The sequence below is a fragment of the Oryzias latipes genome, chromosome 13 (assembly GCF_002234675.1).
Source record: "Oryzias latipes chromosome 13, ASM223467v1".
NCBI classification, from domain to species: domain Eukaryota; kingdom Metazoa; phylum Chordata; class Actinopteri; order Beloniformes; family Adrianichthyidae; genus Oryzias; species Oryzias latipes.
Window position 1 is genome coordinate 26916819 of NC_019871.2, and position 71136 is coordinate 26987954.

The following is a 71136-nucleotide window of genomic DNA, read 5'->3' on the forward strand; positions in this document are numbered from 1 at the left end:
TTCGGCTTTTCCCATCAGGGGTCGCCACAGCGAATCATCCTTTTCCACCTCACTCTATCACTCTATCTCCTTAGCAAAGGTATGTAGGTTTATTGGAAGGAGAATTCACTGCAGATTGAATTTTGTTTTTCATAAACCATCAAAACAAACATTAAAACTGTGTTTCTCCTCAGGTTTAAGCTTGCCAGTTGCTAGAGAAAGCCAGGATACAAACCATAAAAAGATTGGAAGAGGAGCTGGTGAGACTTAATGCTAGCAAAAGTATATACAGAAAAAAATTCTTGAGTGGATGTTTACTACCTTCTTTTCCTCCCCCAAAAGATTTGGCTTTAGAGAACAGCTTTGAAATCCTACAGTCACTGGATTCCAGGTTGGAAAATATGGTTAAAGGTGAGAATTTGTAAAAATCAACAAATGCAAATGTTAAAATAAACTTTCAAGGTCTTAAAAGTAAAAATTTGTTTTGTTAGTACAACTGGAAACCAATGAGGTGGAAGCCCATATAACGCTCAATCAAGACCAGACTGGCGGCAACCAGACTGTGTCCGACGCCGCCAGCAACCAGACTGTGTCCGACGCCGCCAGCAACCAGACTGTGTCCGACGCCGCCAGCAACCAGACTGTGTCCGACGCCGCCAGCAACCAGACTGTGTCCGACGCCGCCAGCAACCAGACTGTGTCCGACGCCGCCAGCAACCAGACTGTGTCCGACGCCGCCAGCAACCAGACTGTGTCCGACGCCGCCAGCAACCAGACTGTGTCCGACGCCGCCAGCAACCAGACTGTGTCCGACGCCGCCAGCAACCAGACTGTGTCCGACGCCGCCAGCAACCAGACTGTGTCCGACGCCGCCAGCAACCAGACTGTGTCCGACGCCGCCAGCAACCAGACTGTGTCCGACGCCGCCAGCAACCAGACTGTGTCCGACGCCGCCAGCAACCAGACTGTGTCCGACGCCGCCAGCAACCAGACTGTGTCCGACGCCGCCAGCAACCAGACTGTGTCCGACGCCGCCAGCAACCAGACTGTGTCCGACGCCGCCAGCAACCAGACTGTGTCCGACGCCGCCAGCAACCAGACTGTGTCCGACGCCGCCAGCAACCAGACTGTGTCCGACGCCGCCAGCAACCAGACTGTGTCCGACGCCGCCAGCAACCAGACTGTGTCCGACGCCGCCAGCAACCAGACTGTGTCCGACGCCGCCAGCAACCAGACTGTGTCCGACGCCGCCAGCAACCAGACTGTGTCCGACGCCGCCAGCAACCAGACTGTGTCCGACGCCGCCAGCAACCAGACTGTGTCCGACGCCGCCAGCAACCAGACTGTGTCCGACGCCGCCAGCAACCAGACTGTGTCCGACGCCGCCAGCGTCGTACTGCCAGAAGACGCCGCCAGCAACCAGACTGTGTCCGACGCCGCCAGCAACCAGACTGTGTCCGACGCCGCCAGCGTCGTACTGCCAGAAGACGCCGCCAGCAACCAGACTGTGTCCTTCAGCCTTCTTCAATAAATGTTTCTTACATCTTAATGAATTTTTGTTTTTCTCACATTTGGGCAGGACCTCAAAAGACAACATTGGCTTCCTCATTATGGCAGGTCACACAGACAGGTTTTAAATTGAATTTAAATTTTAAGGGTCAAATTGATCCCAAGGATAATAGGAGGGTTAAATTGAGTAGATTATATGAAGACTTAAGTTGAATCCCTGGACATTTTGGGAAATCCAATCAACCTTGTAAATACGGTGGTTCCGGGTTACACAGCAGGATGCGTGGCGTGCCTCTCTGCGAATACAACTATCTTCAAATTACTTAAAAAGTGGATTTTATCCAAAAAAGAGAGCTCACAATGCCCCCGAAGAAAACCCAGGAATACGAAGACCTCAAAGTCTCTTGACATTATTCAAGAAACTCTGAAAAGTTTTATGGACAAAGTGTCCGCTAAGCTAACGCCACTTTGGGAAATGATGGAAGAGTTCCGAAGATTGTGGGCTCAAAACGAGCAGCGAGAAAATCGGGTCCATTCTGCAGAAAAGACTTGATGTGGAACAGCAAGTAAGGATGATTGTCATTATCATTGGAGTACCAATCAAGCCCCGAGCGAGGCTAACAGCGGGCGCTAACACTGCTAATGCTAGCGCCAGTGTAGCTAGCAGTGCTAATACGGAGATCGGTGCAGAATCTCTGGTACTCCAAATGGAAACATTTCTCATATCTAAAGGGATTTCCCTGGATCTCGATACCATCGAGACAGGCCACCTGCTCCCCAGGAAGGAGACAGATAAACCAGCAATCTTCATTAGGTTTGTGAATCACAAACACAAGCTAGCTTTGATGACCCAAAGGAAACACTTGAAAGGTTCGGCTGCTTATCTGAACGACCATCTGACCAGAAGGAATGCTGAAATCTCAAAACATTCACCGCTTCTCAGGAAGCGTAAGCAGTTTGAGAACACTTGGGTTAAAAGCTGCAGGATTTACGTCAAACCGATCGGTCCACCGGACCGGGCCTTCCACTCCCTTTCAAGCAACATTTATTGTCTAATTATCCTAAGTTTGATTAGTTACTGTATGAATGTATAACTGATGATTATATTGCTTTTGTGTATTATTTCTACTTAATTGCTTGAAATAAACCAATTCAATTCATTTCAAAATACAGTGATAAAATATTGTTTTTGAATTAATATATTCTCTGTTTAAAAATTGCTGACCATTAAAATCGTTTAATGAAAAATGTTCATTTATGTAAAAATACAAATATTTAGCTGGAAACCACAGGGAATCAAACCCCAACATGCTAAGCATGTGCACCATTACCAGTGTCTTTTGCTTTTTGATCAGACCAAAGGCAAAACCTGAATTTAATTTTGCAGGTGTATTAAGTCATCATCCCATCAAATTATTTAAATAAAAATTAAACTTCCATGTCAAACTTAATCTTTTTGAAGATGTACGGTCCCCAACCACAAGGCTGGTCCGCTGAAGAAATATTCAATACCGTACTCATGAGTCTGAACTATCTTGTATTTTGAAAAATGACCGGAAAAGTCATTTTTTCCCAGTAAAAAACAAAAAAGCAATTAAAACAGGTCATTTTGCTCAGCTTTATGGTTTAATATATGTTTATTTTTGTGTATGTATCCGCCCTGTCGTTTCATTTGAACAATTGATGTACAGTTTCATCTTTGTTTTTTACTGTGTCACCTGTGTTCCGAATGAATAAATAGTGTAAACAAAGGAATGCTGGGAAATTAGCACCGCTTCTGCACCACAAACCAGAATCAAATTTCTAATGAGCTCCTGCTGCTCTGCAGAAAATATGTTTTAAAAAAAAACAGAATTTTCCATTTTGGCTAAAAACTAAACAATCATAATTAAAAGACCACTGGGAAGGATTCTACAGTAGAAAAATATAGTTGGAGTGGGCGTTTGCTTGCTCCACAGCTCTACCAAGTGGACAGAAAATGTACTAGCAATACAGAGAGTTAAAAAACATGATGGGGTCCATTACTTGCGAATCTCATCTCCTCCTCCTGTTTTATTTGTTTTGTTGTCTATCCTTCAGTTTAAGTTCAGCATGGCGACATCTGTGCTAGAGCTGTTGAGGGAGGCTGCAGATGTCTTCCAACAGCAAAACCAGCAGGAAACAGCACGAGACGATCTTCTAAATGTGATTCTTATTTTGCTATGATTACAATTAACTGCCTGTTGGCTCATAACTTTTTTAATCTGTGTGGCCAGTGCTTTATTCTTGGCTGAACTGACCCGGAAGTAGGGTTAGGGTGAGGCTAATACGTACTAACAACATTTATCTATGGATGTAGTTAAAATTTATGCGGACAATACTGCTATGTGCATCTTGGCTGCAAGTAAATATGTGGGAGTAACATCAGCCTTTATTTTGTCTGGACACGACTGGAAACACAAATTCACACGATTGTTTACATGCTTTCTCAGGACTATGTTGAGCAGCATTCTGCACTCAAAAGGAGCCTCCGCCAGCTCAAACACCGTCCCAAAGCCGCTCCTCTGCTCAGAAACACGGTTCTCCTGAGTCCAGCAGCCGGACGGACTGCGGACCAAAGCCTCCTGCAGAACAGAACACCATAACAAAGCACCCTCCCCTGCCTGCAAACACGAAGCTACGAGTCCAGCTGCTCTGCTCATATACATGCTTGGCTCAAGTGGAGCAGCCGGCCGGCCGCACAGAGTGAGCAACTAGTCCACAAACTGCTGTTTTATATGTTTATACGTACATGTAAATTACCAACAAAGTGGTATTGCTTAGTTATTAGGATTTAGGAGCATGGCTGTAAACTTGTCTAATCTTCAGCTACAAAGCCTTTTGAAAAGGTAATGAATTTTATTCCTGCACTTCAACCCCAAAATGTCTTGAAAACAGCAAGTTTTTCAAAATTTAAGGGAATAAACAATAAATTAAAACATCAAAACATTGAAGAAAGCTGATGCTATTGGCACATATTTATATCTGATGGAAATTCATGTTTGCCTCATGTAATACGTGTGGCAAAGTTGCACATGGCTGCATTGTCCACAAGTCTTTCAATTGCGTCTGTGGCAGGATGAATTGGCTCAGATGTAGCGGCGAGGATAATTGCAGGCCGTGGCCTCATGGGTCACTATAAAAAGGCCAAGGCGTCCACTGGTTGCCATGGGTGTCATTTGGCCAACTGGGACCGCCCACTTCCTGGTTGCACACTTCCGGGTAGCTTAAGGTAACATAGCGGTGGTAGCCTGTTTACAGGGGTTTGTTCGCTGGCCTCATGATTCCATACTGTTTTCAACTCCGGATGACCGCTGCCATTAAAACGGAGGTGGATTATAGCCTCTGCAGTTGAGCACGGCATGATCTTATCCCTCCCAGGTGATGAACAGATTCTGGCTGGTAAGCCAACGATGGTCAAGCCCTGCACCTGCCTTTAACTGAAGCCTTTCTTTTATTTTGGCAAATGTTTTTGGATCACCAGAATCTGACTCTCCCGTTCACTGAACAGCTGCTACTTTCCATATATTGAGTTTCTGAACATTTGACTGGCTCAAGCAGTTGGACTACGACAGAGGGTTCCGCCGGGGTGCTCGCCGGCCGCTATAGCCAAAGGACTGTTCATGCCTGGATTCATCCCCGCCGTCTACTAAAACGAAAAAGAAGAAGGGAGATCGGCACCACTGGTTACCCTTGGTTCTTTAGCTGATCTGTGTTTGATGAGTGTTTATGCAGTGTGTGTGTGTGTTTCTTTGTGTTTGGATTTGGTTTTGGGTTGCTGACCAGAGTTCGGGAAACTGCTGGGACCCGCTCTCATAGGATTTTTGTGTGTTTTTTGAAAAATTCTTTATATAAATATTTTTTTTATAACGCCACTAATCCTTCCCTATTTGCCCCCCTCCCCCAGCACTGAGGACCCAGGTGTCAGTCCTGTGCCTAAGATGGAGGCCTTCCTGGTCTGGAGTGACGTGTCCTTGGGTTGAAGGGTTCACATGTGTGTGTGATCTGCGTCACGTGATTGGGGTGATTTTATATTTTTTGTTCTAAGGGAGCCTCCACCTCTCTTAGCCATTCAGGTCCTCAGAACTGAACTTCTGTTATAATTTATGTATTTGGCGTGCATGTATTTTAACAAATCATTTTTAATTGGGTTTAGAATTTTGTAATACATTTTTTTTAACTCTGGTGCCCTTGTTTCCTGCTTTTGCGTGCATCCATCGAAATTCCCTCCAGACCACACGTTGTTGGTTGCACGTATTCAAAATTAAAGTCCCATTAGATGTAACACACCTAGATGTGGGATATTTGTTCTCCACATTTGACCCATCCCCTGGGAGAGCGGTGAGCTGCAGACACAGCAGCGCTCAGGAACCGTTTGGTGTGTTTAACACCATCTCTAAACTTAATCCTAACCTTAACCATTCGTCTGGGTCCGTTTGGCCAAGAAAAAGGTTCAGCACTTGCCACTTGTATTTACGTGCAAATAGTCACTTTCTTGATAATAATATACATTGATGACCCAAACTTGCATGCTAGCACCCACTTTAGCACCCACTTCACACTTCCCAGCCTGATTTCTTTCTATTAAAATGGGATTACTAACCTGCACAAGCTGACTCCTCCCCATCATAAAATATTGCTCCCATCATTTTTGCAGTTGATTGTAAAACATTGCGCCCCTTTTGTGATTCTTTGCGTGCCTGTTTGGACCTTGTCATTACTTTACTCAGCAAGACGGGCAAGACTCAATGCAAGACTCAATGCAGATAGTAATGGCGCATGTGTGTCACGTCGTATATCACGCCAACCCAGTAATATATATCCATGGCGACTGCTTTTATGCCACTGAGCAGCGTCCTGCACCTATAGCAGTATGATTTTATGAGGAAGAGGGCAGTTCTGCTCCAGTCCAAATGGAATTTTTAACCTGTTTTAATCTCTTACCTTTTCAACTGATGTAGTACTTTAAAAGTTTTGAGTAAAAACTAAAAAAGAGAGAATCAAGCTCTTAAAGGTTTGTGGGTGGCTCTGAAAAGAGCCGTTGTGGGTCAGAAAACACCGTTCTGGAGCTGCCATGGGTCTGCTCCCTCTGCTGGAAAGTGGATCATGAAGGAGTTTCTCAGCTGGAGAGCCTCTCTGCTGGTAGCAACCTATTTTATCCCGTGCAGCTGCTCGTCTTCAGTTACCACAGCCTCATCACTGCAGGTTCCTATGGTTCCTGAGGACCTGATGAAGCTGTGCAGAACACTAGAACTTCACACTCTGTTCTGGATCTTCAGTCAGATGTCAATACAGACTCCACTCTCCAGAGACCATCCAGAAGGCATTCTTCACAAGCAGCTGGGCTGGTGCTAGGTGGTAGTTAAAGGTCCACCTCTATCGGGAAAGGAGGCGTCCAGGGTATCACTGCATCGCGTTTTTCTGCAATGGGATGGCCTCATCTGCCACATAGACACGGGGGAAAGTTCCTTTGCCTCAGGGGGCCTTCAGGACAGCATGCTTGCTGTCCACTGCCCCAGAGCAATTAAAAGCCACCAGAAAATAACTAACTAACCTGGCTGCAGGGTGGGGCTCTGGTAACTCTGATTGGAGGGAGTAAGTGAATCTAGTAATGAAAAGATTTTTGTCTGAATCGCCCTTAGTCTGGCCCATCTACCAGGACCAGTTGGAGGTGGAACACCACCCAGCTACCGGCTCCTAGGATCATTCGGGTAGTTGCACCACGTAGAATGCAAAGAAGGGCAGTTAGACTGTCCAATCAAAGAAATCTAGTTCACATCCCTTGCAAGAAGGTTTTGACCAGTCCCAAGGAAACTAATCTCAAACTTGCTGCACTCAATGTCAGATCTTTATGCAACAAATCATTTTTAATCAATAATCTTATCTCTTCTTTTAATCTTGATTTTATGTTTTTAACTGAAACATGGCTTGACAAAAACACAGGAAACATAGTTCTAGTCGAATCAACTCCCCCCAACTACAAACATGAATCGGAAATACGAGAAAATAAAAAGGGTGGAGGCGTTTCTGCACTGTTTAGAGATAATATTGCAACCCGCAGACTATCATTTGGTGTGTTTTCATCATTTGAGTATGTGTCCTTTAAGATTGAGTTAAAACAAACTCCTCCCTTACTCTGCATAGTTATGTACAAACCTCCTCAGCACAGCCAAAGTTTTATTGATGATTTCACTGAAATGCTCTCAGTTGTGTGCACAGACTTTGATGGTCTAGTCATTACAGGTGATTTCAATGTTCATGTTGATAATGTCAATGACAGAAATGCAAAAGAGCTCAATGCTGTCCTTGAAACCTTTGGTCTAATTCAGCATGTGAGTTGCCCCACCCACAGCAGAGGGCACACTCTGGACCTGCTCATCACAAGGGGGGTTACTATTTACAATGTCAGTGTGGTTGATGTCGCCCTCTCTGATCATTTCTGTGTATTCTTTGACCTGTCTGTTGCTCCCAAACCACCGCCTGGCCCTGCAGTTGTCCAAAGGAGACAAATAAATGAGAGCACTAGGGCACAGTTTGTAGAAATGATAAACCCTGAAAACGTCTCTGGTGCCAATGTTGATGAAATGCTGAATTCTGTTACTTCTAGCATCTTGAATGTTCTGGATGCCATTGCCCCTATGAAAGTTCAATTGAGAAAACATAGACAGAAAGCTCCCTGGAGGAATGATGATCTAGTCAGGGCACAGAAACAACAGTGCCGCAGAGCCGAGCGAAAGTGGCGCAAGTCAAAACTCCAGGTTCATTATGGAATATATAAGGCGGAGTTGTACGCTTATAACCAGATCTTATGCAGAACAAGGGAAAGGTACTTCTCTGAAATAATTGGAAGTTGCAGCAGCAACTCTCGTATCCTGTTCACAACAGTTAACAGATTAACTAACCCTCCAACCCAGCTACCAATAGAATTGGTTTGTACACCTAAATGTAATGAGTTTGCTGTATTTTTCAATGACAAGGTTCAGGGCATTAAAAAAGCCATCAACTCCACAACACATATAACTATCGAACGGCCACCTACTCACTCTAAGCTGACTCACTTTATACCTGTCACTGACCAAACTGTCCAAGAGACCATCACCCGTCTGAGCTCGTCTACATGCTGCCTTGATGTGTTACCCACTAGATTTCTAAAGTCTGTCTTGAACAGTGTGTTGCCATCAATTACTCAAATAGTTAACATGTCTCTTCAATCTGGAATATTTCCAGAGGCCTTAAAAACTGCAGTCATTAAACCCCTCCTGAAAAAGAGCGGTCTTGATCCCACTGTACTGAATAATTACAGACCTATCTCTAATCTGCCATTTTTAGGAAAAGTCCTTGAAAAAGTTGTCTACCAACAGCTCACTGACTTTCTCTTATTAAACAATTCGTTTGATGTTTTCCAGTCAGGTTTTAGACCCCATCATAGCACAGAAACTGCTCTTATCAAGGTAACCAATGACATCCGCCTGAACACTGATGATGGAAAAGTCTCTGTCTTAATCCTGCTAGACCTGAGCGCTGCCTTTGATACTGTTGATCATGGGATCCTTTTGCACAGACTCCAAGACTGGGTTGGCATCTCTGGATCTGCCCTAAGTTGGCTCAAGTCTTATCTAGAAGACAGGAAATATTTTGTTGAAATTGGGAGTTGTGTCTCAGACTACATGGGCTTGAATTGTGGTGTGCCCCAGGGATCGATCCTGGGACCCCTTCTGTTCAACCTCTACATGCTGCCACTAGGGCAGTTAATACGCAGTAATAACATATCTTATCACAACTATGCAGATGATACTCAGATCTATGTGTCACTGACAACAGGTGAATATGGGCCGGTGGATTCTCTCAACCACTGCCTCCAACAGATCAGCGCGTGGATGCAGAACAACTTTCTCCAGCTAAACTCAGACAAGACCGAAGTTATTGTTTTTGGCCCACAGAAACAAAGAGAAATTGTCAGCAGCTACCTTCATTCTCTGTCTCTCAAACCCTCAAATCAAGTCAGAAATCTAGGGGTAATCATGGACTCTGACCTGAACTTTAACAGCCATATCAAGTCAGTAACATCAGCGGCATTTTACCACCTGAAAAACATTGCCAAAATCAAAAACATAATCTCAAAGCGAGACCTGGAGATACTTATCCATGCATTTGTCTCCAGTAGGTTAGACTACTGTAACGGCCTGCTCACCGGCCTGTCCAAACGAGCTGTAAAACAGCTTCAGTACATCCAGAATGCTGCTGCTAGAGTCCTGACCAAAACCAGGAAGTATGATCACATTAGTCCTGTGCTCAGGTCTTTGCACTGGCTCCCTGTACCTCAAAGAATAGACTTCAAAGCAGCTCTGCTTGTGTACAAGTCTCTCCATGGCCACGCACCAAAGTACATCTCTGACATGTTAGTGCCATATGAACCATCTCGTACTCTGAGGACCTCAGGGACCGGCCTCCTGTTGATTCCCAGAGTCAGAACTAAACAAGGGGAATCAGCATTTCAATATTCTGCAGCTAAAATCTGGAACAGCCTCCCTGAAGGCGTAAGACAGGCCTCTTCTGTGTTCATGTTCAAATCTAGACTTAAAACATTTCTGTTTAGCCGTGTATATGACTGAAAGGTCCTATCTGCACCTTTCTTTCCTTCCTTTCTTTTTAAATCTTTTTTTTCTTCCTTTTCTTTTAAAGTAAATTTTATGTTGATTATTTCTATGATGTATTGTGATTTTAATGCATTTTTCTGTTTTGTGAAGCAGCTTGAATTACTTTGTGTACGAATTGTGCTATACAAATAAACTTGCCTTGCCTTGCCTTGCAAACCCCTCCACCACTATAAGGTGGCGATTCAGGGAGGGGATATTTATCAGTCACTAGCCAATCACTAACAATTACTGTGGGGAAACCGAAGAACTTGGAGAAAACCCACAGGACTGCCAGGCTTTAATATGGTTCATTATCTATACATCTTACACTGATATTTATGTAAGTATGGATTCATTTTTGTTTGTTTATTATTATTAATTTATGATTATTATTTTATTTTTTATCATTTTATTACTATTAATGTATTATTAGATACTCAATTCGTGTATTTTATTATTTATTTTTTTATTATTATTATTGTTATCATGGCCCACTGTCAGGTTTAGTCGAGGACAGCCAGAAAGCAAACCCAAGAGTAAAGGTTAAATAGTGTTTATTGTCCTGGTCAGAGGGTTGGAGTGATGAGGGAGCGTGGAAACCTCCCGCCAGCAGGGGGAGCAGGACTTGGTAGACTCACAGCCGTGAGAGGAAATGAGCGGACAGAGCTGGGAGGGGGGAGAGAGCCTGGATGCCGGTGATGAAGTTGTAAACACTAGGAGACCTCGGCAGAGGAATCTCCACTTTATAAAGTCAATGGAAAGTCTTTGGCTTACAATGCAAATCCGTGTGGATGGAGAAGGCGAGGAGAAGGCAAGGCGATGGCGATGGCGAGGCGAGGCGGTGGCGTGGCGTGACGTGACGTGACGTGACGGTAGCTTATGATCCGTGCGGATGCGTGGACAGTTTAGCTGGAATGAATCAGAGAAGACTGACGTTCCGGCAATGAGTGCAGCACAGGCGTGGACTTATGAAGGGGCATGACCAGGTGTCCTCCATGGAGCCTGATTGCTCCCACCGGAAGCCTGGCCAAACAAGGTGAGTGCTGCAGCGGACATGACACCCACAGCAGTCACTGACCAAGGACCATATTGTTTTAACAGCCTGTTTGTGTTTAATTCACTTAAAAAAAGTCTTTTTTAGAATCTAGGGAAAGACAGAGCAACCGGAGAGAACCTACTAATGCACAAAGGAACACAAAAACTATTTCTGCACATAGAGAGATTTGTGCAGAAAAAAAAACCACTTCCAGACAACTAACTATCCATCCATCCATCTTCTTCCACTCATATGGGACGGGGTCACAGGGGCAGCAGTGCAGTGGGGTACAGAAATGTTCTGGAGGTCACTGATCAGGCGTTGTGCCACAACCGCTTTTGGTTGAAATTCTCAGCACGTGAGATATTCCCACTGACACACAAACACACTGACACAACTTTATTTGGTAACGCTTTATTTTACGGTACAGTACTTACAGTGTACTTAAGTGGTATTTAGATGGTACTTGTAGTGTAACTACTGGCATTCAGCCAGCATGACTGCTGGCTGAATGTCAGAAGTTGGATTCAAACACGTGCCAGTACGAGACTGCAACGTTAGCGCAGTGCCTTGGACTGCTCATCCATCCCGACATCTTCCTGAACCAACTTTGGAAACTGTGAAACAAAAAAGTCTTATGTGCCACAAGTGCTCGTTTGTTCAGAAAGCAAAGATTGAATTGGGAAAAAGGGCCTTTCTTTTTTACTGACTTGTCAACTACTTGTCAACCATTTTCGGCTCCCGCGCAAAAGACCGGGGTTCAATTCCCTTGACTGGCAGCACTGCTTTCTAGATTAGCTAACAGAATATGCAAAACCATTTGCTGGGAAACCTCGTAACTCCTGCTTGTTCACTGTTGCCATCACAAAAATGGCTGCCATCTTTATAAAAATCAACAGATCATTAAGGAACACCACATGACTGAAATGACCTGTCTGTTTCATAACATTTGTGTCAATATCTGAAGCTTTAGTGCTTCTGTGTTATATGGCAGCACTATCATTTCGGTTTCTTTTTGGTTTCAATTTTTTGTGAAATAAAACTTGATTGATTCCATAACAGTTAAATTATATTGTTACCATAGCTCCAATAAAAACCACAGATAAAAAAAACAACCTAAATAAATGTGCTTAAAAATGATAACAAGAACAAGTGTCCAGTGTCTAAGAGGCAATGTAGAGTGTAGCATCTGATGGGAAGAAATCTCAGCAAAAGGATTCTTTTCTGCATTGACATGTTGCAGACTCCACAGGAAGGGATGTGAAATGTTATTTCTGGATCCTCCAAAGCGATGACATCACTGTCAATCTGCACAAAAAAAAAAACACATTAGTTCAAAAAAACAAGTTTTATTTGATGTCACACGGAACATATAGGAAAAAAACAAGTCCAGTAGTATTTTCAGAAGCGTAAATAAAAAAAGTGCGAAATGGAGCTTCTTTCTTGCTGTGTGCGAACATTTTTTTCTTCTTCTTTTTTTCTTTTTATTCTCTCTCTTTCTCTTTTCTGGAGGGAAGAAGAGAGAGGGATGTTAGAGAGGGGGGGGTGATAGTGGGAGGGGGGGATAAGACCATGAAGCAGCATAGAGCAGACAAGTTTACTGGTTGTTTATCATTACGGTAAGGTTCAAATGTAGTAAAAAAAGGGTGGGGCCTGTCCACACACACACACTGAAATGTTATCAACACACCTGCTAGCTGCAAAAATGTCCACATGTCAACATGTACACAAAACAGATAGTGTTCACACACGCATACCTATGCCTTTAAACCAACTAATGTGAGATCTTTCATTCATTCAATCATGCAAACTATTAGTGCAAAGGTGAGCTAACACCTGTGCTCAGGTGAGTGTTTATGTTCTTCTAAAATGGATGGTGGAATGTGAAAAGAAGGAGGAGGAGGAGCGCCCAGCCACCCCCACACCCAGACCCCCGCCGCAGCAGCAGCGGCAGCCGGAACCCCCCAACGCCACACGGCAGCAGGCAGGGGACAACCGCCCCCCAGGCGACCAAATCCGCCACCCAGGCCAGGACCAGCAGGACCGCCGCGAGGCCCCCAGAGCCAGAGAGCAGTGTGTGAGCTGTGTGCGAACATTTGACATACATGTACTTGGTGGCCATTTATAAGCCCACTAAAACTGGACAACTGTGGTTAATCAGGTGAATCCGAACGGACTATGAAAATGCAGCTGAGAAAAAAATAGTAGACAAAAGAGTCAATCATCTGATTCTGCAGAATTACGTACATAATTGACGTAAGGTTCAAGCTTCCCGGTGCTTCAAAAACCCCCGCCCTTTAAAAAAATAATAAACTGTACCCTGTAAAGTTTGTTGTGATGTCAATAGCTTAATGTGGGTGCTAATGTGTCTTCAAAATAGTAAACACATTGCTGCGGTTCTCTGTTCCACTGTTCCACGAAGAAGAAACGGCGGTTGGCGTGGATACGCAACGCTACTCTGAGGTGTCACGTGACTTCCACCTCCTGAGCTTTATTTAAACTTGCGCAGATACAGATTAACAAATTTGTGTTGTATTAAATGTAATGAAAGGGTATGATTCAGTAACGGGGGGCCCGTCGTATGGAGAGTGTTTGTTTGGAAATGAAATAATAAAAAGAGACAATGTGTCACGTGAAGAGAAGGCTTAAAACTGAATGTTATTGTATTGGAGAGTAAAGATCGGTGGGTATATCATGCAACAAGACAATCTGTTAGACATATGTAGAGAGTATTTTCTGAAGGCTATAAAAAAACAAGAATATAAGGTAGTTGTTGATATAAACGGGCACGACAATGGGGGTGCTAAACACATCTAGACAAAGACCCTTTTGCAACAGCTATACAAAGCCCGGCATGGCTCTTGCAAAATGCTAGCATGGCCTGCTGCTCTTTCATTTACAAGACCCAGTTTAACACAGTTTCTTTTTACTTACCTTCTGTTCTTCCATTAGCAAAATGACCTCCTCTGGTAAGCCTTGAGCATGCAAAAAGACACTTACAGACGTCAATTGTTGGTTTCACTTCTCCAGCTCCTCAGATACTGTAGTGCTGAAGGATGTGGTTCACATGATTCACATGCGATTAAAGTCAGAATTCTAAGAAAAAAGTCAGAATTCTTGAATTAAAGTCAGAATTCTGAGAAACAAGTCAGAATTCTGAGATTAAAGTCAGAAATCTGACTTGATTTGATTCTGTACCGGTCAGTCGTTAGCGTGTTAGCTTTAGCATGGCTCGTAGGTTTATTCCCTTCGGTCTTCAAAAATTACTGGCTTGTGAAACCTTCCAGTATATTTGGAAACAAGGCAACAGAGGTTAAATGCATCTGGCATTGAATGCAGCGAACTGTCTCCTAGTGATGGGATTTGCAATGAATGCTTAACTCAGGATAGTTTGCTAATACTTTATCCTAATTAGTTATGATGCTAGAGTCATCCAACACCGGTCCCTATGTTTTTTTTGGTCTAAATTTAATGATTTTATTTCTTTTACAGAAATATTTTTTTATGTTTAGTCTGTTTTAATTGTTGCACACTTTAAATGAGCAGCAGACCACTGAACATTTTGTGCGTTTATTTACGGGTTCTTTTCAGTACAGCAGCGGCTGCCAGCTCATACAGGTGGGTTTTTTCTAGGAAAACGAACTCTCAGCGCTCCTCCGATCTCTTTTCTCTTCCCTCTCTCTTTCATGCTGCTGTGCGCGCTCCAGCATGACGTCATTCTTGCTCGACAGCGCTCGTTCCACCTGCTGGCCATTTGCAGTACTGCATAATTTGTAATTAACCCACAACACTTGAAACAGTTTTAACATTTAACAATTATAAAATAATTAACAAAGGGGTGGCTTATTTTCACTGTCCCTACACTCTCCCCTCAAAAATTCAATGGCGTCCCGACATTATAAGAAACATTTTTCCTGATGTTTTTACACTAAAGCAGTCCTTTCATAAGAGTCAGAGGTCACGTTAAGTCACAGACGCAATACTGATATCCAGTAGTCCATATGGCAGGTATCTCTACTTAATGCCACATGGTCGCAGCAGTAGTTGATGTGCACGTCAACTGTCCACTGCAACATCTGTCGAACAAACAGGTATCTGCATCTGCTCTGAGTAAGGCACTTTAACCTTAAAAAAGTCTTCATTCTATTTTGTGTACTTCAGTAGATCTAATTTTTGACTCATTATGTGTTAAAAAAGCACCAATGTCAAAACTTAAACTTAATCATGGTTTGGTAAAACTATGAACTCAACTTTTTCAAATCACAACTCTTTTTACAACTTTTACTTAAGAAGGAACACACTAAAAATCACATTCACTAAGCATGTGAAAATGTAGGCTGCCCCAATTGTTGATATGTAAACACCATTTTGGGTTTTCTTTTACGAAACGGATAATTTTTCACTCTCTGTGGTGTTTCAGGATCCTCATCGTCACTGGAAGAAGAGGGTGATGACTCTTCTTTCTCTGTGTCAGGCGTTTTGTCAATCTCTGCTGGAGCATCTGTTGCCAGTTCTGGTTCATCCTCATCCTTCTGCTCTGTCTGTGACGCCTCTCTGTTGTCTGGTTCAGAGTCTGCTGCTTCTGTTCTTCGCTGGTGCTCCCCTCGATCTTCCCATCTCGATTTTAGTCCAACCATTGATGTCCACTGTTCCTCATCATCAGACACAGATTCCTCTTCTTTTTGTTTCCGGAGACTAATTTTTTATTCCGTCCAGATTTAGTTGGCTCAGGTTCACTAGTTAGTGGGAGAAAGTCACACGGCAGCAGAAGATTCCGGTGAAGGATTTTAACACGGCCCTTTCCAGTCTCTGGCTTTACTTCATAAACTGGGCTTTCAGGGTGTTTTCTCTGTTACAATATACACCTTTTCTTCCCAATATGACCTCAATTTACCCGGTCCTCCCCTCTCAGTGAAAGTCCGGACAAGTACTCTGCAGCCAGGATTCAACTCTGCACCATATATTTTTTTATCGTAGTGAATTTTTCCTCTGACTCCTTCTTTGATGGCTGTTTTTGAAGCTAGTTGGTATGCTTCAGTCATTCTTTTTCTCCATTTCTCTGCATAGTCTTCATGTGATGGGCTTTGGTCTTTCACCATGACGCTGAACATGAGATCTATAGGGAGTCTAGGTTGGCGACCAAACAGAAGGAAATAAGGTGCATAGCCCGTAGCTTCGCTGTGTTTGCAGTTATACGCATGGACTACCTTTGCAAGAGAAGCTTTCCGGTCTGTTTTAGCATGTTCTGGCAAATTCCTGAGCATTGCCAAGAGTGTTCTGTTGAATGTTTCTACTTGCCCATTTCCCTGTGGATGATACGGTGTTGTGTGAGACCCAGAAACCTCACTGTACTCCTGAAGTTTAGCGAACAGTTTGTTCTCAAACTCCCTTCCCTGGTCATGGTGAAGCTTGGTGGGGAATCCAAATCTCAACACAAAGTCTCCAAAAATCTTTTCTGCTGCGGTTTTGGCAGCTTTGTTTTGGCACGGGTAAGCCTGGGCAAATCTGGTGAAGTGATCCATCACTACAAGAATATATTCAAATCCTCCTTTACACTTTTCCAGATGCAGAAAATCAAAAGAGATCAATTCAAAGGGGTAGACAATATTCGTGAGAGGAGCTTTGACAGGCTTGTTAGGGCGTTTGTTTTTCAAGCACCTGCACACATGCGTGACATAGTGTTCCACGTCTTCCTGCATGTGTGGCCAATAGAAGCACTCTCGAATAAGGTGCAAAACTCTCTCCACCCCAAGATGACCCATTTCTTCGTGTAGTTCTTTATAAACCAGTTGTTGAAATCTGGTAGGAAGAATCAGCTGTGAGCGGGAAGCTGTTTTTCGACACAGTAGTCCATCGTCATCGAGGTATAGTCTTTGTTTTTGTCTCATTAGAGCACTTGTGTTTGTTGGCTCTCGCGCAGCCGTTGTCTCTCTCGCTGCCTGGGAACTCTCTCCCGACGCTGCAGCCGTCAAAGACATCCTTCTTCCCACACACCGAGTTTGCTACTTAGCTCTCACAAATGGACACAGGAAACAATTTCTGTTCACTTGAAGTGCAGTCCCCCACTCACTTCGTCTTTCTCCTTCACTCACAGATGAGGGGTCCCGCCTTCCTTTTTATTTTCAACTGCACGTAAAAACAACGTTTACATATGCTGACGCATTTACGTATTCCAAAACGAAGATTGTCTATAATGACAGACATCGCACTCTAACACCCCCACTCGATGATGTCATTCAAATCAATAACATTACATACCAAACATGTATGCACAGAACCTTTCTATTTTGGGTTTTGTGGCAGACTTTGTGAACACGTCTGCCACCATGCTTTCTGTTGGACAATAAACCAGTTCAACTTTTCCCTCTAATACAGTAGACCTTATAAAGTGGTATTTAATGTCCACATGCTTACTTCTCTGGCGGTTAACAGGATTCTTAGCCAGACGAATAGTTCCTTGATTGTCCTCAAAAATTTTAGTCGTAGTGTCCTGAAAGCTATAGTCCATATCTTTCAATAGTTGTGTGAGGTAAAGAGCTTCCTGGATTGTGCCTGCTAAGGCCATGTATTCTGCCTCACACGTCGACAGTGCTACTGTCTGCTGTTTCTTGGTTTTCCATGAAATGACAGCACCATCTTCATTTAAACTGAAACAGTAACCTGTGGTGCTTTTCCTGTCATCTGGGTCGTTAGCCCAGTCTGCATCAGAGTAACCAGTCAGTCCCAGTTTGTTGACACTTCTTCTATAACACAACTCAATGCCTTTGGTCCCTTTCAAATACCTGTAGACATGTTTCACCGCTGTCATGTGCTTCTCTCTAGGATCTGAGAGATATTGTGATAATTTACTCACAATCCAACTGATGTCTGGTCTGGTACAGCTCATGATGTAAATGAGGCTGCCCAACATTTCCCTGTATTTTCTCTGATTTGTTGGATCTCCTTCTGGAGTGAGATCACATTTTGTTTCACTGGGGGTAGCTCTGGCTTTACAATCACACATCCCGAATCTTTCCAGAATTTTCTCAATGTATCTGGATTGGTTCATTTTGACAGTATCTGCAGTTTGGGTAAATTCAATGCCAATAAAATGAGAGAGCTTCCCCAAATCTTTCATTTTGAACTTATTTTTCAGTTTTTCCTTGACTTCTTCCATACCCTTCTCATTGCTAGCAGCAACAATGATGTCATCCACCCATACCAACAATATTACTCTTTCTTTGTCAGACTGTTTGGTGTAAACACAGTTATCGGTTTGACTCTGTACAAATTCATTTTTAGTCAAAAATTCATGGAGCATCAAGTTCCAGTTCCTACCAGATTGTTTTAGGCCATAAATTGATTTGTTTAACTTACATACCAGTTCCTCCCCTTTTTCAGATTTTACATGAAAACCTTGTGGTTGTTCCATGTACAGTTCAAAGTCGATGGGTGCATGTAGGTATGCTGCCTTAACGTCTAACAGATGCAGTTTAAGGTCATACTGTGTTGCTAATTGCATTAGCATGCGTAGTGATGTCAGACTAGCAGTTGGAGAAAACGTTTCAGAGTAGTCCAGTCCTTCGACTTGTGTGTACCCCTTTGCTACGTATCTAGCCTTGCATGTTTCATTCCCTTTTTCATCCTCTTTTATAGCATAAACCCACCTTCCCCCCACTGTCTGTCTACCTTCCGGTAGTGGTACAAGAGTGAAGGTGTTATTTTCCTTGAATGAAACCATCTCATCTATCATAGCTTTTCTCCACCTGTCTGCTTTCTCTGATGCTACAGCCTCCTCATAGCTCTGTGGTAACCCAACAGTCATCCTGTAACAGTAGTCAACACTTAGTTCACTGTTCTGTACTGCACACTCATATATTTGGGTTTCTTTCTCACTCTGTCTGATGTACGGGTAGTTTGGGCGTCGGTGTCTGTCTCTTGGTTGTCAGTCCTTATCTGTTCTGTTTCTGACTGAATGTCTTTGGTTGGTCCTGGTACGTGCTCTACAAAGTAGTCTCCCATTTGTTCTGTGTCAGTCTGCGTCTGACTCTCTGTCTTTTCTTTTGTGATGAAGTGTATCAGTCTGTGTTTCTGCACACTCTTGGTTTCTGGAAAAAACACCATGTTTGCTGGAGAATGTCGATCAAAACCAACAAAAATCCCCTTTTTGCCTCTAGAGTCTAACTTTTTCTTGTTTTGTTCGTACACAATACACTCTGAGCCAAATTTTCTCATTCTGGATAGATTTGGTCTTTTACCAGTGAATAGAAAATATGGTGTCTCCCCTGTTCTTTTACAGTAACATCGGTTTCTTATCACTGTAGCCATCCTGGCTGCATAAGGCCATAACTCTTTGGGTAAGCCTGATTCAATGAGCATACACCTCACCATTTCAAACACTGTTCGCCAGTTCCTCTCCGCGGTCCCATTTTGATGGGGGGAGTATGGAGCTGACCTTTCATGTTTTATTGTATTGTCTCTCAGCAGTGTCTGATACTCTTCTGAAGTAAACTCAGTCCCATTGTCTGATCTGAGACGTTTTACTTTACCATAGGGTGCGATGTCTGCTAAAAACTGTTTCGTAGCTTCAACTGCTTTGTTTTTGTTTCTTAGGAAGTACACATAAATAGCACCTGAAAAGTCATCAGTGAAAGTGATCGCATACTTGTACCCCTCAAATGACTCTGGTGCAATAGGGCCCCCCAGGTCCGTGTGTACAAGTTCTAATGTAGCTTTAGCTCTGGCATCACCTTCTCGGTTTCTGGTTTGAGTAAATTTGCCTTGTAGACAAATCTCACATTCACCTGGTTTCTTAGCTTTCTCTCTGATTTTCATGCCATCCACAACAGACTCAAGTTTAAGCACATCACCATAATTACAGTGACCCAGTACTTCATGCCAGGTTTTTAGATCAAAACAGGTGTTACATTCATCATTATTGTCATCATCTGGTTTCTCTACAGTCTCCAGGTAATACAGTCTGCCTTTTACCTTCATGCTGCATGTTGTTCCATCAGGAAGAATCATCTTGCTGTTGCTCTTCTCAAAATGGAATTTTGCTCCCTTAGAAGCTGCAGCCTCCACAGACAAGATGTTCTGTGGGTATTCAGGAATTAGCAGAGCACATGAAAGAGTGACGTTCACCACCTTTCCTTTGTCGTTGACCAACTCGATCTGGGCGTCGCCTTTCTTCAGGACACTCCCAGTTTTCCTTGTGCCATCTGCTAACTCCATCACGTGATTCTTTGGATGAAAAGTTTTGTCAAACCTTATGAAGGCCTTTTCATCTGTCACAATGTGTGCAGAAGCACCGCTGTCCACCAGAAGACCTTTCCGTGGTGTAGACTGAGATGCATATCCATCCACCTTTAGAACAAATGAATTCTGCTCCTCCTCCGCTTGTCTTGCATCTTCCCTCACAGGTGTGCCGTCCCCTGGAGCCTCCAAGATGGCCGCCACCTTGTTCCTGCCCCATGCAGACTTGTTCTCCTTCGTGTACTTGCCATGGATCTTCTTGTCTTTGTTTCTGCAGTCTCGTGCTCTGTGTCCCACCTTCTCACAAATAAAGCATTCTCCGTTGAAATGGCTCTCTTCCTCGACTTTATGCTTTGGTCTGGAGACTTTGTATCTTGTTGTCATGACTTCATCACTTCGGGTTTTATTCCGGTATTTTAGCGTGCATTCAAAACTTCTCAGCCGAGTTTTAAATTCTGTGAAAGTCAATGTCTCTCTTGTTTGAGTCACATGCACTGAAAATGGGTTGTAATCATCCGTCAGGCCTTTTAAAACCATCGCCACCAAAAGTGCATCACTGAGCGTCTCCTTTGCTCTGTTCAATGCCGCCACTATTTTCTCAACACGTGTTAAATAGTCAGCCAAATCTTCACCGTCCGCCATTAGCACGTTAGTTAGCTCTGTGTATAAGCTAACGATTCTCGGTTTTTCCTCCGACTCAAAATGGCGCCTCAATATCTCCAAACTTTTCCTCCCGTCATCAGGAGCTTCATAGAGAATCTGCATTAACGTTTTATCGTCCAAGCAGCCACACAGTTCTGCATAAGCAAGTTCATTCCTCCTACCGATCTCCTCAGCCTCAGTATCCACTGGGTCCCTTCCCAGAATGGTTTCTTTGAGTCCGATCGTTTTTAGGTAGGCCAGGAATCTTGCTTCCCAGATATGATATCTGGCTTCATCACCGTCGAATCGTGGCGGCGGTCCCCGTCCATACACGTGTGTGTTCGTAGCCTGCCTGGGCCCATAACCTGTTGGCTCTCGCGCAGCCGTTGTCTCTCTCGCTGCCTGGGAACTCTCTCCCGACGCTGCAGCCGTCAAAGACATCCTTCTTCCCACACACCGAGTTTGCTACTTAGCTCTCACAAATGGACACAGGAAACAATTTCTGTTCACTTGAAGTGCAGTCCCCCACTCACTTCGTCTTTCTCCTTCACTCACAGATGAGGGGTCCCGCCTTCCTTTTTATTTTCAACTGCACGTAAAAACAACGTTTACATATGCTGACGCAATTACGTATTACCAAACGAAGATTGTCTATAATGACAGACATCGCACTCTAACAGTGTTTCTGTGGCCTAGTTGTTGTCCTTTTTTGGGGCACTTCCCTGACAACACATATTTCAGCACCTCACCTATCACTGGGTCATCCCAGTGATAGGTGACAAATGTATATATACACTTGTCATTCAAATTTTTTTCTTTGCACTTTTAAAATTGGTTTGGCACCACTAAATGTGCATCCAACATGCAGGCAATATACTGTATTCAATTCTTCAGCAGCAACAATAATACATTCACAAAATGTATTAATATAGAGATCTCATTTATGTTACAACAGTTGCGCTTTGTTAGTTCTGCTGATCAGTTAAAGGACCCACAGATTAAATTTCGCCTAGGGCCCCCGGAAGACCAGGCCCAGCCCTGAATACAAGTATTTCCAAGTTGGTTTGAGTTGCTTCTTTAATTTCTCTTCTTCTTGAACAATACTCATATTATTATTTTGTAACTGAAATAAAACAGAAAAAATGTGTTCACAGACATTAGCTTTCCATAACAAGGAATAACAGGCCGACTGCTAATTCACAGCTTGTAAGAAATACTTTAAACTACACAAGAAACAGCTAAACAACTTCCTAAGAAACATTAACAATGTATAATCAACTTACAAAGACGGAAAATTCCCAATGCTTGCACGCACAGAGCCATCTCAGCATGAACGTGGCTGCATCTCCGTGAAAATGTGCTCAATTGAACTCAAGAACGCATGGTGAGAGCACTCACTCTGACACAATGAAAAATCGAAACTTAACAGAAACGACAGATATCTAACTCTGACAATTTTCCAAAACAAACTGTCAATCATAGATTACATAAACGAAAATGCTTCTTTTGACAACTTAACAAAAGGCATTACACTCCCCGCTTGAAATAATGCTGTTATATCACAACAAACATCAACACAAATTTACGTAACTTTTTCAGTTATATGGGATAGGAACAACAATGTCTGAAACTGGTCTAAGGTAAGTCTTTAAAGTCCCGTCTTATGCAGTGCGTACTTCCATCTTACGTACTTTACCGTCCTTGCTACGAAAGGATTTCACGATCAATCCCAACGGCCACTCATTTCTGTTGGTCTGGATATCCTTCTCCAGAACCATATCTCCTTTTTGGATGTTTGGTTTATCCTGAGTCCACTTACTGCGGCTCTGCAACGTTGACAAATAGTCCCTTTTCCACCTTTTCCAAAAGGTGTCAGCGAGGTGCTGAACGTGCCTCCACTGTTTTCCAAACAGCTGACCTGATTTGAAGCTTCCAGAAGGCGAAAAAACAGTGCTCATCTTTTGTGTCAGTAAAGCAGCTGGGGTTAGCACCTCAGGATGGTCTGGGTCACTTGATATGGCAACCAGGGGCCTAGAGTTCATGATTGCCATCACTTCAACCATGAAAGTGCTCAAAACCTCATGCGTCAGATGAGTTGTGTCTGTCTTCATTAACATTGCATCCAAGATACGTCTGGCACCCCTAATTAGGCGTTCCCAAGATCCTCCCATATGGGATGCATGTGGTGTGTTAAACATCCACACACAGCCTTTCTTTTGTAGGTATTTGCCAACTACACTATCATCTGCGATAAATTCCAGTTCTTTGCATGCTCCAATGAAATTTGTCCCTCTGTCTGAATGCAGAAGTTTGGCGGCAGGACCTCGAATAGCAAAAAACCTTCTCAAAGCATTGATAAAACTGTCAGTTGACATGCAGTGCCCATCTTTTACTTTGAGCACAACCACCATGCATGTGACGTGTGACAACTGACCATGGGCCAAAAACATCTAAACCAACCATTGTGAAAGGAGGTTCAGGTGTTACTCTGCCTGCAGGTAGGTCAGCCATTTTCTGAGTTTCCTTTTTTCCCCGTACCTTACGACAGGTGACACATCTGTGAATGACCAAAGACACAAGACGCTTACCGCCGATGATCCAGTATCCACAACAGCGTATGCTTCTGTGTCTTCCTTGATGAGAGACTTGCTCATGATAATATCTTGCAAGCAATGTAGCAATTTGATGGGAAGCTGGAATGATTAGAGGATGTTTCTCTTTTTCTGTCAGATCAGCAGAAGATAAATGTCCACCAACCCTTAAAAGTCCATCCTTGTCCAAAACTGGATTAAGCTTCACAAGACTGTCATTGTTTGCAGTTTGACTACCTTTAAGGTTTCTGAACGTCCCTTGGGAAGTTTCCCGATGAACAGCTTGAATGATAACAACTTCTGCTTGCTCAAGTTCTGCAATGCTCAGCGTTCCAGTGTAATCCTTTAACTTTTTCTTAAAGGATGATGCAAAATGAATGAGTCTAGCTATGGCTCGGCAAAGTGATGTCCACTTGGAGAACTTTTCAAAGCGCTGAGATCCCAGCTGTGTTTCTAATGTTGTAGTCAGAAGTGTAGTGATTTCTGGACGTAACTCTTTATCCGATGCTGGTTCCACCAAGGAAAAAACACTTGCTTGGTGTGACTTTGAAATTTGTTCAGAGTAGAGAAAAGGGGGACCAGAACCACCGGGGGACAGTCTACCAGCTGTCCCCAACTTACCCCCTTCCTCATATAACCTCATATTAGGGTGAGGGGGTGGGGGGTCTAGCCTGCGATGCGCCTTGGGGGGGAGCTACTTGGCAGTGGCCCCCCTCCTATGGTTGCCGTATGGAGTGGGCCCCCCCTCTTTCGGTTTTATTTGCACCTTAGACATGTAGGGTCCTTGGTAGGGGGGGTGAGGGGACATCACTGTGAGTAATCAGGAGATGTCCCCTTAGTGCCCTACTCGCCAATTTTAACTGCACCCCCCTTAGTACACACACCCCTCCCCCTTCAATATATACATTCCAACATAAACACACACACATGCGCACACACACCCTTTCAAACACACATACACGCACACACATTTTGCAAGGAAGGTGGGACCTGGGTCCATCTGTCCCCTACCCCTTCCCTGGTGGGGGGTGCGGGCCTCTTGGCGATGGCGGCCGTGTCCCTTGGGTGCTGGCTCCCTGGGCCCGGCGGTGCTCTCTCTGCACGGTGGTGGGGTTCATATTACACCTGAGCCGGGGTGTTCGTGTCCCTGGGGGGTGGGTCCTGGTCCTTGCCCCTGAGCGCTGGGCCCCGCCAAACTTCCAACTTGGCCGAGCCTGGTCGGGCCATATTTATAACATCCTTGTGGGCCCTCTTTTTTCCCCGGGGTTCCCCCCTCCTGGGCGGGGGCGGCGGGCCCCTGCCTTGCTCCTCAATGGACCAACCGTGGGCCGGGCGGATGGCTGCCTGGAGTGCGGAGCGGGTCTCCCTTGGGGGGTCCTGGCTCGTACCTGGGGTAGGGGCGGGGGGATGCCCGGAACTCCTGGGTGGTGGTGGGGTGCTCGTCTGGGGCTGTGGGCGTCCTTCTCCTGTGGGGCCCTGCGTTGGGCGCTCCCGGCGCGGCGGGGGGGCTGCTCTCCTGGTTGGGCTGGGGCGGCGCTCTCTTTCCCTCCGTGCCTCACTGCTCTCTGGCTCTGGGGGCCTTGCGGCGGTCCTGCTGGCCCTGGCCTGGGTGGCGGGCTTGGTCGCCCGGGCGGCGGTTGTTCCCTGCCGGTTCCCGTGTGGCGTTGGGGGGATTTCGGCTGCCGCTGCTGCTGCGGTGGGGGTCTTGGGGTGGGGATGGCTGGGCACTCTCCCTCCTTCTTGTCACGTTCCACCATCCATTTTAGCAGAATATAAACACTCACCTGAGCACAGGTGTTAGCTCACCTTTGCACTAACAGTTTGCATGATTGAATGACTGAAATATTTCACACTAGTTGGTTTTAAGGCATAAGTATGCGTGTGAACAGTATCTGTTTTGTGTACATGTCGACAGGTGGACATTTTTGCAGCTAGCAGGTGTGTTTATAACATTTGAGTGTGTGTGTGGATAGGCCCCGCCCTTTTTGTACTACATTTGAACCTTACCATAATGATTAACAACCAGTAAACTTGTTGCTTTATGCTGCTTCATGGTCTTACCCCCCTTCCCCTCCTATTATCACCCTCCTACCCCCCCTCTCTAACGTCCCTCTCTCTTCTTCCCCTCTTTCCTTTTCCGTCCGGTCCAACACCAAAGATTTTCAAACATGATTGAAATTAATAAAGTTTGGCCTCAATTACAAAAGGGGTTTATTCAGACATACCTTTGGTTTGTCTGAAGATTAATAACCCCTCTTGTTAAAGTAAAATATGTCCAACACAAGAGGCCCTCAGCTCTCATCTGTCTGCCCAGCTGTTGGACAGGACAAGTAAAAAAAAAAAAAGAAAAGGGGGACCAGAAAACCAGATGCTTGCCTGCAGCTCAGAGACTCGAACCGATCGGGTCGCTTGGTCGGCTGGATTTAATGCAGTTGGAACGTACTGCCATTGATTTGGCTTTGTAGATACTCTGATCCTAGTGACACGGTTGCCACATACATGTAGAATCTTCTTGAGGTATTGTGTATATAGCCTAACACAATCCTGCTGTCAGTGAAAAATCTAACACAGTCCACTTCCATGTCCAGAAGGTCTCTGATCAGTTCAAACATTTCAACTGCAAGGACAGCGGCACACAGTTCTAGGCGTGGTACAGTGTATGCAGGCCGGGGTGCAAGTTTTGACTTCCCCATCACAAACCCAACATGATGTTTGCCATCAGTTTCAACTAAATGAAGGTAAGCCGCTGCTCCTATAGCAACAACTGAAGCATCAGAAAAAATGCAGAGTTCTCTTCTTTTCATTTTTCCTGGAGAAACTGCACAGTAACACTTTGGAATCTGGAGATTTCCAGGAGCCTTTAAAGAGTTTCTCCAAGAAATCCACATTTCTTCTTTCCCAGTCTCTCTCTTCTGATGACAAATCACAAACGAGTGCCATGCATGATTATGGGGGCCACAAAACCCAGTGGGTCATATAAACAGTTGACCGTTGATGGCACGCCTCTTCTTGTGAAGGGTTTGACTTCTCCGGAAACAAGGTAGGTGAAGCTATCAGTTTGTAGATCCCAACACAATCCTAAGCTTCTCTGAATGGGGAGAGGATCCACATTGAGATGTAAATCTTTGAGATTTTTTGCGCGATCTTCATCTGTGAATCCTTCCTTAACCTCACTGCTATTTGAAGCCACTTTATGCAAACGGACAAGAAGGTCAATCACGGAAACGACAGATGTCTAACTTTGACAATTTTCCAAAACGAACTGTTAAGCATAGATGACATAAACAAAATTGCTTCTTTTGACAACTAAACACAAGGCATTACAATCAAGATGAATACCAGATTTGTTCATGAGTGAACTATTAATCTAAAATGGCCTGTCTGTTTTACAACATGTTTGCAAAACTAAAGCTTTAGTGCTGCTGTCTTATATGGCAGCGCTATAATTTCTGCTTCTTTTTGGTTTCTGCATTAAAAGGAGGGCATGACACACTACATTTTAATGAAGTCGCATGCCATATTTCCTTCCAGTCTTGTACTAGCACGTGTTTGAATCCAACTTCTGATATTCAGCCAGCAGTCATGCTTTTGCTCAACTGTCCACTGCTGTCCTTAACAATGTAACAGTGCATTATATTTACCGTCAAGCAACATCATCAACAAACTTGGTTGATGTCAAGTCATTCAGACAAAACGGGCTTGTTTCTCTTAGGAGGCTGTTGTCGGACGTGCTAGAAATGAAGGAAAGACTGATCAATCCTTTCTGATTCCCTCCATCAGAAAACTCTTTCTGAGGTTCTGTGTGGTTTGTTTTGTGTTTGTTTATAAGAACTTCAATTATATAGAATTTTCTGTTTTGATGTGAATGGAAAAGGACGAGATGGGATTTCCTGGCAGTGAGGATTTATCTTAATACCAATGAAACAAATTCTTAGGTCCTTTACAAACAAGTTACAAATTGTATTTGTCCTTATTCCGGGAGTATTAAGGGCTACCTGGCTGTCATTGGATGCTAATGAATGAGGAGTCAAGTCATTGCATTAGAACAATCGGTCTGACGGCTTAGCTGTAATGCACAGTGGGCATCTTGCTGAACTTACCAAAACCTTTCCTGAAGTGTGAGAAAACAATGTCTGTCACTAAGGTTTCTGTAGTGTAGTGGTTATCACGTTCGCCTATAAAGCGAAAGGTACTCAGCTTGAAACTGGGCAGAAGCATGTACTTACTTCTTAAATTGGAGACGTCAGGAGATATGACAGTTTTGTAGCAACACTTTTGTAATGGAACTTCTTTGCTGATCATGTCTCTAACGACAAGCAAACTCATTGTGAAAGGCCAGTTAGCTCAGATGGTTTAGAGCGCTACTCAGCAAGACAAACATCTCAGTAGTCTAAATTCTGTTAAAAAAGAGAAGGCCGTTTTCACCATTCAATCTTTGCCTTCTGAACAGACATGTTGTTCAGCACATTGGTCTTTTTTGTATAGAACTTTCCATCAACTTTCATGGAGGATGTCAGGATGGCCGAGTGGTCCAAGGCACTGCGTTCAGGTTGCAGTCTCAGAAGAGGTGTAGGTTCAAATCCCACTTCTGACATTCAGCCAGCATCATAACCAATGTTTACTGCTGACTTCATCAATGGAACCCTGCTCTCTGCTTGCTAGTGACAACAGCTCACATGATTACAACTTATTCAGACAAATCTTTTTTAATTTGCTCTCAATGTTTTGTAAAGTTGTACAAGGAAATTCTGTAAAAAATATTGGTGCACATTTTTTTCTTTTAAAGACTGATGTATTTTTTTAATGACTGATGCACTTTATTTTACACAAATTGGCTGTCATTGGAGATTACAAATGGCAGATGGCAATCCTGGAGGATATCAGCTCTTTGTTCATCCAAACAGGCCCTGATAAAACACTGAGAAGTTAGGAATATGAAAGATCGTAAAATGCTTTTTTCTTTGTGTTTTTGTGATTCTATTAAAGACATTTTGATAAGAATGACGGTACCACGATTTAGCCGTAGCTTCAGCTGTTTGCGGAAAAGTCTTTAACTATCTCCACCAATCATTCTTGGAGGCTTAATCACACTTCATCAGTCTGACCAATCAGAAGTGGTTAAAGTCTTCACTTGTTCAGATTCTGCTCATAAAGTCTCTCAGTTCCAACAAAAATACCATCTTAAGCTCGTCTTTAGCGCTGTAGCTTTCCACAGAATCCGGTGTCAGACCGTGGAACGTGTGAACTAAACCAGTTTAGCTCAGAGAAGCGAATCGGTTTGCCCTTTTGTGGCAGTTTTCACACGACATCTCCCATAATGCATTGGGTTAAAGTGACAGCGTCTCAGCGCACAATGAGTCTTTCTTTTTAAACGTCTTGAAACCACAACAAACACGCATCAAACAGTTTTTGAATCTTTTAACTTAACTTTTATTACATCTTTTAGAAAAAAACAGCTGCAACATCCAGCTTTGTCTGCCACAATCATCACAAAAATGCATGTGAGTTTGCAGAGGGCCTGTAGTCAATACAGACTATTTTTTTTAACTTTTTTTTTTTCATTTATCGATGCTGGTGCGCCGCAGGATTTTTGTCAAGGTTAACGTGTGCCGTGGCTCAAACATGGTTGAAAAACACTGTGCTAGAGGCCAGAATCACTTTTGTCAGTGTAGAACTTTCTGAGAAGTCTCTGCAAAGAACCAGAGTGCATAGATACTAGATTGGTGAATATAGACCATGATACATTGCGTTTGAGCAATTCTTTTGAGAAAATCAGAGCAGTTTGACAGTCACATCTTCTCTTGTTTTGAGTTCTATAGGAATAAAGTTTCACAGGTAGACATTCGGAGCATAGTTACCACATACGTGACAAGAGTCTCCAGACACTCCGATTTTTGGGAAGAAGCCGCCTAAATAGCGCTGAAGCTCTCAGCACCATGGAGAGCAGCCTTCAACTGACAGACAGCACTTGAACAGAAAAAACTCTTAAACTGACAGATATCAGCAACTGCAAAGTAATTCTCTTTTAGCGCCATTTATATTAAAACTTTTTTTCAATTTGTTTGAATTTTCTTGATATTTTAACCACATTTTCAAATTTACCATCAATTGTGTGTAAACAGACTTTACAAAGTTGTACAGGGGCCTGTTGCACAAAAGTAGGATAAGGGATTAAGCCAGGATATCTTGGTGATCTTGGCTCAATTGATCCCCAATCCGGTTGCACTAAAGCTGGATAGGGGGCAGGAGGATATGTTATGGTATAAGTTACCATGGAGATTTATTCTGTGGAGCTAGCCTGCTCCAGACCAGGCTAAATTCCAGGATCTATTAAATCTCATCTATAATGTCAGTCAGCAGTCGCCACAAATGGAAACCAATAGTTATTTCATTGCTCACTATACATTGTTATCACATATAACTAGACCCGCTGTCATTATTTAAACGTTCGTGATCATTAATTTCAATCATTTTGGATAAATAATGAGTTTTAGATGATGTTGCTATCATTAGATAATTTACAGTTTCCATAGACTATAAGGCTATATGTAAAATAATAGAATATTAGGGCCACAAAGGGAAAAAAAGACAAGTCATAATATTGTAACCAGTTGTTTTAAAGGAGGACAGTTGTTAAAATGACAGATGTGGGGCATTTCGTGAAATTGTACCTCGGTATGGTTTCATAAACGAAGACATGCGGATGTGCCAGAATATGAAGTATCACATTGTCATCACTATCAAAACTGTAAAAAGAATATGTTGCTTTTCTGCAGAAAGAACCAGCCTCATAAATTTATGACTTTATCCTTTTTTCCTTAGTGGGCCCTAGTACTCTGTCATATAAAATAAAACACATTCCATTTAAAACACAATGTGTAACATTATGTTCCTTTATTGAATAAGGACAAATTAAAGCAGGTAAACTACACTCAAAAAAAGGTTCACTTTGAATGAACATAAGAAAATTATGGAAAGGATTTCCACATGATTAGACAGCGTTACTTGAACAAAAATGAATCATATTGGTCCTACTTAATGTACTTATGTTCAAACTAATAAATTTAAGTTGATTCAATCTAAATACTGCAGTTGGACCCAACTTTAAATTAATATTGTTGCTCACTCTTAAAAGATAAAAGTTGATCCAACTTAACTGAATCACTTCAATTGGTCACACCTCATTAAATTAAGTTTGTTCAAATTAAATTTGTATGACTTCCTAACACAATTTATGTTGATATAACTTAATTTTTTGCTTTGATGTTATTTATACATCTGACATTGATAATGTTTTCCAATGGGTCTTTTAATTTTCACATCAAAGACATGAAATACGCAGTAATGTCCCACATCACAAGACAGCAGCTCAAATAAGGCGAATGCTGTTTTAAGTTACATGAACAGTTTACCGCACAAGGGGTTTGGTTATCATCCTCTCCCACACTCTAACTCATGGTGCAGAAAAAAAAATAACCATAACAGTTTAAATCACTAGTTAAAACAGAGTAAAACAGCTAGACAATAAATCCCATGGACAAAAACTCACACTTAGACCCCAATTTGCCCAGATAGACAAAGAAAATGGTATCCCACAATTCCTTGCGATTACTAATGTATCCAATTTAACGGTATCATATTGGATCAACATGATTGAAATTAGTAACTTTTAAATGGATTATTTTTATGTACGATCGACATGATTCATTCACGTAAGATTTACAAACATAAAATTTTCTGGTTGAAATGACAAGTTACATTTTCGTAAACTTAATTGGCTGGAAATTTAATTCAAATTCTTTTTGAGTGTGCTTTATCACTGTGGCGGTGTTGCCTTTCTTCTTAATTATATCTTTAACCTCCTCGTATGCCTCCATGAGGATTTGTGCTTCCGACAGGGAAAAGTACGCGGCTCTAGTTGCCATGGTAAATCAGTTTATCTGTGATCTGTGGCGGGGTCTGTTTGAGTGAGCCGGACACAGTCTGTCTGCTCATCCTGGCTTGGTCTTTGTGCAACCAATTAAGCCTGGACGCACATGTTTTGGATTCATTGAGCTCAGCTCATTAATTTATCCCGGATGTCTTAATTCTACTTTTGTGCAACAGGCCCCAGATCTGTTTAAGCGCGACTTTTTCTGTCATAAAATGTGCAAAATCTGACACAATGTGTAATGACTTTAAATCTCCACTAGAGAGCGCTCACAAGAGGTTGTAATCTTCAGTGAGAAATTCATAATAAAAGGAAGTTGTCTAACATTCAACAAAGATGTAATAGTTCTAGGAGAATAAAAGTTTGATCTTTAGTCTTTGAGGACAAAGGAGTTTGCAATGAAGGAAGGTTTGTCTTTGACTGTCTGCTCACGGATCAGAACAGTTCTGCTCTTGCTCTAAAGATGCATCACGGTAACGGTCCTGAAACAGAGTCCTGACATTTATATAAAAATATATTCAAATATTTATATCAAATGTCTATAAAAATGAAAACAAAATTTCTGCATAGACAAATTCTGTGGAGCTTCGATGTCCTCCATTATACTTAGGATTCCATATTACTGTCAAATGATTTTATTTTATTCAGAGTAAACAGTTTGATTCCTTAACAACGTGAACTTTTTACACAAAGATTACAGGAACACTTGTTTATTTTTGTTGACTTAGTGTGACATTTTCAAGTTTTTATCTTAACCTAATAAAATTGAGAACTAACAAGGTAATCCATAAATACTGAGGTTTCATCACAGGTGTGTCAATCAAAATGTGAATCCAGCTGATCTGAGGAGAAAGACAATCAGCTGTTATGAACAGCAGCTGTGTTTCCTGCAGGAGGAACTTTTTTAAAGCTCCTCTTGTTTGTTGGCTTCTCATTCGGTGTCTGTAAAGATGGGAGCTCAGTCGGTTGTGGCCCTTTGTGTTTTGGCTGTTCTCCTTAGCAAAGGTATGTAGGTTTATCGGAAGGAGAATTCACTGCAGATTGAATTTTGTTTTTCATAAACCATCAAAGCAAACATTAAAACAATGATTCTCCTCAGGTTTAAGCTTGCCAGTTGCTAGAGAGAGCCAGGATGCAAACCATAAAAAGATTGGAAGAGGAGCTGGTGAGACTTAATGCTAGCAAAAGTATATACAGAAAAAAATTCTTGAGTGGATGTTTACTACCTTCTTTTCCTCCCCCAAAAGATTTGGCTTTAGAGAACAGCTTTGAAATCCTACAGTCACTGGATTCCAGGTTGGAAAATATGGTTAAAGGTGAGAATTTGTAAAAAGTAACGAATGCAAATGTTAAAATAAACTTTCAAGGTCTTAAAAGTAAAAATTTGTTTTGTTAGTACAACTGGAAACCAATGAGGTGGAAGCCCATATAACGCTCAATCAAGACCAGACTGTGTCCGACGCCGCCAGCAACCAGACTGTGTCCGACGCCGCCAGCAACCAGACTGTGTCCGACGCCGCCAGCAACCAGACTGTGTCCGACGCCGCCAGCAACCAGACTGTGTCCGACGCCGCCAGCAACCAGACTGTGTCCGACGCCGCCAGCAACCAGACTGTGTCCGACGCCGCCAGCAACCAGACTGTGTCCGACGCCGCCAGCAACCAGACTGTGTCCGACGCCGCCAGCAACCAGACTGTGTCCGACGCCGCCAGCAACCAGACGTCCGCAACCCGCTGTCCGACGCCGCCAGCAACCAGACTGTGTCCGACGCCGCCAGCAACCAGACTGTGTCCGACGCCGCCAGCAACCAGACTGTGTCCGACGCCGCCAGCAACCAGACTGTGTCCGACGCCGCCAGCAACCAGACTGTGTCCGACGCCGCCAGCAACCAGACTGTGTCCGACGCCGCCAGCAACCAGACTGTGTCCGACGCCGCCAGCAACCAGACTGTGTCCGACGCCGCCAGCAACCAGACTGTGTCCGACGCCGCCAGCAACCAGACTGTGTCCGACGCCGCCAGCAACCAGACTGTGTCCGACGCCGCCAGCAACCAGACTGTGTCCGACGCCGCCAGCACCAGACTGTCCGACGCCCAGCAACCAGACTGTGTCCGACGCCGCCAGCAACCAGACTGTGTCCGACGCCGCCAGCAACCAGACTGTGTCCGACGCCGCCAGCAACCAGACTGTGTCCGACGCCGCCAGCAACCAGACTGTGTCCGACGCCGCCAGCAACCAGACTGTGTCCGACGCCGCCAGCAACCAGACTGTGTCCGACGCCGCCAGCAACCAGACTGTGTCCGACGCCGCCAGCAACCAGACTGTGTCCGACGCCGCCAGCAACCAGACTGTGTCCGACGCCGCCAGCAACCAGACTGTGTCCGACGCCGCCAGCAACCAGACTGTGTCCGACGCCGCCAGCAACCAGACTGTGTCCGACGCCGCCAGCAACCAGACTGTGTCCGACGCCGCCAGCAACCAGACTGTGTCCGACGCCGCCAGCAACCAGACTGTGTCCGACGCCGCCAGCACCAGACTGGTCCGACGCCGCAGCACCAGACTGTGTCCGACGCCGCCAGCAACCAGACTGTGTCCGACGCCGCCAGCAACCAGACTGTGTCCGACGCCGCCAGCAACCAGACTGTGTCCGACGCCGCCAGCAACCAGACTGTGTCCGACGCCGCCAGCAACCAGACTGTGTCCGACGCCGCCAGCAACCAGACTGTGTCCGACGCCGCCAGCAACCAGACTGTGTCCGACGCCGCCAGCAACCAGACTGTGTCCGACGCCGCCAGCAACCAGACTGTGTCCGACGCCGCCAGCAACCAGACTGTGTCCGACGCCGCCAGCAACCAGACTGTGTCCGACGCCGCCAGCAACCAGACTGTGTCCGACGCCGCCAGCAACCAGACTGTGTCCGACGCCGCCAGCAACCAGACTGTGTCCGACGCCGCCAGCAACCAGACTGTGTCCGACGCCGCCAGCAACCAGACTGTGTCCGACGCCGCCAGCAACCAGACTGTGTCCGACGCCGCCAGCAACCAGACTGTGTCCGACGCCGCCAGCAACCAGACTGTGTCCGACGCCGCCAGCAACCAGACTGTGTCCGACGCCGCCAGCAACCAGACTGTGTCCGACGCCGCCAGCAACCAGACTGTGTCCGACGCCGCCAGCAACCAGACTGTGTCCGACGCCGCCAGCAACCAGACTGTGTCCGACGCCGCCAGCAACCAGACTGTGTCCGACGCCGCCAGCAACCAGACTGTGTCCGACGCCGCCAGCAACCAGACTGTGTCCGACGCCGCCAGCAACCAGACTGTGTCCGACGCCGCCAGCAACCAGACTGTGTCCGACGCCGCCAGCAACCAGACTGTGTCCGACGCCGCCAGCAACCAGACTGTGTCCGACGCCGCCAGCAACCAGACTGTGTCCGACGCCGCCAGCAACCAGACTGTGTCCGACGCCGCCAGCAACCAGACTGTGTCCGACGCCGCCAGCAACCAGACTGTGTCCGACGCCGCCAGCAACCAGACTGTGTCCGACGCCGCCAGCAACCAGACTGTGTCCGACGCCGCCAGCAACCAGACTGTGTCCGACGCCGCCAGCAACCAGACTGTGTCCGACGCCGCCAGCAACCAGACTGTGTCCGACGCCGCCAGCAACCAGACTGTGTCCGACGCCGCCAGCAACCAGACTGTGTCCGACGCCGCCAGCAACCAGACTGTGTCCGACGCCGCCAGCAACCAGACTGTGTCCGACGCCGCCAGCAACCAGACTGTGTCCGACGCCGCCAGCAACCAGACTGTGTCCGACGCCGCCAGCAACCAGACTGTGTCCGACGCCGCCAGCAACCAGACTGTGTCCGACGCCGCCAGCAACCAGACTGTGTCCGACGCCGCCAGCAACCAGACTGTGTCCGACGCCGCCAGCAACCAGACTGTGTCCGACGCCGCCAGCAACCAGACTGTGTCCGACGCCGCCAGCAACCAGACTGTGTCCGACGCCGCCAGCAACCAGACTGTGTCCGACGCCGCCAGCAACCAGACTGTGTCCTTCAGCCTTCTTCAATAAATGTTTCTTACATCTTAATGCATTTTTGTTTTTGTCACATTTGGGGAGTACCTCCAGTATTAAATCACTGAGCAAATGCATAGTTGTGTTTTGAGCACTTTCATGGTTGAAGTGATGGCAATCATGAACTCTAGGCCCCTGGTTGCCATATCAGGTGACCCAGACCATCCTGAGGTGCTAACCCCAGCTGCTTTACTGACACAAAAGATGAGCACTTTTTTTTCCTTCTGGAAGCTTCACATCAGGTCAGCTGTTTGGAAAACAGTGGAGGCATGGGCAGCACCTCACTGAAACCTTTTGGAAAAGGGACTATTTGTCAACGTTGCAGAGCCACAGCAAGTGGACTCGGGATAAACCAAAAAGATCCTTCTGGTGAAGGATATCCAGACCAACAGAAATGAGTGGCCGTTGGGATTGATCGTGAAATCCTGTCGTAGCAAGGACGGTAAAGTACGTAAGATGGAAGTACGCACTGCATAAGAAGGGACTTTAAAGACTTAGACCAGTTTCAGACATTGTTATCCCATATAACTGAAAAAGTTACGTAAATTTGTGTTATGTTACGGCTGTGGCCGTATTTGATTTTGTTTTGTCAACTCAATGACTAGTCTTGATGGGTGCGTGTCCTGTGGGGTGCGCACCCTGAGTTGACTGGTGCGTGTTCTGCGGGGCATGCGCCCCGAGTAGACGGGTGTGTGTTCTGCGGGGCACGCACCCCGAGTAGACGGGTGCGTGTTCTGTGGGGCGCGCACCCCGAGTTGACGGGTGTCTGTTTTTGTCTGATTATTTTCAGGTGTGGTGGAAAGGGTGTGGCCTCCCACTGGACCAGCTGGTGGAGGCAACCTTTAAAGCCACCATTTGGACATCCAGTCGGTGGGAAGGGAGCCTTGCTGCAACAGTCTCGACTGCAGCTTGGCCCTCTTCTCCATTTTGTTTTTGATTTCACCTCTTGTTTAGTTGTGTGTTGCACTTTTGTATTTTGTATTCGTAGTCCTTCGTAGTTTTGTCTGTGCCCACTCTGATTAGTCTTTTGGTTTATAGTTATTTGTTAAGTGAAGCTGTAGGGGTGAACTGCCATTTTCTTTAGTACATGTTTTCTCCTGTTTTTGTTAGGTTAAGGAGGTTAGTTATTGTCTTTATTTTCCTTTTCCTTTGTAAAGGAAAGATTACATGTTTTCAGTTAGTTGGTTTTGTTTGTTATTTTGGCCTGGGTTCACCTTGAAGCCTTTTAGGTTAACTTTTAGTTCTTGTTGGTTGTTTATTTGTAAATAAATTTGTCATATTTTTATGGAGACATTCGTTTGGTGTTTTTTGTTAGTTAAATTATTAGCCAAAACTTTACTTTTTTTGTGTTATGCCGCCTCGGTGCCCCTAGACACAAAGGGGGCGTAACATGATATAACAGCATTATGTCAAGCACGGAGTGTAAAGCCTTTTGTTAAGTTGTCAAAAGATGCATTTTCGTTTATGTAATCTATGATTAACAGTTTGTTTTGGAAAATTGTCAGAGTTAGATATCTGTCGTTTGTGTTAAGTTTAGATTATTCATTGTGTCAGAGTGAGTGCTCTCACCATGCGATCTTGAGTTCAATTGAGCACATTTTCATGGAGATGCAGCCACGTTCATGCTGAGATGGCTCTGTGCGTGCAAGCATTGGGAATTTTTTGACATGTACGGACAAAAATATAAACGCAACACTTTTGTTATTGCTCCCATTTTTTATGGTATGAACTCAACGATGTGAAACATTTTCCACATACACAAAATAACCAGTTCTCTGATATATTGTTCACAAATCTGTCTAAATCTGTGATAGTGAGCACTTCTCCTTTGCCAAGACAATCCATCCCACCTCACAGGTGTGCCATATCAAGATGCTGATTAGACAGCATGATTATTGCACAGGTGTGCCTTAGACTGGCCACAAGAAAAGGCCATTCTGAAATCTTCAGTTGTGTCACACAGCACAATGCCACAGATGTTGCGAGTTTTGAGGGAGCGTGCAATTGGCATGCTGATAGCAGGAATTGGATTTGAGGTAGGTGGAATTTTGGATCCAGTAGGCTCCTTTTCTATACACACCTCTCTTGGAGCCTTTGGAACATGAGATACATAACTTCAACAAAAGCAAACAGTGTAAAGTTGAACAGTCTAAACAAATTAGAGGTAAGATCTTAAACCCGAGCCCGAGTCAGAACCCGACCCGACCCGAAATTCGGGCACTAAATGACAATCATTACGTTCGGGTCGGGCTTCTCTCTCACTGACTTTTATAATAAATATATTGTAATGGCTGCAAAGACGCTCCTTAGATGGGCGGCTGTCAAGCAGCTCTTTATTAATCCTGTATATCAGAACGGTTACCGCACGAACCGAAAGGCACAGCCAGCTTCTTCTTACTCAGAGGGAGAACGTTCACCGAACGCACACACACACACACACACACACACACACACACACACACACACACACACACACACACACACACACACACACACACACACACACACACACACACACACACACACACACACACACACACACACGGGTAGACCCCGCCCCCTCTATCCCACCAGTCACCAGCCCACCGTTGATTGACATACATTGTGGTCCAGCAAATAGCAGAAAGAGGGGGGCGCCGGCCACCCGCAGCTCTGCGCACGTATCGTGAATGTAATCTTCTCTCCGCAAGTCCGCATCTATTTTGTTTAGGTATCCCTGATATGGAGCAGCAAGAAGTCAAGGATAAACTTAAGACAGGGGAACTGAAAAGGCAAACAGGCACCGCGGCTGGAGTATTTCTCCGTGTAATGAAGTGAATGTGCATCAAGATCTCTCTTTCACTCTCTTTGTCTGGCCTCTTATTCTGTGTTCCAGCGTTATTTCGTTGTGCAAATGCATTTATCACATAAGACGGAACCTATGCGCAGCGCTTCCGGCGGAACTCTATGCCACAACAGCGAGCTTGACTATGCGCGCGGCTGCAGCGACCACTGTCTGTTCGAAAAAAAAATAACTTTCATGATCATAAAAATATGTAGATTATTTTACCTTTAAGAAATCTGGTCTGCCAAAAATACTATGGGATAAATTGAACTTTCGGGTTTGCTTCGGGCTCGGGCCTGCAAATCAAGTTAATTGGTCGGGTTCGGCCCGGGTTCGGCTTTAATGCCCGTGGGCCCGTGTCGTGTCTGGCTGGATTTTTTAGGCCCGATCTTACCTCTAAATCAAATCTACATAACAGTTGCTGTGACGCTGGAAGCAGAATGTTGGAAAGAAGCGCCTTCACTTTTGTGTGTGTGTGTGCAAATGTATGACTATTATTCAAGTAATAATGAAACAATATGTTTGATAAAGGCTCCATATTGGGTAGATCTGAACTTACCAGCAGCAGCATCAATGTTTTCCCTTTCAACAAAAGGTGTGTTGACAGGAGTTTCTTCTGCAGCTAAAAAAAAGAAGAATTATTATTATACAATAATCAACGATCAAGCTAATAAAATAAATATCGCAAAATCCTACTAATAGTTAAGTGGCTCATTTAAAATCTATGGGCAGGTTTTTCACAATTTCATGATCTTTTTTTATATATTAAAGAGAGGTTAATTGTTTGATTGTGTATTTGCACAAGGTCATATTTATTTATTTAATAATGAACAATTTGGGACTCCATACTCTTCAGCTGCTGTTTTTGAAAAAAAGGGATTATGCAGACGCTGTTTTTTTTAATTACTTTACAAACTATTAAAATTACCTGAGATTACATCTTCAGTGATGTCAGGAACATCTTGAGAATCAATTAGCATTTTAGCTAAATGGCGCAGCTGCACAGAAAGGCAGGATAATGTAAATATACGGCCCCAACATCCTCCAAACTTACCTTGTGATTGATGTTGAAGTTCTTCATCTTTTTTCTTCTTTCTTTTTTCAGCGCCTGATGGATAAAGTCTCTTTGGCATGATGTTCTCTTATTGTCGCTTTGATCAATGTGACAAAATGCGCTGGTAAATGCGCACTGTGCCAGGCTCAGATGCAATGATGTTGAGCAATCGTTGCTAAGAGTGGCGTAACGTCATTATTTGGGTTGCCAGATTAGTTCAGGTGTGTTGAAGTGGGGGATCATTAAAGTGCAGGGAACATTCTTTTTCACAACTTTAAGAGCGCACGTTGGTACGGACGTGCTATGAAATGGGTTGCCAGATTTTGGCCTTTTTTTCCCCGCCACTTCGAGGCCCTGGTGGTAACGGCTGGGCCCTACGCGGCTGCATAATTCACGTATAGGGATGGCCGGTGTTGGAAAATATAATCTGTCGCTTTGAGATTACTTTCCTTGTTGCATGTTCAATAAAGTCGAGAAGGAGAAAACCACGGGATTCGACCGGATTAAGTTTAACAAATTTATTCCCTAACAATATTTCTAAAAACAGAGTAAAAAATAATAAAACAGAATAAAACAGATCGATCTGGGTGTCCAAAATCAAGGCCTGCAATACGCAAGAGGTTACATTCCGAATTCACATGCAGCTTGTCTGGAGATACAGAAAAGTTCCTTGAGTTCAGACTTTTAAGCATGTGGTCAGAACATCCTCCCCCGGGAACAAGATGGCCGCCGAATCTCCGCCTCTGGTCGCTAGAGATTGGCTGACAGAGGAGCCCGCCTTCTTCCTTCAGCCCATCCTTAGAATCACAGCATCTGGTCTCTGGGGGGGGGACCTCACAGATAGACACGGTACGGAATCCCCATGGGTGGCAGGAACTGTCACCGCAGGAAGTCGATCCTAGAGCTTTGTTCTTCACATGGGAGCAGATGCCTGTGGCGGTTCCCAGGGATTGAGATGATTGATTTATGATCCAAGTCAGACCTACAACCAAATGGCCTCAGAAGATCAAAGACCGTTTTCTCCTGAAGGGGGGGTTGAGATTGTAGCTGCATTCCTGACACCTCTCACATATGCAACTATAGGAAGCAACTTCAGAGTTGAAAGGATGTTAAAGCACACACTTCAGCAAATGACTTATCTTCACTGTAATAAAAATTTAAGACTGACAACCCTAATGAAATTACCAAAAAATATAAATTCCTTCAGTTTCCCTCTCTTGACCTCACGAAGTGAGGTCACACAAAAAATAAAAACACATCACATCATGCAATCAAAACAGCTGTGGTCTCGAGCCCTCACAATATAAAACAGATCCAATGTGCATTAATGTGCATTTCAAAGGTGTTGATGATCCATTTATGAGTTTAGCAGCGAAAAACCTGTGGAGCTTGCATTAATGATCTTTAAGAAACATTCAGTTGGACAGGAAAAATGCATGCTAAGGCCCCGAGCCCCATCAGCGACCATCCCTAAGGACACTCATGCTTCATTGGATCTTTGGCACATTGGCGTTTACAAAGAACAAGACATAAAATAGTAAATAAAGAAAATGCACAACTACAAATTCAAATTATTCTAAAAAGTAAAAGATACAAAGACAATAAAATAGCACTTCCTGTAAGGAAAAGGAACACCTGGAATTAAGGGGGGGAATGAGAAATGTTAAAGCAGAACAAAATCACACAGACGATGAAAAGAGAAAAGAAAATTGTCAAACATAACAGTAAGCAATTTTATAAAATGCAACAAAGTCTAAAAAAGGTCATTCCGGGCCTCGAACACTCGCGTCCTCCTTCTGCATGTCCCACAAGCTCTGGCAAGGTTGGACCTGGCCTCCTATGGACTTCTCAATAAGCCTGTTATTAGAGATGTGACACATGGTGATACAACAGAACGGCTGCAAAAGGACTTGGGGTGTCCACTGCTGTGGTACTGTTCTGCCAAGATGATTCTTCTGTGGGTCTAAGTTTTTGTTAGTGTTAGGGTCAGGAATTTTTTAGAAAATAAAAAACAATAAAACACAAAAGACAATGAGACAAGAATTAATTTTATCCATGCGCAGTAAGAGAAAATATGATGGAAAGGGTCCACCACATTTCTCTTCTCAAAGGTCTGCTTCCCCTTGTGCTGTTTTATGAAGAACACAAGTGGGGAAAATACAAATTCAAGAAAAAGAAAAAAGTTTATTATGGGCTGTTGTCTAATGACCCAGTTGTAGAACCTACTCATCCTTGCTGTGGATGAGAAAAAAATCAGATGAACAGACACACAAAGCTTTAAAATTTTAAAAATGGTCAATCTGTGTTACTATTTAAACATTCTTTCTAGACAAATACATTTAAACGATAATAAAATAATGTCCTTCTTTTAATCATGAAGACCTCTTTTGTCTACCTCCCTCTCCTGGCCTGGGGTTAAACCCCAGGACACAAACACAAAACGAATTAAATGTAAAGCAAAATCATGAAAACAATAAACAGTTTGGTGTATCGATAAGGTGAACAGGCGTCCTGTCCACGCTCCTGTAAAAGGCAAGGTCACAAGAAGAAATAATACAGCTGCAACAGAAGATCTTTCATTAATTGCAGGCAGATGTCATCAACCTACATTAGCAAAACACAAACCTCTTATAGCATAATGTTCTGTCAGAGAGACTTTAAACAATGCCAGAAGGATTTTATGAACCTCTCTGTACTATAATGCAAACAATTGTCTGCTATTTTTATGTAATGGAATGCAAAAGAAAACGTGTGCTAAGTCAATAGCAACAAACAACACACCTTGTGAGGTTAAAGGTGACAGCATGCAATATGGATCAGGGACGTATAGGTTTTATAATAATGGTGACGTCATCAACTCAAATTAACATTAGCTTAAATCATATGCAATCCATCTACTTTTAAAAACGGTTTCAAAGAAGTACACCATGAAGAATACGAATATTCAATGACACTATAGTTCTACAGCCCAGACTGAGTTTCCTTCATCTGCCTCTTTCAATCAGCTGCACTGAGATCTAAAAATCTGTGCTCCTGCAGTTACCTGAATCACCACCGGGGGGACGATGAAGAATGAACCAACATCAACTGAACCTGTGGACCATGAAGCATCAGAGAGCGTTTTAACATCACCTCTGCATCTTCATGAGCCGTCTCCTCTCTGCTCAGTTGTTGAACGGCAAAATTAACCTGTACATTTTTATTGAGGGAGGAAAGTGAACACCTGAAAAAACAATTTAACCAATGTGTCGTTAATGTCCTGCTTAGTCTAATCCTGTGTGAGATACAGCTGTGTCTGACAGCTAGTATCATTGCATTTGTGAGTGTATGAATGCACAATAAGCCGCTCGCCCTCAGGGTTAATATATGTCAGTGTAGTTCAAATGCCACGTGTGGTCTTCTACCTGCTGAAATACTTCTTACTGTTAATCATGCTCTCTGTCATAATAGAGTGTACAGGTCAGACCATTCGGAGGCTTCAAACACAGGAATCCAGGCTTCAAACCTGAAATTAACGAAACCACCTGGCGTTTCAGGGCCCTTTACATGTCTGCAGTGGGGGTCGGCTGTGGTGTCCGGCATGGCATCCAGTCTGCTGTCTCCTGTTTTGACAAGACTGTCCCATCCCAACAGATTCACAGGCGTGTTTGGTGAATGCACGCATCACTGTTCCACCATCTGGTCAAAAGTCAGTCGGATGGTCTTTTGCAGGTTTTGAGGAGTCATTTGTTCATTTGTCAGAGCTGATGGAGTGTCCAGTAGACTCATCAGTGGTTACCGTTGAGCTTGGAAAAGACAATGGCTCCTGCATCAAGTGGTGTTGTCTGACTTGCCCTGTGGTCCTCGCCACGGTGGAGGAGGGCTTGGAGTGGTCATGGGTACTGTTCATTTTTCCTCCAGACCCTCTGCCTCTTGGTCTGTACATTCTGCGGTTGGGCACCTCGTTGTGAGCTGTCAGGGTTCAGAGCGCCATAGATGCCATTTCCAACTGCTGCTGGGGTCCCCTGGGTGGCCTGCTTCTCCCAGGATTTTTCCACCCGTCCTCCTGTTTTGGCCTCCGAATGGCTGAGCATGACACGTCACTACTGCTGTCTCTGAGGGCATCAAAAGTCAAAATTCATGTTAGTTTCCTTTTCTTTTTTAAAACACCTTTTATCCTGTGTGAATTATTTCAGCAAGGTAAAGAATTGTTTTTCTTCAGTTGCTCAACCTCCCCCTCTCTCCTGTCCTGTTTCTTCAAATGTGCTCTGGGGGTCAGTCACTGCTGACTTTTTTGCCTAAAGTTTTATGAGATCTCGGGGGGGGGCTGCTCTTCTGCTTGGAAAGAGATTTAGAAATGTATTAGTCATATTCAGTCTTCACCGTCTCCAACACCGTCAGTTGATCAGTAATGAAAACCAGCAAAGGGAAAAATCCCTAAAATTTTCTTTGTCCGATATGACGGACATGGAGCAAAGTCTTTGGAAAATATATTGTCTTACATGCATTCCGGCCGCTAATCATTCACTCTTAATCAAGAAACAAAGACAAATTGTTTTGACTTACCATTACTTACTGTACCAGGACTTACTGTTCAAGAAAAAGAAATTTGAAGAAGTACTAAAAGCAACAAAATCCCACAATTTAAGCTTTTCCTTATTTAACCAAAAACACAATTCACACTCTAAAACACAGACAATCAATACAAAGACAACAACTTTTAACCGTTTTTGCAAAAGACATAACACAACAAATTAGGTACCTCACACATAAACAAAATTAAACCATTTCACTGAAATGAATCGTTCATAACTAGCGTTTTAACATTCATGTTCCCTCTTCTCCTGTTCTACCAGACCCTGCACTTTCATACCACACCTTCCCATGTCCACAAACCCTCCATTTTACTTACAATGCCTTTCATTTCTCCTGCTTTTCACCTTACATTTCTTGTCTCTACATTGCCACATCCTTCCAAATCCTCAAAAACCATGTTTTCCCTTCCTTTACCTCGTCCTGTTCCCCATTCTGAAAACAATTTTCAAATACTATTGATTATGATTCAAACAAACAAAACCGCCACTCATTCGCTTCTCATTCAAACAGCAGTGCACAAGATCAAAACAAACAGAAAAACGAAATTAAACAAATTAAAAATGTCAATAATACTTCTTCGAACAAAGCTGGATTTAATCGCGGTTATTAGGACATACAAACAAATTAGAGACATGTATTCACAATAAGAAAACCGAAATAATTACAAAATTATTTTACCCCAAATGTATTAGACCGATACTACCTTACCATGTTTTTGAAAAGCTTTGGGAACAGAGAGAAAGTAGTTTTTGTTCGAACAGAGACGGGTTGCAGCAGTCATGCATGCAGCCATCTCGCCGTTGAGGCAGTGGCTCCCGTCGGAGGCGCCGCGCTACAAAAAAAACTTTTTCGGCGAACCGAAAACCCAGTGAAACTTGTTTTTAAACGACGTCCTACAACCGAGGTCATGACCACGCTCGATAACAACGATCCCCACCATGATTTTACCGCAAATTACCTCCCAAACTCTTCAAATTTTCATCGTGAAAGAATCCAGCACGTTCCGCCATATTTTGTCGTCAGGGACGCGTCTCGCCGACCACATGGTACAAACAAAGCCAATCACAGCCACACGTCGCCATTTTGGCTAGGACTCCGTCACGCTTACCACGTGGTACAGACAAAACCAATCACAGTCGTCTACACATTCGAAAACAAGTAAAACGTCCCGTCATTGGTCCGTTCGATGTAAACATGATGAACAAGATGGCTGCGTCCGTAGAGCAGACAATACACAGGGAAATGTGGAAAATACAGTTGAAACACACAGATTTCAAACACTTTTTCATTCCATTCTTTCCAAAATCGCATACATTTCATTCCATTCATCCTCATTCAAGCCATTTTCACCGCTGTTGTCAAGTCAAGTCGTTAGCGTCATGTTGTCTGTCGTCAAAACAAAATTCACCGGTTTCCTCATTTCTTCTGTCTAGTGCACCTTTCATTTTTACTGTGAATCCCTCTGTGGTTTCTCTACGCATTAAAAATAATTTGTGAAGGTTCGCCGCCTTCCTGGTTTTTCCAAAAATCCTAAAACGCGCAAAATTAGTTCCTATATTAACACTGTTTTTCGTGAACGGGTTTCTTCACAGGCCTAACAGACGCAAACCTAGTTAATTTTAACGTAATCCAAATATCACACGCTCCCAATTTACTATTTATTCAATTTTGACAGGCTAAACAAACACAAAACCTGCACAATTTGCTCAGCTCTAATTTTCATAAATTTCCTAAATCCAATCTGCTGTTTCAGGAGGGTGAACCACAAAACTTATACAGGTGCGCTATGCCGTCCACATACTTCACTTCCCCACAATTTGAGTTATTCACTAAAAGAATAACGTAAACAATATGCAGAATTTACGAACAGGTTCCTGCTTTACCTTTTGTTTGTGAGGCCTCGAGGGAAGTCAAGCACGTGGGGGGGGGAGCGTCACCGACTTTTCGCCGAAAGTCTCAGAAATCTCATAATAAACCACTATCGGTCCTCTTACCCGCGTTGCGCTTCCGCGATTCTTCCCCACTTTATCACGTCGGGGTCACCATAAATGTTGGAAAATATAATCTGTCGCTTTGAGATTACTTTCCTTGTTGCATGTTCAATAAAGTCGAGAAGGAGAAAACCACGGGATTCGGCCGGATTAAGTTTAACAAATTTATTCCCTAACAATATTTCTAAAAACAGAGTAAAAAATAATAAAACAGAATAAAACAGATCGATCTGGGTGTCCAAAATCAAGGCCTGCAATACGCAAGAGGTTACATTCCAAATTCACATGCAGCTTGTCTGGAGACACAGAAAAGTTCCTTGAGTTCAGACTTTTAAGCATGTGGTCAGAACATCCTCCCCCGGGAGCAAGATGGCCGCCGAATCTCCGCCTCTGGTCGCTAGAGATTGGCTGACAGAGGAGCCCCCCTACTTCCTTCAGCCCATCCTTAGAATCACAGCATCTGGTCTCTGGGGGGGGAACCTCACAGATAGACACGGTACGGAATCCCCATGGGTGGCAGGAACTGTCACTGCAGGAAGTCGATCCTAGAGCTTTGTTCTTCACACGGGAGCAGATGCCTGTGGCGGTTCCCAGGGATTGAGATGATTGATTTATGATCCAAGTCAGACCTACAACCAAATGGCCTCAGAAGATCAAAGACCGTTTTCTCCTGAAGGGGGGTTGAGATTGTAGCTGCATTCCTGACACCTCTCACATATGCAACTATAGGAAGCAACTTCAGAGTTGAAAGGATGTTAAAGCACACACTTCAGCAAATGACTTATCTTCACTGTAATAAAAATTTAAGACTGACAACCCTAATGAAATTACCAAAAAATATAAATTCCTTCACCGGCCATGCTTGTATTTGTTCGCTGGCTGTCTAGCAGAATACACATGTTGTGATGACAGCATATTGATTATTGCAAATTAAGCTGACATTTTGGTGATTGCAAACCTGAGTGAACGCTACAAGTGCTTGACTGTTTCACTAAGTCATTGGGAGTTGAAACTGGTTGCCAGAGGTGACTATTACTCCCATCTTTCATTCAATCAAAGTCTGGATCTCCTATCCAGGCTGCCTTACACCTCATGTGCCAACTTGCCACTTACTCTATATGTTCCTCTGTACTTTGTTCTATTTACAATCAAATCCAAATCTTACAATCAAATCCAAATCTTCTACCAGAGTCATAAAAATGTAAGAATGGACACAAAGAAGGAGATACGTGCTTTGAAATTGCAAAGCAAACAAAGAAGCAGCACTTAATGTGGAGCTGAAACACAGTGGCTATTCATTTCTATCAACATTCAAGGTTTCCTCAATACCGTAGACTGCGGAACATCCTGGTGCTACCACCAGACAAGAGTTCCACGACATTGTAACTGTTGAGTATCATGGGTCCTTACAAAGACAAACATCTCAGTAGTGTAAATTCAGTTAAAAAAGGAAAGGCCGTTTTCACCAATCAATCTTTGCCTTCTGAACAGACAAGCAGTTGTTAAGCACATAGGTCTTCTTTGTATTGCAGTTTCCTTTGATTTTCTTTTGTAGAGGATGTCAGGATGGCCGAGCGGTCCAAGGCGCTGTGTTTAGGTTGCAGTCTCATAAGAGGCGTGGGTTCAAATCCCACTTCTGACATTCAGCCAACAGTCAGGCTACTGCTCCAATCTTTCCTGCTCTCTCCATCAATGGAACTCTGTTTGCTGTCCAGAGACATCACCTAACAGCTTGCGCAATTACAACTTCTTTAGACAAAACTTACTTTATTTGCTCCTAACGTTGTCATCACACGTGTTACAGATGAACCAAAGGCAAATAAATCCTTGATCATTCTATTCATTCAAAACTGCGACCGAAATTTATCTGTTTCCTCCATAAGCAATCATGGAAGTTGTTGTTTTAAACATAATGGGATATGGGTCAGATGGGATTCCATGCCACTGACAATTTATCTCAATACCAAGGTAATACAAGGTCAATGTAAAACAAATACATTGTATTTGTCCTCAAACCAAGGCAGCGGGGTTTAATGGTTACCTGCTTCATAACAGATGCTAATGAGAAACGTGTCAAGTCATTGCATTTGAACAAATCAGCCTGACGACTTAATTGTAATGCACAGTCAGGCATCTCGGTCCACTTACAGAAACCTTTCCTAAAACTTCATCAAATGGTATTCTGTCATGCCCTTCTTTCAATGCAGAAACCAAAAAGAAGTAGACATGATACCGCTGCCATATAACACAGAAGCACTAAAGCTTCAGATATTGTCACAAATGTTGTGAAACAGACAGGTCATTTCAGTCATGTGGGGTTCTTTAATGACCTGTTGATTTTTGCAAAGAGGGCAGCCGGTTTTGTGATGGCAACGGTGAACGAGCAGGAGTTACGAGGTTTTCCAGCAAATGGTGTTGCATATTCTGTCAGCTGATCAAGAAAGCAGCGCTCCCAGTCAAGGGAATCGAACCCCGGTCTTCCTGCTCCGCGCTGAAAATGGTTAAGCTTAACTCTCTTAACTTTTGCCATTCATTCTCTATGGTAGTTCTTAACACTACGGATGTAATATACTTTTTCACCACTAGCGGGATTTTGGGGGCGCTGTTTCCACATCGTCTTAGTAGTAAGGATTTTACAGGAAGAGCATACAAGAACAGAAAACAGCAACATTCTTGTGGCCAGATTTGATCCGATCGCTGTGAAAACACAAGAGCACAAGTTAAAGTCTGATGTAAGTAAAAAAATTTAACAGGACAAAGTTTCTAATTTGAAGACATTTCTCTTCCCGTCATTGTTGAAACATGAGGACTGAAACTCCCGCGGTGAGGATAACAGCTGGGATGAGAGGAACGTCTTCAAACTATAAACTTTGAGCATTTAAGTGTGTGTGTGTTTTCAAACCCTTTTTCATTTTACCAAAGGTATTGTGGAGGTGAACAGGGGTTACATTACATTTTCTATGCCATTTTTATTATGCATAACAGGGGTTACAGTATTTTATTATGCATTTAATGGAGTAGATATACATGCATGTATATTGTATTGCAGGAATATGCAAAATCAGAGATCTGAGAAACTATTTAGCTGAAAGATCAGTGGATCCACCTTCAGGTAGTGAGGACAACCAGCTGGTTGGATTTGGTGTGCATTCTAAGAAGACCTGGAGGGATGTCTGGGAGAAAAGAGAAGATGGATATGCATCATTTATCCTCAGGAAACAGTGTGTTTCAGGCAGCAAAATGTTCCTGCTCCAGCAGTACCTGAAGAAGAAAGAGGCTCAGACTCAGAGTTCTTCAGAACCTGCTCTTCCTAAACCTTCTTCTAATCCTCCAGGTCTGTGGCAGACTAGACGTTCATGCTGACGTTAGTAAACATGGTAGAAATGATGTTTCCCATCTTTTCAGTGTCTTCTTTAGAGATGGAAGATGATGAAGAGTTGGAGAGGATGATGCTTTCTGTCTCTCCATCCAAACTCCTCTCTTTACAAGGTAAAACTAAATCACTCACAAATACACACTGAGTGTTAATTATTACTTCTGATTGCAACCTGTTTTCTTATTTCTTTTACTGAATAGCAGGGACATGTAGTGAAGAAGATGACAGGACCAACGTGTTTACCAACAATCCCAACCCAGCCAAGTGAGCAGCACCAACGTGCACACATCATGCCTCACGTGTTGATTATGTTTCTGTATGCAGAATAGTAGTACTAGTTGAAAAACTGATATTAGACTAGATGTTAGTCTTAGATCAGTCCTTTCTTTAGACTAAGCACTTTTAAATGTCTGTTCAAATAGCAGCATATTAATATGTTTGCTTTATTTTCTTTCAGGTTCACTGAGTAAAGGTCAAGCTGCTGCTGCTGCTGCTGCTGCTGCTGCTGCTGCTGGTACCTGATGGTTCTGTCATAAACCAGGATCACCTTTTCCTTTCTTCGTTTTGCTGGTTGGCCACGTTCAGGCCTGTTCTAATGCAGGTGTTTTGTGTGAGTGCTTTTGTGATGAGGGTAAATACAGAATTATTTTATTTGCATGGGTTTGGTATGAAAATGATTGAAAGAAGCCAGTCTTAAAATAGCTGAATTACAACAAAAGTACACGTCTTAAGACATCAGAGTAAAGTGGTTATGCATGGATTATTACATCATAATTGTACCTTTCCTGGTCAATCAAAAGATACAAAAATGAAACTAATCATTCATTTATTGATTTTCATACCACACCTGTTCTATTGAGCATGTTTTCCTACATGGTTTTGAGTGTTTTGCACAATTACTAACAAAGAACTGTAAATAGTGATGGATATTTCTGTTTATCTGAATCCAGACGAGAGGTCCAGCTGTCCTGCTGATACACATGCAGGTGAGTGTTGAGGATCATTTGTCAGTTTTACTCTGCTGCAGCGTCCTGTTTGTTTCTGACTGTTTTTTTTCACCAGTTTCTTCTGCTCCAGTGAAGACTCCTCTGCCAGAACCACCAGAGTTGCTCGGTTTGGAATTGTCTGAAAGTAAAATGGTGTCATCTTTAAGAAGATTGCAGGATAAGACCTACAGTCAGTGCATTAACTTTGACAAAAAGGCAAAGTACTGTATTCATTTGGATTTTGTGGTGATATTTTATTTAACAACAGCTCATGTTATTTTTGCAGCAGTCGTTGGAAGACCCTCAGCTCAGTCTGCAGCTCCTCCTCCTGCACACTTTCAGCCAACGCCTGCTGCTCCTCCACTTCCATGCTAGGACCAAGATGTTAGCAGCTGGAACCGCTCTCCCCAGCAAAGGATCTGGATGAAAACAGCAAAAGAAGCCTTAGGACTGTGGCCTGGGTCTCCACCTGTGAGACATCCCATGAAGATGATCTCTTTGTGGCGTAACCCCCCTCAGAACATTATTTGAGGCGTGGGTTCAAATCCCACTTCTGACATTCAAAAACCTTTCCTTAAACTTCATCAAATGGTATTCTGTCATGCCCTCCTTTCACTGCAGAAACTGAAAAGAAGCAGAAAAGATAGCGCTGCCATATAACACAGAAGCACTAAAGCTGTAGTTCTGCAAACATGTTGTAAAACAGACAGACCATTTCACATTAATAGTTTACTCATGAACAAATCTGGTATTCATGTTGATTATTGCAAATATGGCTGACATTTTTAGGATTGCAATACTGAGCGAAGGCTACAAGTGCTTGACTGTTTCAGTAAGTCATTAGGAGTTTAAACAGGTTGCCTAAGGTGACTATTACTCCCAACTTTCATTCAATCAGTCTCGATCTCCTATCCAGGCTGGCTTACACTTCATTTGCCAACTTGCCATTTATGTTATGTTGACCTCTGTACTTTGTTCTATTTACAATCAAATCCAAGTCTTTTACCCAAGTCTTAAAAATGTAAACATTGGACATTAAGAGGGAGACACATGCTTTGAAAATTCAAAGTAAACAAAGAAGTCAAAGAAGCAGTATTTAATGTGGTATTGAAACACAGTGGCTGTTCATTTCAATCATCAAGGCTTCCTTAATGCCGTAGACTGCAGAACATCCTGGTGTTGCCACCAGGAAGAGTTCCACGACATTGTAACTGTTGTGTATCATGGCTACTCAACAAGACAAACATCTCAGTAGTCTAAATTGCAGGATAAGATCCAGTAGCTCTGAATTCTCCGTGTTGTATAAGATCTGCCACTGTGATATCTCATTGGGTGCAAAGCTTGTCTTGTGGTCATCTCCAGCCTGTAGCCCTAGGGTCAAATGGAGGATGGCTCTCGAAGTGTGGTCAAGGTGTGAAAGCCAGCGAGTGCGGCACTCCCCAGTCAGGCAAGATGCACAGGGCTGGCATGAGCGACCTCTTAGGACTTTGCTTGTGACACGGTGGGGCCATTTGATGTTCTCTATGGGTCTGAGGGCTCAGGTATCAAATCCATCTGTTCTGCTGCATTCTTGTTTAGAGGCCATGTCTCTGAGCCAGACAGCAGGATGAAGAGTACTGCCAAGATGTAGACCAAGCTTCGCCTTGTGTGAGATGGTTGGATGCAACTACAGTTGGTCGACCCCTGATCGGAAGATTGCAGGCTCGATTGGCACCTTGCCCCTACATGTGTTGAAATGACCTTGGGCAAGACACTGAACCCCACCTTGCCTCTGGTGGACGGTTGCCACCAGTGTTCGGCAGCAGAGCTGCCATCAGTGTGTGAATGTGTGAGTGAATGAGACTGTAGAGTACCTTGGACCTTCGAGGAAAGTGGAAGAGCGCTATGCAGGTATTTACCATTCCAGGGAGAAACCCTGCCAAGGTTCTTCTGCTAAGGATTTCTGTCCTTGTATTCCTGTTATTTGTCATCGTTGAGCCCCAATACACAAAGTTTATGATGGGCTGAACTGTATTATTGCCGCTAAACTGTATTATTTATTCTTTGTATAGTTCACTTTGAAGCCACGTTTTTGGAAAACGTGGAAAAAACTCACAACCACATCAAGACCAAAAGTGTATTTGCATGTGTGTGTGTGTCTGTGTGCCTGTGCAGGATGGAGACCGAGAAGGAGCATTATATTTGCAAGCTGGGACGCAGAGAAGTTTGGTCTGCTGGGATCTACAGAATGGGCAGAGGTAATGTTTGAAGACACAAACAGGCTCTGCTGATGGTGCCCTTAAGGATGAACCATGTTCTGGTCTCCACAGGACAATGCCAGGCTGCTGCAGCAGAGAGCTGTGGCTTACATCAACGCAGACTCTGCCATAGAGGGTGAGTAGGTCGGTATGGTTAGGATAATCTTTCAGTCAGGGTTCAGGCTCAGTTTGCCTCATGATCTTGTGGTATAACAGGGATGTACACACTGAGAGTCGACTGCACTCCGTCACTGCACACTTTGGTCTATGACCTCACCAAGCAGGTGAGACCCAAGCACATCAGGTTGAAATGCACTTAGGTTTTGTTATGTATTGGCCATCATTTTTTTCTTCTTGGTGGTTGGTTCAGATAGCCAGTCCAGAGGAAGGAGAGGAAGGAATTTCTTTGTATGAGAGCTGGCACAAAAGGGACAACTGGACTAATGGCCGCGACGCTCCAAGGTAAAGAAACAACATCGTCTGTCTGGACGATGTGGCTATGAGCCAGTCACTGAAATGACTAAGTCCCACTCCAATCATCCATCTTTGGATGTATTTTCCAAGTGTTCCTAGTCATCTTTTAATTATGATTATTCCATTTTTAGGCAATATCAAAAACCTATCATTTTCTAGTTAATAGTTCCTGTAGAGCAGCAGGGGTTCATTACAATTTCACCTCTGAGTTGTGGGCGGGACCCGATCTCCTTCCCCTCTCCATTGCTGAGAGCTATCTGTTCACGTTCCCCCGCGCTAGATTACAGCCCCTCACACCCCAACCTAACATTATCAGTGCAACAAAAATGGCGAGCAATATTAGAGCTATCCAGCCGTACAATTTGGAGTCAGATGATACCAGCTCAGACGAGGAACACAAAGACGTACTTGGATCTATTTGTCTATAAATGGATGGATCAGAACAGAGCAGAGCAGGGAGCTTGTGGCCACCCAGCGTATTTTCTACACAAGTACAATCTTTTTCAAAAGGATTTTTTTTAAATGCTCCTGATTCAAAATGACTTGAATAAAGAAATACTCAGAAATACAATTTTGAGCTCAACATACTTTATATGTGTCCTCCATCATCAGAAAAAAGCCACAAGAATATGTTAAAAACAACACAAACACAATTTTCATCAGAGTGGGTTTTTTAAGGGTTTTGGAGCAGCAGTTTACAGATTTTGAAACCTTTAAAGTACGGCAATACATTTTTTTTAAATTGCACAATGCCAAGAACCTCTGATTAAGCTACCCTGATTTTGCTCCACACAATGATGCTGCCACTGACTGTGTTCCTGACTGTGTTTATGTTCCTTCATGGATTGAAAGTTGTTGTATTTTAAAATCTTATGCAAGTTGTTCTTTTTTTTTTGATTAAATGAGAGAACAACTAAAGGGCATTGTGGCATGTCTGAATTTTAAAAAAAGTGCAATTTTAATGAGATGCTTCCAATTCTGTATTTCTAATGAAGTTTATGATTCAGAACATTCACGGTCTGATCTCTCTGGTGTTGTAAAGGATCAATAAACTCGGGTCTGGAAGCGACTTTGAGGCCTATTTTATCCGACTGGGAATTGCTGCAGGCAGAGCCAGATACACAAAAGACAAGGTGAGACGTTAAACTTTTACAAATGAATCTGTATTTTCTCTATTAAATTATTCCTGTATATGACCTTTTGACTGTAGTAAATACAGTTTAATTATATTATCTGTGAGATCTGAGCAAACTTCCCTACGGTGATAATATTTAGTACACAATCTGAATTTAAACTCTAACTTTCTAACGACTTGATGGTTGACTGTGAGCACAGATATTGTGGAAAAAGGTATCTTTTTGCTAAAGCACTCAGTAAGAGGTTTTATGCTCTTGTTTTTGTTGTTGTTTTTTTCAGAAAACTGAGCGCTACAGCAGCTATCCGGTCTACCACAGTGTGTACGAAACCTTTGAGATTGTGGAACAGTTTTATGACCCGTCCTTCAGGAGGCTGCGGGCGGTGGCTCAGGTGAGAGGAGGACTCACCGTCCTATTGGCCAATTCCCAGCTGCTTCCGCTTGATGCTAACGAGTATGCAGATGCACTGGGTAAGTACGCCCAGAGCATCGCGCAGCTGGCTGCGAAGAACCCAGATGAAATGGTAATGTACGAGGTGTCATTTGGTAAGTTGTGTCGGTGGTGTCACAAACCGTGTGAAAAAACAAGTCTAATAAAATCTGGGAACTTTACTTTGCAGATTCCCTGTTTTCTGCAGTACAGAACTTCACTGTTGCAGCCAGAGATTTCCATGAACGTCTGAAAAGCCTCAACAGGGACGAGTAAGACAGTTCAAACTCTTACGGGGCTGAACAAGTTTGATCTGTTTCCATCACATATTCAATTGAAAGTGTGATAAGAATTAGTGATTGGACATATGAAAGCCATTTAAAGATATGTGGTGGGTGTCCTTCAGTCCTCTGCAGGTGCGGCTTGTGAACGATCAGCTCATGTACCTTGAAAGAGCCTTTATTGACCCACTTGGTTTACCTGGCAGACCCTTTTACAGGTTAGTCTTACATGCAGGCAGACATACAGGTTTCTTAAAGTCTAAATCAATCTTTTTAAAGAGTTAAAATTTTTGACCAAAAACCATTAATATTATTGGCTGTAACATCTGTTGGAAGGTAAATATGTGGGACAGACCTGTGGATCATCAGAAGACTAAACATCAAGATACCAAACACTTGGAGAAGCCCACAGTAAAGCCTTTTAGAACTACCTTCACACCACACTCGACAATGCACATTCAAGAGACCACTTTGAATTAAAAGTCTATGCAAACGTACGTATACGCCTGCTTTGGGCTTCTGCGTTCAAAACTCTTACGTTCATGCGTAGCTACTGAGCTAAGTTTCGGCGACCATTTTCAGGCTTTATGTACAACACAATCGGCCATTGTACCATTGCAAGTTAAACCAGGTTGAACTTTGGCCAATCAGGGACTCTGATTTGTTAGTGGCATATGGATGACATTCCCTTTAATTTATGGAAGTGCCAACTGTTTGAAAATCGGTTTTGAAGAATAAATTAACAATTGCGATTTGTGCTTGGCTGGAATGACATGACACAGAGTCTTTCATATGTCAGATTGGAGCTGTGAAAGAAAAAGCCTGGAGCAAGATTTGTGAGATTCGCACCACTTTGACATCTCACACCAAGCGTCTTTCAACTGTAGGTGGTGAACATGTGCTAGTAAAAAAGAAGAAGCTCCTCCCTGATTGTCCAGTGTGAACACCATGGGCTAAATGAGCATATAAGAACATGCATATAATGCGTTTCCTACCCCCCTACCCATCAGTGTTAAAAATGTTCTCAGTGATTGCATTCTCATATTGCTTTAAATAAATGCAAGGTAAGTGACGCGATTTCCATGTGATTGCACTACCGGCGTAAACTTACAGTTGCGGATGATGTAATCAGCATGTGTCACATTCCCCAGCCATCGGGGCGATTCTGCTCCGATGTACAATGTCCCAGAAGGGTCAGAACACAATACTTTAGATTTGCAACACAACACAAAATAACACACTACAATTTGTGACAACACTAAAAAAAACGAAACTCACAACCTGAAACAATTGACTCACAACACTCTAGAGGCAGTGCTGAAATCCCAATTCATGCTTTTGTAACCCGGATCAGTGCCCCACTTGCATTACCAGATTAGAAACACCTGAGCGCTCTTATTTTGGTGGGGCCAGTTCCCTATATTAACATCCGGGTCACACAGCCACTTCCTGTCATCCATGCTCTGGCTGTTGCTGATCTGCTGTGGCTGGCTGCATCTCCTATAGCTGTCGGCTATCTAAACTTGAAACAAAGCTCTGTAACATCTTACTGGACTAGTTCTTCGAACAACCACACCTTGAACTAACTACTCTTCGGTCAGGTTTTTGTTCCACCCCCACTTCTATCCTTATGGGAAGAACTTTTTGATCTGCACCATATAGGAATGGTGCATGGCGAGCTACCCACGAACTCTCAATGAAAAACTTGATTTACGAACCTAGGAAAAAGGAACTTCGCAAAAGACGCCATACCCAAAGGAAAAAGGAACTTTGAACACCAAAGACTGAAAAATATCCTTGTGGATCCCTGGACACTCCTTTCTCCACTGTCTCAAATTATTGTTTTGTTATTTGTTTTCTTTGTTTAAATACAGTCAATTGATTGCTTTATCCCTGTGTTGCGTTTTCTATCCACACACTCTGGCTCCATGAGTCGAACAAATCTTCTGTAGGTCAGAGCAAGCTAAGAAAGCGCTACACTTTTATTACATCAAGAATAGATTATTGTAATGCCCTCCTTTCTGGTGTAAAGAAAGCCACTCTCAATCGCGTGCAGCTAGTCCAGAACTCTGCTGCTCGCCTTTTAACGAGAACCAGGAAGAGGGAGCACATTACACCAATCTTAAAATCTCTGCACTGGCTCCCCGTCAGCCTCAGAATTGATTTTAAGATTCTTTTAATAGTTTTTAAGAGTGTCCATGGTGTTGGTCCTTCTTTTATATCCGACTTTCTTTTAACGTACGAACCTCCTAGAGCCCTTAGGTCCTCAGGTGCAGGCCTGCTGAAGGTCCCCATGGTCAGGACAAAAAACCACGGCGAGGCCTCGTTTAGAAACTACGGGCCTCGTCTGTGGAATAGTCTACCTGAAGATGTGAGGGCTTCATCAACTGTGGAGGTTTTTAAAAAGAAACTAAAGACACACCTTTTTAAATTAGCTTTTAATTATATTTTATGCCTTTTTATGTTTTATGATGTTTTACAACATCCTTTTTAGCATTTTACTTGTTAAATCCACTATTTTCTATTCTTATATTTTATGATATTTTATCACATATATATTTATTCTTCATTCTTTTTACGTTTTATGTTTTATTACATCATTTTTAGCATTTTACTTGTTTAATCTACTATTTTCTATTCTTATATTTTCTGATATTTTATCACATATATATTTATTCTTCATTCTTTTTACGTTTTATGTTTTATTACATCATTTTAGCATTTTACTTGTTTAATCTACTATTTTCTATTCTTATATTTTCTGATATTTTATCACATATATATTTATTCTTCATTCTTTTTTATGTTTTATGATGTTTTTGCACATCATTTTATTATTTTATTTGCTTAATCAAGATTTATGATATTTTACCACATATTCTTTTTATTTCAAATTAGACTGTTTTCGAGTGTTTTCTCGCCCTCGGCTGGGGTGTTTGGGTCTATACTGACACCCCTGCCGAGAGGAGGACAGGGCAGACGGCGCTTTCTGGTTTCTCTTTATTTTGGTTTCTCTTAATTCTGGTTTCTCTTTATTTTAATCACTTATTTATTATCCACTGGTGTTTGTCTTTGTGTATTTTTTTGCGCGGGGCTAATTGAATGTATTTTATTGTATTTTATTGCATTTGTTTTTGTTTTTATGTACAGCACCTTGAGCTGTCTTCTCGTCATGAAAGGTGCTATATAAATAAAATTAATTTAATTTAATTTAAATTCAGTTAAAAAAGAGAAGGCCGTTTTCACCATTCACTCTTTGCCTTCTGAACAGGCAAGCAGTTGTTAAGCACATAGGTCTTTTTTGTATTGATCTTTCCATTGGTTATCATGGACGATGTCAGGATGGCCGAGCGGTCCAAGTCGCTGTGTTCAGGTCGTAGTCTCGGAAGAGGCGTGGGTTAGACTCCCACTTCTGATATTCAGCCAGCTTCTTAACCAATGTTTTCTGCTGACTGCATCAATGGAACCCTGCTCTCTATTTGCTTTCCAGTGACATCAAATAACAGCTCACGTGATTACAACAAGACTTCTATAATTTGCTCTCAATGTTTTCTGTAAAAAATATTGGTGCTCATTTGTTTCTTTAAAAACTGTTGTATTTTTTTAATGGCTGATGCACTTTATTTTACACAAATTGGCCAATGTTTTTACATTTTCTAGTACTACAAGTTGTTCAAATGTACTTGTGCAAGGTGGTTTAAAAATAAACTTGCAATTGCAATTCTGCCTCAGTTTTTCTTTTGTAATAATGGCCCTGACTAAGAAGGATAAATAAGAGTTTAGACTTCAAAAGATTAATTTTGAGTCAAAGTCAATTTTATTGTCGATAATTCACATGTGCGTCACATACAATTGACAACTGACGTGCAGAATCACTTCACACATCTGCTCGTTGTCCGGCCCTTCTATCGAATTTTAGAACCCAATGTGGCCCGTGAGTTAAAATAATTGCCCACCCCTGATCTAAAGTGTGGAATCCTTTTACCACAAACAACCACAAAGCATAAAGCTTGTAAAAAGAACTTTATAACATTAAAACAGACTAAACATAAAAAAATATTTCTGTAAAAGAAATAAAATAATATAATTTAAACCAAAAAAAACATAGCGAACGGTTTTGGATGACTCTAGCATCATAGCTAATTAGAATAAAGTTTTAGCAAACTATCCTGAGTGAAACATTCATTGCAAATCCCATCACTAAGAGACAGTTCGCTGGATTCAATGCCAACTGGATTTAACTTCTGTTGCCTTGTTTCCAAATCTACTAGAAGGTTTCACAAAACAGTAATTATTGAACAAACAAGCACTTGTTTCACAGTTTCCAAAGCTGGTCCTGGAAGATGTCGGGATGGATGAGCAGTCCAAGGCACTGCGCTAACGTTGCAGTCTCGTACTGGCACGTGTTTGAATCCAACTTCTGACATTCAGCCAGCAGTCATGCTTATGCTCAACTGTCCACTGCTGTCCTCAACAATGTAACAGTGCATTATATTTACCGTCAAGCAACATCACCAACAAACTTGGTTGATGTCAAGTCATTTAGACAAGACTAACCTGTTTCTTTTAGGAGGCTGTTGTCGGTAGTTTCTGTGGTAAATTCATGGTAGATACCATGAAACATACGAGTGCAGGCTTAAATTCGAGGTACTTTATTTGTACTAACCTTGTTCTTACATGTGGTAAGTACCATAAAAGACACCGTTGCACAACATGTAAATACCCAGTAAGTATATTATAAATTTCCAGTATGTACCACATAAGTATGAACCAAGTAGTACCACATAAATACAGAGCAAGTACCATGCAATTACCGAGTAGAAACATCAAAGTGCCATGTACGTGCCCAGTAAGTCACATAAATAATACCATGTAAATACCCGACAAGTACCCAGTAAATTCCATAAAAAGGACCATGTAAATACCCTGTAAGTACCCAGTAGTTACACAATAAGTACCATCTAAATACCACTTAAGTACACTGTAAGTACTGTACCGTAAAATAATGCGTTACCAAATAAAGTGTGTATGTGTGTGTCAGTGGGAATATCTCACGTGCTGAGAATTTCAACCAAAAGCGGTTGTGGCACAACGCCTGATCAGTGACCTCCAGAAGATTTCTGCACCCCACTGCACTGCTGCCCCTGTGACCCCGTCCCATATGAGTGGAAGAAGATGGATGGATGGATAGTTAGTTGTCTGGAAGTGGGTTTTTTTTCTGCACAAACAAATCTCTCTATGTGCAGAAATAGTTTTTGTGTTCCTTTGTGCATTAGTAGGTACTCTCCGGTTGCTCTGTCTTTCCCTAGATTCTAAAAAAGACTTTTTTTAAGTGAATTTAAGACAAACAGGCTGTGAAAACAATATGGTCCTTGGTCAGTGACTGCTGTGGACCATGATAACAATAATAATAATAAAAAAATAAATAATAAAATACACAAATTGATTATCTAATAATACATTAATAGTATTAATATGATAAAAATAAAATAATAATCATAAATTATTAATAATAAAAATAATAATAAACAAACAAAAATGAATCCATACTTACATAAATATCAGTGTAAAATGTATAGATAATGAACCATATTAAAGCCTGGCAGTCCTGTGGGTTTTCTCCAAGTTCTTCGGTTTCCCCACAGTAATTGTTAGTGATTAGCTAGTGACTGATAAATATCCCCTCCCTGAATCGCCACCTTATCGTGGTGGAGGGGTTTGCGTGCCCGAATGATCCTAGGAGCCGGTAGCTGGGTAGTGTTCCACCTCCAACTGGTCCTGGTAGATGGGCCAGACTAAGGGCGATTCAGACAAAAAGCTTTTCATTACTAGATTCACTTACTCCCCCCAATCAGAGTTACCAGAGCCCCACCCTGCAGCCAGGTTAGTTAGTTCTTTTCTGGTGGCTTTTAATTGCTCTGGGGCAGTGGACAGCAAGCATGTTGTCCTGAAGGCCCCCTGAGGCAAAGGAACTTTCCCCCGTGTCTATGTGGTAGATGAGACCTTCCCATTGCAGAAAAACGCGATGCAGTCATTCCCTGGACGCCTCCTTACTCGATAGAGGTGGACCTTTAACTGCCACCTATCACCAGCCCAGCTGCTTGTGAAGAAAGCCTTCTGGATGGTCTCTGCACAGTGGAGTCTGTATTGACATCTGACTGAAGATCCAGAACAGAGTGTGAAGTTCTAGTGTTCTGCACAGCTTCATCAGGTCCTCAGGAACCACAGGAACCTGCAGTGATGAGGCTGTGGTAACTGAAGACGAGCAGCTGCACGGGATAAAACAGGTTGCTACCAGCAGAGAGGCTCTCCAGCTGAGAAACTCCTTCATGATCCACTTTCCAGCAGAGGGAGCAGACCCATGGCAGCTCCAGAACAGTGTTTTCTGACCCACAACGGCTCTTTTCAGAGCCACCCACAAACCTTTAAGAGCTTGATTCTCTCTTTTTCGTGATTTTTACTCAAAACTTTTAAAGTACTACATCAGTTGAAAAGGTAAGAGATTAAAACAGGTTAAAAAGTCCACTTAGACTGGAGCAGAACTGCCCTCTTCCTCATAAAATCATACTGCTATAGGTGCAGGACGCTGCTCAGTGGCATAAAAGCAGTCGCCATGGATATATATTACTGGGTTGGCGTGATATACGACGTGACACACATGCGCCATTACTATCTGCATTGAGTCTTGCATTGAGTCTTGCCCGTCTTGCTGAGTAAAGTAATGACAAGGTCCAAACAGGCACGCAAAGAATCACAAAAGGGGCGCAATGTTTTACAATCAACTGCAAAAATGATGGGAGCAATATTTTACGATGGGGAGGAGTCAGATTGTGCAGGTTAGTAATCCCATTTTAATAGAAAAAAATCAGGATGGGAAGTGTGAAGTGGGTGCTAAAGTGGGTGCTAGTATGCAAGTTTGGGTCATCAATGTATATTATTATCAAGAAAGTGACTATTTGCACGTAAATACAAGTGGCAAGTGCTGAACCTTTTTCTTGGCCATACGGACCAAGACGAATGGTTAAGGTTAGGATTAAGTTTAGAGATGGGGTTAAACAAACCAAATAGTTCCTGAGCGCTGCTGTGTCTGCAGCTCACCGCTCTCCCAGGGGATGGGTCAAATGTGGAGAACAAATATCCCACATCTAGGTGTGTTACATCTAATGGGACTTTAATTTTGAATACGTGCAACCAACAACGTGTGGTCTGGAGGGAATTTCGATGGATGCACGCAAAAGCAGGAAACAAGGGCACCAGAGTGAAAAAAAAAAAGTATTACAAAATTCTAAACCCAATTAAAAATGATTTGTTAAAATACATGCACGCCAAATACATAAGTTATAACAGAAGTTCAGTTCTGAGGACCTGAATGGCAAAGGGAGGTGGAGGCTCCCTTAGAACAAAAAATATAAAATCACCCCAATCACGTGATTTAGATCACACACACATGTGAACCCTTCAACCCAAGGACACGTCACTCCAGACCAGGAAGGCCTCCATCTTAGGCACAGGACTGACACCTGGGTCCTCAGTGCTGGGGGAGGGGGGCAAATAGGGAAGGATTAGTGGCGTTATAAAAAAAATATTTATATAAAGAATTTTTCAAGAAACAAACAAAAATCCTATGAGAGCGGGTCCCAGCAGTTTCCCGAACTCTGGTCAGCAACCCAAAACCAAATCCAAACACAAAGAAACACACACACACACACCGCATAAACACTCATCAAACACAGATCAGCTAAAGAACCAAGGGTAACCAGTGGTGCCGATCTCCCTTCTTCTTTTTCGTTTTAGTAGACGGCGGGGATGAATCCAGGCATGAACAGTCCTTTGGCTATAGCGGCCGGCGAGCACCCCGGCGGAACCCTCTGTCGTAGTCCAACTGCTTGAGCCAGTCAAATGTTCAGAAACTCAATATATGGAAAGTAGCAGCTGTTCAGCGAACGGGAGCGTCAGATTCTGGTGATCCAAAAACATTTGCCAAAATAAAAGAAAGGCTTCAGTTAAAGGCAGGTGCATGGCTTGACCATCGTTGGCTTACCAGCCAGAATCTGGTCATCACCTGGGAGGGATAAGATCATGCCGCTGCCGCCTGCTGGACTCAGGAGAACCGTGTTTCCGAGCAGAGGAGCGGCTTTGGGACGGTGTTTGAGCTGGTGGAGGCTCCTTTTGAGTGCAGAATGCTGCTCAACATAGTCCTGAGAAACCATGTAAACAATCATGTGAATTTGTGTTCGCAGTCGTGTCCAGACAAAATAAAGGCTGATGTTATTCCCACATATTTACTTGCAGCCAAGATGCACATAGCAGCATTACCTGCATGAATTTTAACTACATCCATAGATAAATGTTGTTAGTACGTATTAGCCTCACCCTAACCCTACTTCCGGGTCAGTTCAGCCAAGAATAAAGCACTGGCCACACAGATTTAAAAAGTTATGAGCCGACAGGCAGTTATTTCTAATAACAAAATAAAAATCACATTTAGAAGATCGTCTCGTGCTGTTTCCTGCTGGTTTTGCTGTTGGAAGACATCTGCAGCCTCCCTCAACAGCTCTAGCACAGATGTCGCCATGCTGAACTTAAACTGAAGGATAGACAACAAAACAAAACATAAGAAATGAGATTCGCAAGTAATGGACCCCATCATGTTTTTTAACACTCTGTATGCTAGTACATTTTCTGTCCACTTGAGAGAGCTGTGGAGCAAGCAAACGCCCACTCCAACTATACTTTTTCTACTGTAGAATCCTTCCCAGTGGTCTTTTAATTATGATTGTTTAGTTTTTAGCCAAAATGGAAAATTCTCTTTTTTTTAAACAAATTTTCTGCAGAGCAGCAGGAGCTCATTAGAAATTTGATTCTGGTTTTGTGGTGCAGAAGCAGTGCTAATTTCCCAGCATTCCTTTGTTTACACTATTAATTCATTTGGAACACAGGTGACAGTAAAAAACAAAGATGAAACTGTACATCAATTGTTCAAATTAAACGACAGGGCGGATACACACACAAAAATAAACATATATTAAACCATAAAGCTGAACAAAATTACGTGTTTTAATTTCCAGTCATTTTTCAAAATATAAGAGTTCAGACTCATGAGTACGGTATTAAATATTTCTTCAGCGGACCAGCCTTGTGGTTGGGGACTGTACATGTTTAAAAAGATTAAGTTTGACATGGAAGTTTAATTTTTAAATAATTTAATGAGATGATGACTTAATACACCTGAAATTAAATTCAGGTTTTGCCTTTGGTCTGATCAAAAAGCAAAAGACACTGGTAATGGTGCACATGCTTAGCATGTTGGGGTTCAATTCCCTGTGGTTTCCAGCTGAATATTTACACTTTTAAATGAACATTGTTCATTAAACGATTTTAATGGTCAGCAATTTTTACACGATAGAGAATTAAAATATTTCACTGTATTTACAAATTAGGTTTGATCTCCCAAAATGTCCAGGGATTCAACTTAAGTCTGCATATAAACTACTCAATTTGACACCTAAAATTTGTAAACCTTGTCTGTGAGTGACCTGCCAAAATGAGGAAGCCAATGTTGTCTTTTGAGTTCCTCCCCAAATGTGAGAAAAACAAAAATGCATTAAGATGTAAGAAACATTTATTGAAGAAGGCTGAAGGACACAGTCTGGTTGCTGGCGGCGTCGGACACAGTCTGGTTGCTGGCGGCGTCGGACACAGTCTGGTTGCTGGCGGCGTCGGACACAGTCTGGTTGCTGGCGGCGTCGGACACAGTCTGGTTGCTGGCGGCGTCGGACACAGTCTGGTTGCTGGCGGCGTCGGACACAGTCTGGTTGCTGGCGGCGTCGGACACAGTCTGGTTGCTGGCGGCGGGGGGGGCAGGGGGGGGGGGGGGGGGGGGGGGGGGGGGGGGGGGGGGGGGGGCGTCGGACACAGTCTGGTTGCTGGCGGCGTCGGACACAGTCTGGTTGCTGGCGGCGTCGGACACAGTCTGGTTGCTGGCGGCGTCGGACACAGTCTGGTTGCTGGCGGCGTCGGACACAGTCTGGTTGCTGGCGGCGTCGGACACAGTCTGGTTGCTGGCGGCGTCGGACACAGTCTGGTTGCTGGCGGCGTCGGACACAGTCTGGTTGCTGGCGGCGTCGGGGGGGGGCGTCGGACACAGTCTGGTTGCTGGCGGCGTCGGACACAGTCTGGTTGCTGGCGGCGTCGGACACAGTCTGGTTGCTGGCGGCGTCGGACACAGTCTGGGTTGGCTGGCGGCGTCGGACACAGTCTGGTTGCTGGCGGCGTCGGACACAGTCTGGTTGCTGGCGGCGTCGGACACAGTCTGGGTTGCTGGCGGCGTCGGACACAGTCTGGTTGCTGGGCGGGCGTCCGACACAGTCTGGTTGCTGGCGGCGTCGGACACAGTCTGGTTGCTGGCGGCGTCGGACACAGTCTGGTTGCTGGCGGCGTCGGACACAGTCTGGTTGCTGGCGGCGTCGGACACAGTCTGGTTGCTGGCGGCGTCGGACACAGTCTGGTTGCTGGCGGCGTCGGACACAGTCTGGTTGCTGGCGGGGCGGTCGGACACAGTCTGGTTGCTGGCTGGCGGCGTCGGACACAGTCTGGTTGCTGGCGGCGTCGGACACAGTCTGGTTGCTGGCGGCGTCGGAACAGTCCGGGACACAGTCTGGTTGCTGGCGGCGTCGGACACAGTCTGGTTGCTGGCGGCGTCGGACACAGTCTGGTTGCTGGCGGCGTCGGACACAGTCTGGTTGCTGGCGGCGTCGGACACAGTCTGGTTGCTGGCGGCGTCGGACACAGTCTGGTTGCTGGCGGCGTCGGACACAGTCTGGTTGCTGGCGGCGTCGGACACAGTCTGGTTGCTGGCGGCGTCGGACACAGTCTGGTTGCTGGCGGCGTCGGACACAGTCTGGTTGCTGGCGGCGTCGGACACAGTCTGGTTGCTGGCGGCGTCGGACACAGTCTGGTTGCTGGCGGCGTCGGACACAGTCTGGTTGCTGGCGGCGTCGGACACAGTCTGGTTGCTGGCGGCGTCGGACACAGTCTGGTTGCTGGCGGCGTCGGACACAGTCTGGTTGCTGGGCGGCGTCGGACACAGTCTGGTTGCTGGCGGCGTCGGACACAGTCTGGTTGCTGGCGGCGTCGGACACAGTCTGGTTGCTGGCGGCGTCGGACACAGTCTGGTTGCTGGCGGCGTCGGACACAGTCTGGTTGCTGGCGGCGTCGGACACAGTCTGGTTGCTGGCGGCGTCGGACACAGTCTGGTTGCTGGCGGCGTCGGACACAGTCTGGTTGCTGGCGGCGTCGGACACAGTCTGGTTGCTGGCGGCGTCGGACACAGTCTGGTTGCTGGCGGCGTCGGACACAGTCTGGTTGCTGGCGGCGTCGGACACAGTCTGGTTGCTGGCGGCGTCGGACACAGTCTGGTTGCTGGCGGCGTCGGACACAGTCTGGTTGCTGGCGGCGTCGGACACAGTCTGGTTGCTGGCGGCGTCGGACACAGTCTGGTTGCTGGCGGCGTCGGACACAGTCTGGTTGCTGGCGGCGTCGGACACAGTCTGGTTGCTGGCGGCGTCGGACACAGTCTGGTTGCTGGCGGCGTCGGACACAGTCTGGTTGCTGGCGGCGTCGGACACAGTCTGGTTGCTGGCGGCGTCGGACACAGTCTGGTTGCTGGCGGCGTCGGACACAGTCTGGTTGCTGGCGGCGTCGGACACAGTCTGGTTGCTGGCGGCGTCGGACACAGTCTGGTTGCTGGCGGCGTCGGACACAGTCTGGTTGCTGGCGGCGTCGGACACAGTCTGGTTGCTGGCGGCGTCGGACACAGTCTGGTTGCTGGCGGCGTCGGACACAGTCTGGTTGCTGGCGGCGTCGGACACAGTCTGGTTGCTGGCGGCGTCGGACACAGTCTGGTTGCTGGCGGCGTCGGACACAGTCTGGTTGCTGGCGGCGTCGGACACAGTCTGGTTGCTGGCGGCGTCGGACACAGTCTGGTTGCTGGCGGCGGACCAGCCCGGTTGGTGGGCGTCGGCCACAGTCTGGTTGCTGGCGGCGTCGGACACAGTCTGGTTGCTGGCGGCGTCGGACACAGTCTGGTTGCTGGCGGCGTCGGACACAGTCTGGTTGCTGGCGGCGTCGGACACAGTCTGGTTGCTGGCGGCGTCGGACACAGTCTGGTTGCTGGCGGCGTCGGACACAGTCTGGTTGCTGGCGGCGTCGGACACAGTCTGGTTGCTGGCGGCGTCGGACACAGTCTGGTTGCTGGCGGCGTCGGACACAGTCTGGTTGCTGGCGGCGTCGGACACAGTCTGGTTGCTGGCGGCGTCGGACACAGTCTGGTTGCTGGCGGCGTCGGACACAGTCTGGTTGCTGGCGGCGTCGGACACAGTCTGGTTGCTGGCGGCGTCGGACACAGTCTGGTTGCTGGCGGCGTCGGACACAGTCTGGTTGCTGGCGGCGTCGGACACAGTCTGGTTGCTGGCGGCGTCGGACACAGTCTGGTTGCTGGCGGCGTCGGACACAGTCTGGTTGCTGGCGGCGTCGGACACAGTCTGGTTGCTGGCGGCGTCGGACACAGTCTGGTTGCTGGCGGCGTCGGCGGGGCGGGGGACACAGTCTGGTTGCTGGCGGCGTCGGACACAGTCTGGTTGCTGGCGGCGTCGGACACAGTCTGGTTGCTGGCGGCGTCGGACACAGTCTGGTTGCTGGCGGCGGCGTCGGACACAGTCTGGTTGCTGGCGGCGTCGGACACAGTCTGGTTGCTGGCGGCGTCGGACACAGTCTGGTTGCTGGCGGCGTCGGACACAGTCTGGTTGCTGGCGGCGTCGGACACAGTCTGGTTGCTGGCGGCGTCGGACACAGTCTGGTTGCTGGCGGCGTCGGACACAGTCTGGTTGCTGGCGGCGTCGGACACAGTCTGGTTGCTGGCGGCGTCGGACACAGTCTGGTTGCTGGCGGCGTCGGACACAGTCTGGTTGCTGGCGGCGTCGGACACAGTCTGGTTGCTGGCGGCGTCGGACACAGTCTGGTTGCTGGCGGCGTCGGACACAGTCTGGTTGCTGGCGGCGTCGGACACAGTCTGGTTGCTGGCGGCGTCGGACACAGTCTGGTTGCTGGCGGCGTCGGACACAGTCTGGTTGCTGGCGGCGTCGGACACAGTCTGGTTGCTGGCGGCGTCGGACACAGTCTGGTTGCTGGCGGCGTCGGACACAGTCTGGTTGCTGGCGGCGTCGGACACAGTCTGGTTGCTGGCGGCGTCGGACACAGTCTGGTTGCTGGCGGCGTCGGACACAGTCTGGTTGCTGGCGGCGTCGGACACAGTCTGGTTGCTGGCGGCGTCGGACACAGTCTGGTTGCTGGCGGCGTCGGACACAGTCTGGTTGCTGGCGGCGTCGGACACAGTCTGGTTGCTGGCGGCGTCGGACACAGTCTGGTTGCTGGCGGCGTCGGACACAGTCTGGTTGCTGGCGGCGTCGGACACAGTCTGGTTGCTGGCGGCGTCGGACACAGTCTGGTTGCTGGCGGCGTCGGACACAGTCTGGTTGCTGGCGGCGTCGGACACAGTCTGGTTGCTGGCGGCGTCGGACACAGTCTGGTTGCTGGCGGCGTCGGACACAGTCTGGTTGCTGGCGGCGTCGGACACAGTCTGGTTGCTGGCGGCGTCGGACACAGTCTGGTTGCTGGCGGCGTCGGACACAGTCTGGTTGCTGGCGGCGTCGGACACAGTCTGGTTGCTGGCGGCGTCGGACACAGTCTGGTTGCTGGCGGCGTCGGACACAGTCTGGTTGCTGGCGGCGTCGGACACAGTCTGGTTGCTGGCGGCGTCGGACACAGTCTGGTTGCTGGCGGCGTCGGACACAGTCTGGTTGCTGGCGGCGTCGGACACAGTCTGGTTGCTGGCGGCGTCGGACACAGTCTGGTTGCTGGCGGCGTCGGACACAGTCTGGTTGCTGGCGGCGTCGGACACAGTCTGGTTGCTGGCGGCGTCGGACACAGTCTGGTTGCTGGCGGCGTCGGACACAGTCTGGTTGCTGGCGGCGTCGGACACAGTCTGGTTGCTGGCGGCGTCGGACACAGTCTGGTTGCTGGCGGCGTCGGACACAGTCTGGTTGCTGGCGGCGTCGGACACAGTCTGGTTGCTGGCGGCGTCGGACACAGTCTGGTTGCTGGCGGCGTCGGACACAGTCTGGTTGCTGGCGGCGTCGGACACAGTCTGGTTGCTGGCGGCGTCGGACACAGTCTGGTTGCTGGCGGCGTCGGACACAGTCTGGTTGCTGGCGGCGTCGGACACAGTCTGGTTGCTGGCGGCGTCGGACACAGTCTGGTTGCTGGCGGCGTCGGACACAGTCTGGTTGCTGGCGGCGTCGGACACAGTCTGGTTGCTGGCGGCGTCGGACACAGTCTGGTCTTGATTGAGCGTTATATGGGCTTCCACCTCATTGGTTTCCAGTTGTACTAACAAAACAAATTTTTACTTTTAAGACCTTGAAAGTTTATTTTAACATTTGCATTCGTTACTCTTTACAAATTCTCACCTTTAACCAGATTTTCCAACCTGGAATCCAGTGACTGTAGGATTTCAAAGCTGTTCTCTAAAGCCAAATCTTTTGGGGGAGGAAAAGAAGGTAGTAAACATCCACTCAAGAATTTTTTCTGTATATACTTTTGCTAGCATTAAGTCTCACCAGCTCCTCTTCCAATCTTTTTATGGTTTGCATCCTGGCTCTCTCTAGCAACTGGCAAGCTTAAACCTGAGGAGAATCACAGTTTTAATGTTTGCTTTGATGGTTTATGAAAAACTAATTTCAATCTGCAGTGAATTCTCCTTCCGATAAACCTACATACCTTTGCTAAGGAGAACAGCCAAAACACAAAGGGCCACAACCGACTGAGCTCCCATCTTTTCAGACACCGAATGAGAAGCCAACAAACAAGAGGAGCTTTAAAAAAGTTCCTCCTGCAGGAAACACAGCTGCTGTTCATAACAGCTGATTGTCTTTCTCCTCAGATCAGCTGGATTCACATTTTGATTGACACACCTGTGATGAAACCTCAGTATTTATGGATTACCTTGTTAGTTCTCAGTTTTATTAGGTTAAGATAAAAACTTGAAAATGTCACACTAAGTCAACAAAAATAAACAAGTGTTCCTGTAATCTTTGTGTAAAAAGTTCACGTTGTTAAGGAATCAAACTGTTTACTCTGAATAAAATAAAATCATTTGACAGTAATATGGAATCCTAAGTATAATGGAGGACATCGAAGCTCCACAGAATTTGTCTATGCAGAAATTTTGTTTTCATTTTTATAGACATTTAATATAAATATTTGAATATATTTTTATATAAATGTCAGGACTCTGTTTCAGGACCGTTACCGTGATGCATCTTTAGAGCAAGAGCAGAACTGTTCTGATCCGTGAGCAGACAGTCAAAGACAAACCTTCCTTCATTGCAAACTCCTTTGTCCTCAAAGACTAAAGATCAAACTTTTATTCTCCTAGAACTATTACATCTTTGTTGAATGTTAGACAACTTCTTTTTATTATGAAGTTCTCACTGAAGATTACAACCTCTTGTGAGCGCTCTCTAGTGGAGATTTAAAGTCATTACACATTGTGTCCGATTTTGTACATTTTATGACAGAAAAAGTCGCGCTTAAACAGATCTGGGGCCTGTTGCACAAAAGTAGAATTAAGACATCCGGGATAAATTAATGAGCTGAGCTCAATGAATCCAAAACATGTGCGTCCAGGCTTAATTGGTTGCACAAAGACCAAGCCAGGATGAGCAGACAGACTGTGTCCGGCTCACTCAAACAGACCCCGCCACAGATCACAGATAAACTGATTTACCATGGCAACTAGAGCCGCGTACTTTTCCCTGTCGGAAGCACAAATCCTCATGGAGGCATACGAGGAGGTTAAAGATATAATTAAGAAGAAAGGCAACACCGCCACAGTGATAAAGCACACTCAAAAAGAATTTGAATTAAATTTCCAGCCAATTAAGTTTACGAAAATGTAACTTGTCATTTCAACCAGAAAATTTTATGTTTGTAAATCTTACGTGAATGAATCATGTCGATCGTACATAAAAATAATCCATTTAAAAGTTACTAATTTCAATCATGTTG

At 44.5% G+C, this 71136-nt stretch overlaps 1 protein-coding gene and 2 non-coding genes across 3 annotated transcripts; all 3 read left to right on the plus strand.

The window, feature by feature from the left end:
• Nucleotides 1–27789: 27789 nt before the first annotated feature.
• trnay-aua lies at nucleotides 27790–27862 on the plus strand. Its single transcript has one exon. It is a non-coding gene; the product is annotated as a tRNA-Tyr (tRNA).
• A 19790-nt stretch (nucleotides 27863–47652) lies between these two features.
• trnal-uag lies at nucleotides 47653–47734 on the plus strand. The gene has a single exon. It is a non-coding gene; the product is annotated as a tRNA-Leu (tRNA).
• Nucleotides 47735–51226: 3492 nt separating this feature from the next.
• On the plus strand, nucleotides 51227–55597 carry LOC105355510 (putative N-acetylated-alpha-linked acidic dipeptidase). The gene is made up of 8 exons (XM_020708599.2): nucleotides 51227–51286; nucleotides 51817–51901; nucleotides 52609–52691; nucleotides 52764–52827; nucleotides 52908–52975; nucleotides 53062–53153; nucleotides 54208–54298; nucleotides 54582–55597. The coding sequence occupies exons 1-8, from the start codon at nucleotides 51227–51229 to the stop codon at nucleotides 54981–54983; spliced, it is 945 nt and encodes a 314-aa protein (XP_020564258.2). The 3' UTR covers nucleotides 54984–55597.
• The last annotated feature ends 15539 nt before the right edge of the window (nucleotides 55598–71136 follow it).

What these genes read in the sequence shown, in the direction of transcription:
- LOC105355510 (XM_020708599.2), top strand. Translation starts at nt 51,227, where the DNA reads ATGGCTGACATTTTTAGGATTGCAATACTGAGCGAAGGCTACAAGTGC. An exon ending in GATCTACAGAATGGGCAGAG is followed by an intron (nt 52,692 to 52,763) that starts GTAATGTTTGAA and finishes TGGTCTCCACAG; the next exon opens with GACAATGCCAGGCTGCTGCA. An exon ending in AATGGCCGCGACGCTCCAAG is followed by an intron (nt 53,154 to 54,207) that starts GTAAAGAAACAA and finishes GGTGTTGTAAAG; the next exon opens with GATCAATAAACTCGGGTCTG.